This window comes from Stegodyphus dumicola, chromosome 11 (assembly GCF_044657685.1).
Source record: "Stegodyphus dumicola isolate Sdum_Otavi_A_Nest chromosome 11, ASM4465768v1".
NCBI lineage: Eukaryota > Metazoa > Arthropoda > Arachnida > Araneae > Eresidae > Stegodyphus > Stegodyphus dumicola.
Genome location: NC_140778.1, coordinates 53,584,792 through 53,656,880, shown reverse-complemented (window position 1 = coordinate 53,656,880; position 72,089 = coordinate 53,584,792). Strand labels below are relative to the sequence as shown.

General features: G+C 33.6%; 1 protein-coding gene and 1 pseudogene across 2 annotated transcripts; one reads left to right on the top strand and one right to left on the bottom strand.

Annotated features, from left to right (window-relative positions):
* The first annotated feature begins 27,854 nt into the window (after positions 1-27,854).
* LOC146993990 (uncharacterized) lies at positions 27,855-53,960 on the top strand (annotated as a pseudogene). The gene is made up of 3 exons (XR_015043951.1): positions 27,855-28,036; positions 28,228-28,587; positions 30,501-53,960. The product of XR_015043951.1 is annotated as an uncharacterized LOC146993990 (transcript).
* Positions 53,961-64,540: 10,580 nt separating this feature from the next.
* On the bottom strand, positions 64,541-71,278 carry LOC146993989 (uncharacterized). The gene has a single exon (XM_085826691.1). The coding sequence runs from the start codon at positions 70,642-70,644 to the stop codon at positions 69,619-69,621; it is 1,026 nt and encodes a 341-aa protein (XP_085682817.1). The 5' UTR covers positions 70,645-71,278; the 3' UTR covers positions 64,541-69,618.
* Between the last annotated feature and the right edge of the window lie 811 nt (positions 71,279-72,089).

Sequence of the window (72,089 nt, the reverse complement as noted above, 5' to 3'; positions counted from 1 at the left end):
TTCCATTAAAAGAAAAGAAGATAAGACCGGATTTTAACTATATTTAGGCATGAAACTCTTGAAGCAGTTCTAATTGAAAAGTTAAATATAATGGGAAAAGAAACTTTATTTAAAAAATTCCATAATTTAGAGCTTAATCTTACTAAGCATGCTACCTATAAATATTTATATTCATTATTTGTAAAGAAATTATAAGTAATTTTATTATCATTATATGTACTATTCTTCTGTATCTAAAATTCAATTTTTTTTAACTTTATTTTTCTATAGAAATCAGAATTCAGAAACCTAAATATATACGATTTATGGATTCTAATTTTCTCTATGATTATTTGTGATTTAAAATATTTGCATCAATAATGTTTTAGTAAATTTTGATATTTCTGCTTTAATAAAAGGAAAATTTCTAATAAAATATGCATATAATTTATAAGATTTTTATTTATTCAATTTTATATAGAGAGATATTTTAAGCTAATCTAATTAAATGGATTACAATTAATGATTTAATTAAAAATTAATAAATGGGTAATAAAAATATGCTTTATATGCACATTTTCAAATTTGTAAAAATGTCATTCACACATTGACTGCTGACAAGTTTTGCTCTAGTTTGGAGTATAAGTAGTGTAAACAGGCCTTATGAGCTTCAAGCAAAGTACCACTTCTAGTTGTCCAATTTTGCCCAAAATCTAATCAACTCTTTATGTACGAATGTAGAAAGCTTAAATATGGAAAATGGCAATTTTTGGAAGTTCCAGCAAGTGTTATTGTGGATGAAAAAATTTTCACACACAAACAGACATCATTCTAAAAACAGCTGAAACATGTTGTTGAGTTCCCTAATTCGCGCTTTTTCGCGGAAAACATCCTTTAGAACAGCGAAAAAAAGGTTGTAAAGCCCTTTAGAAAGGCACGATCCAAATCACTTTTCTGCCCTCCTTTATTACTGTTCCCTAATGAGAAGAGTCATTATAGAGGCTCACCAGCGACCGAGCGGTAACGCCGCTGAACACTGGTAGTTCGGTCCGAGGTTCGAATCCCGCGAACGGGCTGGCTGCATGAGCGTTTTCGTGGTTTTCCCCATGTGTAACGTGTATACGAGCTAGTTTTCCATAAAAAGTACTCCATGAAGGCATCCCTCCCTTAAGGCAGATAGCCCTCGAGTGCTTTGTCGTAATCTAATAAACCAAACCATTATAGTGGTTATTTGTGCCCTCCCCATGAAAGTAGTAAAATTTACAGAATGAAAAACATTCTAAAATTTCGTAACATCAGTTTGACACCTGAAGAGATATGTAGCTAGCCACTGCTCAGAAAAATGAAATGTAAGTGAAATATAAACGCATAAGCATAGGGCCCGTACGCACTTGGGGCTGAGGAACACATGCGTTAAGACGGCCTTGGCATAACTACACTGAAGTGCAAAATTAAGAAAATTTGCAAATTATGTCTATTTTTACAAAAAGTATTGAACCAAAGATACTAAATTATGGCACTAAAGAATTATGATGAAACATGTCGAATATAAAGCGTACGCATATCTGCGGAGGGGATCTAGGCCGCACGAAGGGTTTTCGGCGATTTGTGTACTTGTACTTCTTCACAACATTTGCTGTGTTTCTCGCAAGAGTGGGGTAAATTTTATGACGTATCAAGTAAAATTAGTAGCCAAGAATGTATAGATGATGGAATAAGGGGGGATTGTCAGTAGATTGGAGATAGGACAGTCAAAAGCGTAGATGGCTGCAATGTAAAGTCCAGTGTCATTTGCCATTTTCCGGAAGTAGTTTCAGTACAATGGATCTATAGCGTTCCTATTTTATATGCACTTCCGAGAAGTACACAATGGATCTATACCAAGAAGACCTGGACAAGGTCCACAAACATTTAAAACGATGAAAGAATCATAATTTAGCACATTCAGGGCGGCGACACAGGACCGCTACAGCTGTTACGTGAGATGTGTGCTGTCAATGTAACTCGAGTTTTACGGTTTACAGTTGCCTCAAAGCTTCGTGAGATAGGGCTGTATGCCAGGAAAATCTCTGGTTGTGTTCTGCTCACTGCAGCACGGAAGAGAGCATGTTTAGCATAGTATAAATGACACGTGCCTTGAGCCAGATTTCAGCGGAACAGCGTGCTTTTTCACAGGTGAGCCGCGATTCATCCTGGGGCACTGATTCTTAGCGTATCTTTATCTGGCAGTGGCGTAGCTAGGGTGGGGCAAGGGGGGACATCTGTCCCCGGGCGCAGCATTCAGGGGGCGCCAAATTGATGTTACGAAATTTTAGAATGAAATGTTTCAGTTCTTGGCACAGAGAAAGGGGCGCAAAATCTTCAGTTGCTCCCGGGCGCTGGAAACCTAGCTACGCCTCTGTTATCTGGAGAGAGTATGCAACAAGATACCACCCCCTCTTCATCAGAAAAAAGATCATTATGGTTGTGGAAGTGTAATGGTTTGAACAGGCATTATGTTGAATAGCCACACACCCTGCATGTGTTTGACAAATGCTTCCAGACTATTACAAGGTATAGAGAGATCTTAGAGCTCTCTTTTCGACTTTCCAGGAGCGCAGTTGGTGGTGGGTTCCTGTTAATAAACGATAACGGTCGTCTATAAAGGGCTCAGCTAGTCAACCATTACTTGTAAAGTAAAGTAAGTATATTTGTCAACATGGACTGGCTAGCTAGATGTCCTCACCTTAATCCTATAAAACATGTCTTCGATGACGCTTTTGGTAGTCCAGTTTAATCTCGCCATTTCCCCCTCCAAGAACTAAAGCGAAGTTGAAAACTGACTTGCTGTAGAAGTAGGATCGCCTGACACAGGGATTCCTTAACTGCCTCATGTCCAGTATGGCGTCACCTTGCGCGACCTGTCTGGCTGTGAGAGGGACACATAGCTCATATTGCACTTATTTTTAGTTCGATATCACAACGTGGATTTTCGACATCCTTGCATCGTGAACTTTATTGACAATCGCGCATATATGAAATGATTTTTGAATAATACATCTCTTTCTCTGTTATAAATGTATATTCATAGCAAATTTCGTTAAAATCTGCTCATTAGTTTTCAGAAGTTCATTGCTAGTTGCCTAAAATATGGATACTTTTGTGGAGGAACCCACCAGCGAAAGAGTGGTAAGATCGCTGAACACTGGTAGGTCAACCGGGGTTAAAATTCAGGCGAACATGAAAGGTTTCATGGCTTTCCTCATATAAAACGTGAATGTGTGCCTGCTTTCCTTAGGAAGTCTTCTACGACGGCATCTCTTCCCACACAGATAGTCCTCGAATTTCTTTAATTAATTAATTTAACTTTTAAGTTCGTCGAAGACTTCGAGAGAAAGCGGCTTATAAATCACGTTAGACACGAGGGAATAGCAACAAGCTGCAATTTCGAGTTTTGACTTCCCAGCAGCTACACTGACTACCAATAAGTATTTGGACACCTGTGATATTTGGACACCAATAAGTATTTGGACACCTGTGATAGAAAAGAAAAAATAATTTTATTCAAAATCAATAATTGGTAGAGCCTCCACGAGAGGTAATTACAGCGTGGACCCTCCAGGGCATACTTTTCACACAGGCGCGTAGCTAGAGGGGGCAAGGGGGGCATCTGTCCCCGGGCGCAGAATCCAACGGGCGCCAAACTGATGTAACGACATTTTAAAATTAAATGTTTTTCATACTTGGCAAGCAGTAGGGAGCGCGAAATCTTCAGTTGTCCCTGGGCGCTGAAAACACTACCTACGACTCTGTTTTCACAGGTCTTTGTATGACAGCTAGTTGTATATTCTTCCACTCGGCTTGGAGAAGACATAGAAGTTCCTTCGCCAATTTTGCACGGGTATTGCACCCCTGAATTCGGCGATGCAACTCGTCCCAGAGGTTTTCTATAGGGTTCAGGTCTGGACTCTTGGCAGGCCAGTCCATTCGATGAACTCCATTGGCACCATACCAAGCCTTGGTTAACGTCGAAACATGACAACTGGCATTGTCGTCCTGAAAGTAACACGGGTCCAACCCGTAAAACTGCCACAACGTAGGAAGCACATTATCATCCAAAATAGTGCAGTAGGCATCGGAGTTGAGCTTACCATGAATGGGGACTAAGGGTCCCAGCCCATACCAGGAGAAACACCCCTAGACCATAATTCCACCTCCGCCGAACTTGACTGTTGGCACAATGCATTCTGGCAGGAGACGTTCTCCAGGTAGACGCTAGACCCGGACTCTGCCATCCGAACGGTAAAGGGTGAACCTTGATTCGTCACTCCAAAGAACCCGTTTCCACTGATCTACGGTCCAATTTCGATGTGCTTTGCACCACATTAACCGAACAGCGCAGTTGGACTTTGTGATCAAAGGCTTATGGGCAGCATCACGACCATGAAAACCAAGCAAATGTGCTTCCTTACGGATGGTATTCATTGAAACAATACTCCCGGATACCTGTAGAAACTCCTCGCGGATGAGGGACATTGGTTGGGTGTGGTTCTTCCGAATTTCTCTGGACAGCACTCGTCGGTCTTTATCTTCCAGTTTCGTTGGTCTGCCGACTCGGGGCACATTCCGACAATCATCGCACACCTTGCACTTCTTAATCACATAGGCCACTGTCGATTTTGGGTACTTCAGATCATTAGATATGTCCCTTAAGGATCGGCCACATTTGTGATACCCGATAATTATACCTTTCTCGAAATCAGAGAGCTCCGAACTGCGAGGCATCTTGCACGCGACTAAAGCCGATGCTGTTTCCTACACGATATATATCGTCGGAGTCCTTGACGTACCTTAGGACCGCAGATATCATCATTTGCATAGGTGTCCAAATACTTATTGGTAGTCAGTGTATAACCACTAGATTATGCATATGAATCAACATGAAAATGTCAAGCTTATTTTTCCAGCGTAGAGTTGTCATCCCATTTGTGAAACGCACTGTTTGTTTCTCCTCTATTCAGATAATTTTTCCCTTATATCATTTTGGATATGCTTCCTATACAGAATAATAGTTCAATATGCATTTGTTTTATTTTCATTTAATAAATTTTAAAAAAAGTTTGGGGGATGAAAAGAAATTACCAATAATTATTATCAATAATTTATGGCCTTTGTTTTTAAGTGCCACTCCTTTCTTTCACGACATTATAAGATATCAACAAAATGCTTCGTAACTTGCCCAGAAATATTATCAGTAAATTTGCCAGCATACTTAACGCCTGTTTCACACTAAATTATTTTCCTGATCCTTGTTATCAAGCAAAGACCTTTCTTCTCACCAAACCTGACGGATATCGACCTATCAGTCTGTTATCCAGCCTAGGAAAAATTTAGGAACGAATTATACTTACAAGAATCGAGCCATATTTTCATCTTTTACCTAACGATCAATAAGGCTTCAGAAAAAATCTTAGCATGACTTGCCAACTCGTGAGAATTGTTGAATTCGTCGGATCTGCATTTCACAATAAGTGTTGCGCTCCTTATGCTGGGCGTGGCAAAAGCATTTGACCGCCTCTGCCATGAGAGGCTCATCTTCAAGCTTATCAAACTAGATCCTAGAGAACTTATTCTTCTGATCTTCTCCTTTTTGCAAAACTGTACATTCTTCGTTGCACAAGGAAATGAAAAATCAACTCCAAGACCTATAAGATCCAGTATCCCACAAGGCAGTATCCTTGGTTCTGAGCTTTACCGCCGAATTTCGTGTTTTTTCAGGGATGCATGCCGCTCCAAATCTGCAAGAGTAACGACGATTTTCGCCAGCTAAAAGCTTTTACTTACCGCTCAACAACGGCCTGTATCCCCTCAAAGCGCACATATTCCATTACAAAATCTCTTTATTTCATCCCCTCTATCTGCCTTTCATTTTTGGCTGATATTTTTTAATCACTTTGTATATGTGTATGTTTGCATAAGATAAAAATTCTATTTTTATTTCAGGCCCTTTAATTTTTAATATGGAAATTTTTCCTTTTCGAATTGCGTTATATACCAGGCTCTGTTTTATTTCAAATAAAATTTAAGAAGTAAACATTATTTGCCGATAGCTTTGAGGGAACGCTTTGATGATTAAAAATGTCTTATTGCAACATAATCTCTCTCCGAAAATTCAAAATATTTTAAAACGCGCCAAACTCTTCCAAGCCCGCATCTGTTAACATAATTAGTACCTAATTTACCTGCTGAAATCTGCATTTGTATGCAAATTAAATGCCCATCACTTGAAACTGTACGTTGCTAAAAACGAAGGATCAAATATTTCGAATCATAAATTCGTCACAATCAAGAATAACGCCATAATAAAAAAAAACTGAATGATTTTTTTTTTAAAAAGTACAAATTTGGTAAATTACTTTAGAAGTTCCAAAAACTCTTAATTTGGAATATTATTTTTCGTCCTATCTAACGGTACAAAAATCGAAATTCTGCACTGTTTAAAACAAGGATATGAGAGAAAATGCACTACCCAACATTGGAAAATGCAACACCAAGCAGGACAGGCCTAAAAATTACGCAAATTTCAGGGTAGACGCACCTCACCGAATTATGCGAATGATGTGAGATGTGCAGCTCTCCAACGCACGTTGAAAAAGATATAAGGGAAGGAACCTGCAGAATGTTCAACTTTAGTGCCGTTATTTCTGCTAGGGAAATCATCGTACAAAATCTGTTTTTATCTTAGAGGCAGAGAATGCCAGGCCGTCAACGGAGGCAGTTACAGCAGATTTTAAGAGGGGCATGGTGATCGGGCTGAGAAAGGCAGGTTGATCCATACGGCAAATCTCAGCTGACACACACCTTGATGCATCCACAGTGTACCAGCTGTGGCAACGATGGTTGGAACAAGGAAATGTGCCAAGTTCGACGGGTGCCGGTGCAGCCAGAGTGACGTCAGCACGTATGGACCGACGCATTCGACGACAGGAGGTGGCACTACCTCCATTCTGCAGCATGTTCAAGACACCCTGCATGCTCCAATATCGACCAGAGCTATTTGCCGTCGATTGGTGGCTAGTGGCCTGCATTGGTGGCGTCCGCTAAGAAACTGCAATTGACCCCACATCATACACTCCAACGTGTGCAATGGTGCCGTGCTCGAGCGATGTGGACGACGGAATGGCACATAGGTCGTGTTTTCAGGATGAGACTAGCTTCTGTTTCTCCAATGATAGTCTCCGCGTACGAGTGTGGCGTCGATGTGGAGACAAGTTCAATCCCGGCAGCAATTGTGGAACGCTCTACTGAGCGACATCATGGTTTGGGGGCCAACTGCTTACGATTCCAGGTCACCTCTAGTTCGTATTCAAGGCACTATGACGGCCCAATGATACGTGGATCATGTGCTGCGGCTGCTGACACTTCTGTACCTTCAGGGAGTGGCCAATGCCTTCTTTCAGCAGTACAACGCCCGACCACACTCTGCTCGCATGAGCCAACGTATTCTGGAAGGTATCTTTTTGTTAGTCAAATTGCACTTTGCGACGCTGCCAACGGGCTCACAGGACACAGAACAACCCTCTTTTCGGCCTGTGTTATTGAAGTAAATCCACTTTTCATCACAAGTGACGATCCGGTCCAGAATTTTGTCCTTGCGTTGATATTCGAGCAGATTAGTGCAGGCCCGAACACGTATATCCGTATCTTTTTGAGACAGTTCATGTGGCACCCAGCGATTGAACTTATACGTCAAGTTTATGCGACGTATAGCGCGGCTAATGGATATGGGACTAACGTCTAACTCCTTAGCAAGCTCTCGATGGGTTCTATACTGATTTTCTTCTACAAGTTCTCGCAAGTGGGCCTCATCAACGTCAGTAGGCCTGTCAGAGCGCTCTGCTTTTGAGCCCAGCCCTTGTTTTTGAACTTTCCGTTCCAAACCTTCACAGTGTCATATTTTACGACATTAGTACCTAAAGCTGTAGCACATGATTTGGTGACATTTTGTAGCTGATTTTTTGAAACAGAATTGGAAGTAAATGATGGTTCTAATCTGGTAGCGTGATAGTTCTATTTCAGACACCTTGTAAAAGTAACGATAATTTTTTACAAATTTCACAACACAGTGTATAAGCTAGTTCTCCCGCCTTATTAGCATGCCTTCGCAGTGTAGTGGTCAGCACGCTGGGCGCGTATTCCAGAGGTCCGTGGTTCGATTACCGGAGAAGGTGTTGCTCATTTTTAACTTCTGCTCCCAAAACATACGTAATGTCTCTACAGTGGCGCTCGAACTAAAAGGGTGGTTGATGATGATTCTCCACACACAGGATTTGGCGATTGGGTCCCCTAAAACCCCAGACGCCCTTTAAAAGGGAGAGTATATAAAGAATTTCTCCTGCCTTCGTAGTGTAGTGGTCAGCACACTCGGCGAATATTCTAGAGGTCTGTGGTTCGATTCCCGGCCAAGGTGTTGCTAATTTTTCCCTTGTTCTGCTTCCAAAAAAATACCTAATATCTCTATGAGTGTTCTAAACAAATCTCTTTTTTTCAAATGCCAAAAACCATTTGACAAAATATGATTAAACACGCCAGTGTATTATGTTTGCGAAGACGATATTTGCGGTGGCGGGAAAGTTTCGTTAAAACCCAATAGATATATATATGTTATTATGATTCCTCTTAAAAAGTCGGGATCTGTCCATGGAATCAGCAATAATTCTTCTGCTTTACTCTACTATTTAGTTTTTATTTACACTGCTGTACCTTTATTTATAATCTGGTAGCTTATATTCAAATCTAAAAATGCTTTCTTAATTGCCAATTATTACCACAATAGCCCACTTTTGCATTCTAAATTTCATTTCAAATTTCCCAGGAGAAAATTTCCTTTATTTTGCTTTGTTATTCTCCCTCCTTTCAGCATGCCTTCGTGATGTAACTGTTAGCACACTCGTTTCGTATTCGAAAGGACGAGGTTCGAGTCCTGACGAGGGTATTTCTCATTTCCCACATCCTCTTGCTCGAAAATAACCTAATGACTCTATAGTGGCCCCGACCTAAAAGATGGTGGATGATGATTCTTCGCCATCAGGATTTGGCGATTGGGTTCCCTAAGGTATTTTCCCCCTCCTTTCTGCATGCTTTAGTGGTGTAATGGTAGTACACTCGGTGCGTATTCGAGAGGTCTAGGTTCGAGTCCCGGCGAAGGCATTGCTAATTTTTCACATCTCCCATATCAAAGAAATCCTGACAATCTACAACTGAATTGAATTATTTATATAAATATAAAAAAGAGGGATTGTCATTGATTAGAATGAAGACATAAAATTATTTCTGAAAACATTTTTTAGAAATTTGATATTTAGCTTTAAATATAAGTAACCTAATCTGAAGAGAAGGTGAAAATGTAATAAATTGATAAAAGAACTGATTTTGTAGGGGGGGGGGGAATTCTCGTAGTAGAAATGAAAGAAGTAATAATCGTTTATTAGTTTAAAGTTTTAATCTTACAACAACAACAACAACAAAAAAAAAAAACTGAGATATGTAAATTTAACGAGTTATCTTTTGACTTTCATTTTCTAATCAGTGAAAAATTAACATTAATAAAATTTAAGCTATCCAAATGAAGAAGCTTATAATTTAACATTTAAATACCTAAATGATATACAAATAAAAATTTCATCACAACTTCCTAGCTTTAAAAACCAGTTATTTGAACAGTAAGACTGCTTTAAATCTTTTGAAGATAATTCTCTAATTACAGCCTAGTTCAATCATAATGAAATTTGAAGCTGAAATAAGGCTAATATTCCCAGTTACTGTAGCTGATGGTAAGAGAAGCTTCTATAATCTTAAAATAATAAAAAATTATGAAACATCTTCATCTATTCTTTGTATAGAATATGAATTAAGCTATCAAATTCCTTCTGGAAAAAATATTGATGATTTTGTTCTATAAAGGTAAGGAGAATTAAATTATATACAGTCAAAAGTCGTTAATCCGGACTCGTCTCGACTTCGGCGATACCGGATTATCGATTTTTCCGGATTATACACTCACGTTTGTGAAAATTGCAACACCAAGAAGGAATCGTCATAATTGAATGCAATTTAATACACAGTTGAGTGGTAGTGGTACAAATAAATGATTAAATGTTCAAAGCAAACAAACAAGAACAAGAGATCAGAATCAGTATTTTGTGTGGCCACCACGCGCCGCAATAAGTGCTGCTACACGACGTGGCATGGAGTCAAACAAAGTTTGAATGTCTGACTGAGGAAGAGCATTCCATATCGTTTGTACGCGTACCCAAAGTTCGTCTGTAGATGCAACAGGACGAGGATCACGAGCAAGACGCCGACCAATGACATCCCACACATGTTCAATTGGCGACATATCCGGGGAACACGCAGGCCAAGGAAGAAGCTGTACCTGCTGCGCTGCAAAGAAGGATTTAACAACCGAGCAGTATGAGGGCGGGCATTGTCCTGTTGAAATACAGCTCCTGGCAAGCTTTGAAGGAAGGGAACAGCTTCGGGCTGTAGAACTTCACGGATATACCGGTTGCTGTTCAGATTGCCCACAATTCGTAGCAATTGAGATCGTCTATGATATGCTATGGCGCCCCAGACCATAACTCCAGGTGTTCGTCCACTGTGGCGTTCGATAATGCACTCCGGAAGGAGGCGTTCACCGGCATAGCGTCTGACACGAATGCGGCCATCATGGTACCACAAATTAAAGCGGGATTCGTCAGAAAACACGACATGCTGCCAATCAGCACGCCAGTCTCTATGCTGATTGGCCCATTGTAGCCGCAGGCGGCGATGGTCGTGCGTTAGGGGGATCCTGTATAAAGGAGTCCGTGCGCGCAGTCCACACTGCAGCAGACGTCTACGAATTGATGAAGCACACAATGAAACACCTGTAGCTATTGACCACAGTGCTGTCAATTGTCTAGAGGAAGCTGTACGGTCCGTCCGCGCCATGCGGACCAGGTGTCTATCATCGCGAGCTGACGTCACATTTCGGGTTCCACTCCCGGATTTCCGAGTTGTCCGACACTCGTCCGTCCACTGCTTCCAAACGCGCATCAATGTGCTGCTGTTACGCTGCACACGAGAGGCTACTGCACGACACGACAATCCAGCTTCACGAAGGCCGATGATTCTCCCTCGTTCAAACTCTGTAAGTTGTTCAAATCTCGCTCTCTTTCGTCGACGAGGCATAAGTACAGATTGAGTTAACGTTTACCACTAGCAGATAACCACCGATAACCATACACGCCTCGCTACAGCCGTCTATTTATTCGGATCCATCAGCCGTTCAGAGGGCGCTGCTCAGCATACGCATGCGCTACGGATTTGCAATTCTAATCATTTGCATATCATGCGCTACTTTGCATTTCCTGAAAATTTCAGCTCACTAGCGTAAGTCCTTCATGGTGTTGCAATTTTCACAAACGTGAGTGTAGATCATCAGTTTATATCTGGTAAGATGGCATGCAGAAGTTATAAAATTAAAAATATGAAACCGTAATTTATGAAATAAAGAACAATTATGATCTAAAGGATATCAAAACTTACAAAAAAAAAAAAAAAAAAAAAAGAGCTTAATATTTATTATTTTTTTTTTATTAAACATTTCTTTCAATGTAAGTTGTTTAAGTTGCTTTGTTTTATGTGATAATACTTTCTCTTTAATTATATAAACAGACATAATTTCTTCTTCAGTTACAAAGTTCCGCTGTTCAAGTCCTATAATTGCTGTGTCGAGAATACCGACTAATTTGTCAATCGAAATTTTTTCGTTTTCAATAACCTCTGTGTCACTTTCTTCACTATCGGAAGCGAATTATAATGAGGAGGAATTTGATTTAAATCATATCAAAGACGGAGTACATCGAGATGAAATACTACATTTAGTAAGGAATTATAAGCCAAATAAAATAAAAACATCTGCCCTGAAGATAAGGATAGTGCTGACAGATCAACTTCCAATTCCCTTCCCCCGCAGAGCAGCGTGAAATTGATAAACATATTTCGGAATGATTAGATAATCAAAGGATATGCCTTTATCCATTTTTTGCAGCAATTCCATTTTTGGTTTAATGGACTTCGAAACATATTTTCGCTTTGTAGATCCTTTACATATTAGTAAATATATATCGGAAATTCTATTTGACATAATCGGAAGTTCAAGCTTACTTTTATAAAATTGCTCTAACAGTCTGCAAAAAATAGTAAGCCGGATCCAATTCGAAGATTAAGGAACAACGCAATCTGCAATATTACCTGAATTAGATCATTTCAGCTTAGCTTATACCGTCCGTTATACATTAAACGCGCTTGCGTAAACGTATTATGCGCATGCGCACACACATATTCGCAGCCGTAAAGGTCTTACGCGCATGCGTCAAAGCGACGCATGCGCAGAAAGTTTGTAGATTTGAGGTCCGGATTTTCGATCATTCCGGATTATGAGTGTCCGAATTAACGACTTTTGACTGTATATAAAATTACATAATTAGTACAGCATTTTTTACGTTGCTATCTATTCTGTTTCTTTGATATTTGCTATTTTTTAAACATTTCTCAGTTTATAAATATAGATCATTATTTGTAACATAATTTTTCCGAATATATAAAGCTATGATTGAACATATTATAAGTGTTAGAATGTTGTGATTTGAAATATTTATCTTCAATGAATATGAAAGTGTATAAATATCATTAATTTCAATAAACATAGGGTATGCCTCTGCTTAAGGCAAAAAAATATCTACGTAATGCTCTACTTAGTTAGAGTCAGCATTGCAATATATGTTTTAAAAATTCCTCAGTGTAACCTCAAAAATATGTATTGATATTTATAATTATAAAAACACATAATTTCTAGACCTTTCACCAGAAAACGTTGAGGCATTATTTCCAATTCAATCAGTTCTTATGATTCAGAGAATGTAAAGAGATAATATAAAAATCAGCTCTGTGCTTCAAATCCCTAATGCATTATTTATGGAACTCCTAAATGTATTCTTTTCATGTGGTATCTACTGTCATGACTTTGAGCACACATGTTTGGGACAAGAATATTTGCATCTGATAAATGTTTGTTAATATAAATATTCAGTTTAAATTGAATTTTCAGAATATATTTTCATATGTGAAATTTTCAGAAATTTTTATACATGGAACATACCTTCATCCACATAAGAAACCTTATAATGTATTTTGCTTATGTCATTTAATGACTATTATCTAAAAATATGTCGCATTACTTAGCATTCCTGACTGCATAACTTTTCCTCAGTTTTATCTTCTCAGAAACAAAATAAATCATTATATTTTAATGCTTTTCTGCATAAATTATTTTCTTTTATTTAGTCCCAGAAATAAAATAAACCAACTTACTTTAATGTTTTTTTCTGAAATAATTTAAAGTAGTCTTTTAGATATTTTCAGTAACAATTTGGATATTAAAGTTCAGCTGAACTTTGGGAAATGGCCATTACATGTTTTGCTATGCTTTTGTACACTAAAGCCTACATTTAATAATTTTATTGCATCGAATCTACTGTCTCATATTTTAGATTACAAGTGAATCATTTCTTATGGTATTCACGATTAGGCCTTTTCAACACTAGATTTTTTTTTCCACTTGTTGTAATCTCAACTATTTCTAAATGTTAGGTTAGGTTATTTAACTATGGCAAAGCCTTGAGGGCTATCTGCCTAAGGGGAGGGGTGCCTTTGTGGAGGACTTTCTAAGGGAAACTGGCTCGTATACACGTTACACATGGGTAAAACCACGAAAACGGCCATGCAGCCAGCCCGTTTGCGGAATTCGAACCTCGGACCGAACTACCAGTGTTCGGCGACTTTACCGCTCGGCCGCTGGTGGGCCCCTATTTCTAAATAATGTCATCTGGTGTGACCGCACAGATTCTAGTGCCAGCTCTCATGAGGTTTCAGGTGGTTTTTAGACATCTTTTATTTCATTTCAGAGGCAGATGTAAATGTTCCAAGTCCTTATATCCATCATAAGAGAATGATTTTTTATTACTGAAAAACAGCTAAAACAGAAGCAAAATGCATGGTCTTTTTCTTCACTATGATTAATTAATTATGATCTCCATTGTTCAAGTCCCTGATGCAATGATTTGGTGAATATTTTCTAAAATAAAATAATTATCCCCTTTCTCTAGCAGAGCTTTCAGTTCTTTGGCATCACTTACAGAAGGATTCTATCTTATCACATCAATGTTGAAGTACATTACTCAATTTCTTTTATGAAGAGAAAAATGCTAAAGCAATTCAATTATTGCTCTCATTATTACTAATGTCAAAATTACTAGGACAACACATCCTGATTTTGGCGGGACAGTCCTGCTTTTTGGAGGACTGTCCCGTGCCCCACAGATTTTTAAAAATGTCCCGCTTTTTTAGAAAACATCTGCATTTCTTATTTTAAATGTACTGTTAAAATATATTACCTATTATTTATTAATTATTATAGTAAATATAAAGAAATAAAAAATACATAAATAAAAAAAACACATAAAATGTATGCAGAGTACACTAAAATAGGCGATGTAATAAGTTAGATTTACTCGGTGGTGTTCGATCATTGTCGTTACGTCTCGTCAAGGAATATCTATTGTTAATGGAGGAACAGCTAGCATTAGCTGAAGGGCTATTTGCTTTCCACACTATAAACCACAATCAAAGTTTCTGATCAATTGATTGTACATCGTAAATGATCAAAACATTGTACAACAAAAAATTTGCAGATGCAACGACAAAAACTGAAGCAATTATTTGTAATGTTTTTTCACTATACAGTCAGAAGTCGTTAATTCGGACACCCATAATCCGAACCTCAAAGCTAAAATCTTTCTGCGCATGCGCCGCGCTGACGCATGCGCATAGGCGTTTACGCGTGTGCGCAAGACGTTTACGACTTGCATATGCGTCTGCGCAAGCGTAGAATACGTTTTCGCGTGCGCGTTTAATAACGGACGGTATAAGCTAAAATTATCTAATTATCTATTACAGTTAATGTTGATGATTGCGTTGTTCCTTAATCTTCGAATTGGATCCGGCTTATTATTTTTTGCAGACTGTAAGAGCAATTTTATAAAAGTAAGCTTGAACTTTCGATTATGTCAAATAGGATTTCCGATGCTGGAGCTCCCAAAGGATCTACAAAACGAAAGTATGTTTCGATGTCCATCAAACAAAAAGTGGAACTGCTACAAAAAATGGATAAAGGCATATCCTTTGTTTATCTAACCGTTCCGAAATCTGTTTATCAATTTCACGCTGCTCTGCGCGGGGGGGGGACGTCGCGGCGAGCGATGAACTGGAAGTTGATCTGTCAGCACTATCGTTATCTTCAGGGCAGATGTTTTTATTTTAGTCGGCTTATAATTCCTTACTAAATGTTGTATTTCATCTGGATTTACTCGGTCTTTGATATGATTTAAATCAAATTCCTCCTCATTATAAATATCACGAATACAAATCAAATAGTTTTCTGGTTGCAATTTTCTAATTTCGACTATGCCTAATGTATGCTTTACGCATGCGCGCGTTGAAAGAAATGTTCAATAAAGTAAACAAATAAATATTAAGCTTCTTTTTTTTTGTAAATTTTGATACCCTTTAGATCATAATTGCTCATTATTTTATAAATTACGGTTTCATATTTTTAATTTTATGATTTCTGCATGCAATCTTACCAGATTTAAACTGATGATCTATAATGCGGAAAAATCGATAATCCGGAATCGCCAAAGTCCCGACGAGTCCGGATTAAAGACTTTTGACTGTATTCGTTTTCACAATTGCAGAAACTATTAGATTTTAAATGCACATTTATATCCATATATTATGATGCTTCCAGCCACAAAGATTTAAAATTATTTTCCACAATTGTTAAACTTTTTGATCTAGAAACAGAAATTAAAATTAGAATATTAGATTTTATTTTACTGCCGGGTGAAACTTCAGAAATAATTTTTGATTCAATAAGTACTATTTTAAAAAATAATAATTTGAACTATAAAATCATTGCCTATTGTGAGGATAACACTAATGCAAATTTTGGTGGAAAAGCTAGAAGAAGCATCAATAACGTTTTTACGAACTTAACGAACATTTGAACCACAAAATTATTAGAGTAGCTTGTCCAGCACACATTCTACACAATACTATTCAAACAGCATCTGAATTACTTCCAGTGGATCTTGAAAATATTATTGCAAAAATTTATTCATATTTTTATATATATACTGCACGTGTTGAAAGTTTGAAGGATTTTTGTGAAAGCGTAGAATTTTGTGAATTTAAAAATATTTATAATATTATATATATTAGTATAATATATATAATATTATAAATATTTTTAAATTTAAAATATTATATATATTAGTAGAATTTTGTGAAAGCGTAGAATTTTGTGAATATAAAAGAATTGGGTGACATTAAAAAAGGAGATTTTATGGGAACACGTGGAAAAATCTTTTTAATATAGTAGTAACCATTTTCTGAAAAATAATATTTGCGAAAATGGTCTTTTTGATGAGGTGTCATTGGTAAAAAGATATGTTACTGAAGAAAAAATGAAATATAGGTTGTCTGCAAATGTGGAAACAGATAAAAAATGGACGGAGTTATTCCTTCATTTTAAACAGAATAATATTCCTTATGAAAATATTTTGAAAACTTTAGAACACACGCTCTTTCAGGAACAAATGCAGCAACAGAACGTGTGTTTTCTAGTATCAATAAAATATGGATAATTCAAAAAATGCAGTTGAACATTAAAACTCTAAAATCTGTATTACGGGTAAAATATAATTTGACCAATTCATGTGAGAAATTTCACGACATTTCAATAAATGATCCGAATCTATTGCAAAGTATTCACTCAGATAAAAAATATAACTGTGAATGAAAATCATAATTTTTTTAATTAAATTTTAAATTAATTAAAAAATATAGTATTCAAATTATTGTTTTTTGCAAATATTTTATAGTTATCAATAGTTAATAATAAATATATTTTTGTATATTTATAGAAAAGTATATGAATGTATACAATAAAATATATTTTTTGAATTATTGGTCTGCTTTCATAACTAAATTACAATTTTCATTTCATTCCATTTGTCCCGCTTTGTCTCAATGAAAATGTGGTCACTTTATACTAGGATCATAGTCAGAAGTAACTGTCATGAACTCAGGATTTTTACCTCCAGCCTTTTCATTTATTTTTCTTGAACTACATCAATTTATTTTATTTTAGTTATTTATGCAAAATCTCACAATTTTTCTCTCAATATTACATACTTTTCACAAATTTCCCAGCCAATGTTGAGCTTTTGATAGCTCTTCTTCTTAATTGAAGTTACTCTGGTACTTTTCCATTATGCATCTGCCACACATCTTATAGGTATTATTGTAATAGTATGTGGGTATTTAATTATTCTTGTTCATACACACAGTCCACTAATAATGCTACCATTAGGTCTCAACATGTGTTTAGCTTCTCTTTCACAGGTGTCAAAAAGGGTGGCAGGCACATAATGGAAAAGTATTGTTACTTTAAATACTAAATCCAGATAATTGAATATAAAAGCATTATTTACAAACATTGTAAAGTTGTATTTATGTAAACTGTGAGAAAAAAAAAAAGTTATTGCATCATGACAGATGTTGTACTATGAACTCGTTGAATTCTTTGGCACAAAAAAGAAACAATAAAAACCGCACATAGAAGTGAAAATAATAACAATTGAACACATAAAATTAATAACATAGGAAATGTCAAATAAATTCAAACTACCAAAATTTCATCTGCCACCTTATAATTATGTTTTCATTAAAAGTATACTACTTTGGGCCTGGGTTCAAATTCCAGAGAGTGCATGGATGTTTGTTAGTGTAATAGTATGTGTGTGATATGCGGCCATTTAAAAAGACTAGTGAGCCAAAAGTCCTCTTGAGTGGTTTGGTGGCAGGGAACGAGAAATGGAAGACACTCAAATGTATCCCCAGGGGTGTTCTCTATCAAAATTTGGATGGCTGCAGCATTAGTGCAGTGGAATTATACCTGTATGACCAACAGTTTAATTCGCATATTCCACCACATGATGAAATGATGCTTGGTACTGAATTTGGAAAGAAATGAAGGACAGAAGATATGCTTCTAGTTCCATATAATTTGATATTCTAACTTCTAATATAATTTGATAGTCTAACACTGACATACAGTGTGTTCATTTTAAAGCAGGTAAGAAACAAAATCATTATTTCAGTCTTGTATCTCTGTTATTACAGTTGTTTTAAAGGGAGAATCAAGTAATAGAAAATAAAATAAAAAATAGAAATGCAAAACTCAAATAATGATTTTTTAAATGATCTGTCTTATAATAAATGCACTGTGTTATGAATAACACAACATATTGCATTACACTTTACTCATATCTCATCACAAGCAACTTCAGTCCCGTCTTCCCTAGGATACTATGTTCAGCTGTTCCTTTGTAATATACATGTCAACAATCTTATATTTATGTTAGAAGATAGGGATGTAAATGTATTGATGTATGCTGAAAATTTGGTGATATGGTCTTCCATCCTCAAAAAAGGTACACAGAAATAGTTAATTAAATGATGTCATGAAGACTTGAGTACTTGGTGCCAATTAAATAACATGCATAGAAACAGAAAAGCCTGCCTGTATAACTTTTGTATTGTGTCACAAGCCTTTTGACTTGGAGTTTTATATAATAATATCCATGTGCCTCAATACTAAACTTTTAACTAAATGGGAATTGTCTTAAATAGAAATTTGTCTTGGAATTAATGGATTGGAGGAATTATCACTGAAATAATTGTTTCTAAACTTTTAACTACATGGTAATTGTCTTAAATAGGAATTGGTCTTGGAATTAATGGGTGGAGGAACTAACGTTAAGGATAAATAATTGTTTCAATGTAATTAAACAACAAGAGTAAGGTGGGGATATGCGACTTCCACTTTATTTACAACCTACAAACCTATTTACTGTTATGAAATATTCCAGCACTCAATTAATAACTGCCTTTGAGGATTTGAAGAACAAATTAGAACAAATGCAAAATCAGATTCTTCACCTTGACTGGCATTGAAAAAAACAACCCTAAGAGTTACTTTTATACTGAACTGGACAACTGTGCATGTCTCATGAGATACAAATTTCCAACTCCAGTTTCAACAACATTCTTAGACTTTCATAGATGTCTCAGATAAACTTTGAGCCACGAAGCTTAAAATTCAGCAGGGTTTTGTTTAATTTACATTGAGGGAAAAACTCAAGGATTTTGATGATTTACTAGACTGGTGCCCTTGTGAAGATACAATAGTTGTGTTTTGATTAGCAGTGGAATAACATTGCTGGGCTGTCCATATGAGTAAGACTGGAATTTTTAATAGTCTTGATTATCTCTGCCATTCTGGCTTTATGCATAGTGATCACTTCCTTCTTTGTCCTGCTCTAACAAAGAATTCTCTACTTAAACATTATTGGGAAGCTCGAAATAACGTGAGACTTTCTTCACACTATTTTAAACTTTAGTAATTTAAATTCTGGCTTGGCTATTGAATTCTAATTTTATGCTTATATGCTATATTTTAATATTGTTTTATCACCTAAGGGCAAATTTTCAAAGGTTTTCCTTTTTAAGTATATAGTTTACGAAATTTAACTCATAATATCCTAAAATATGATTTCAACTAACAAGGAATAAATAACATTTTTATGACTTTAGTATCAAGTATAATAACTGAAATTCAAATATTTCTTATTTGTAACATATTTTACTTATATTCACTATCAAACATGCCAAACTTGAATAACACTGAATCTTGAAGGATCTTAATATCCAGTACTGTAAGCCTGAATACAGATGATACTGTAAGCAGCTTCTGTTTTATTACTTGATAAATACAAAGTTCTAAGATTGAAAACGAGGGGAAAAAAAAAAAAAAAAAAAAAAAAAAAAAGATTAAAAACCTAGGAATTGAAATACCACAACATATAAGGTAGAGTTAAATAAGCATGTAACTAAAAAAAATAAGAAAACTGTAGCATGTTTTTCTTTAGTACTACTACTTTAATACATTTTATTATCTGTTATAACAAGTTTGATTGTTATGGCATTTGTATTTACAAAGTAGATCAGCTGATTTGCACAAACAGATGTTCGTAGTACACTTTTTTTAACAGCTGCCTTTTCTAAGTCCTTGTCCCCCAACTAAAGAAATTTTTTTTTTTTTTTTTACTATTTCACATACACTTACTTCTTCTATACCAACTTCTTCAATGTTCAAAAAATTTTTCTTTACAAAAAATAAACTGCTTTCCTGTTTACAACGATTTTAATTTACCGAACTTACTATCAAAAACATAAAAACTCATCATCTTAAATATCTCTAATAACGGCTATTATTGATTTTGGATCCATTTTTGATCTATCAATATCAGGTACTTTTATTTTAAAATTTTTCCAAAAGTATTTGTCCAAATGTAGGTTTTGGAAAGTTTTTAGTAGACACAGTCTTCATCTTCTTTGCCTGCTTCTGAAGTCCTTCCTTAACTGTCTCTCGAAACACTTTCACATTTTGAGTTTTCTTGATAATTGCACCCGTTGTGTCAGAGCATATATCTGGTTCTTTCATTTCAATTCAAACTTCAGTATCTGCTTCCATTGTTATGCCTGATTATTTTTCATATGCATTATTATTATCTTGCGATTCTAAATCAACTGTTGATTCGAGATTAGTTTTCCCATTTTCTGTATTAACCACACATTCATTAGTAATACATACTTATAACTTTTTTCTAAATCTTGTTCAGTGGTCATGTTACTAATCAAATTATGTGGCAAAACTGAGTTACCAAGTCCTAGCTTCATAGGACAACTTTGCAAGACATCACAGGATAGCTTCATTAAGATGAACATTTGAATCCCTCCTGATATGCTTTGTTTTTTATTTTTGAATAAATTTTAATCCTTCTGACCAATTTCCTATCTTATTTGTTTCCAACATGTTCTCAACATCTTGGTTCACCCGTTCGACAGAACTTTGTGACTGACTGTGTCTCGGTTTTCAGTGAGCTATTTTTATATCACTCCACATTTCACATAAACTGTTTATGATTTGATTTGGTTGCAAAATTCCCTCGTATTATCAGAATGAAGAATGTTCAGGGCTCCAAAAGCTATGAAAATATCCAGAAAGTGATATGCTACTTCAACAATTCTTTTACTGTGTAAACTTCGGAGTAGGACAAATTATGTAAGATGATCTTGATGCACTCAAATGAATTTCATATCATGATCAGTATTGGACTGCATATCTATTAGGTTGACTTGGCATCGAGAATTCATTTCACTATGCACAGCTGATTTAATTACAATCCCCTCTTTCACAGTTTTTTGTTTCTTCTGACATGGTTCGCATAGTCTTAGATATGTGAAGATAGGTTCTACTGTTACATTCTTGTACTTACGATTCAGTTCTTTAATCATGCAAGTTCTTTCACCATGGCCAATTGCAATATGAGTGCTGTGTTGAAGACTTCATCAGTTGTAACATAATATAGGATTTTTGCAAATAGTGATATTATAAGTTTGTCCTTTCCTCCAATTAGAATACGACAGCGTTTCAACCTTCTGTAATGAACTGTTTGTTTCTCCATCACACATTTTTCACTTGTTAAATAAAAGCAGTTATCAGGCTTATTTTTTACAAATTCAGACAAAATGTCATAGTCTTTTTCCGCATAACATCACTCATTTCCCATCAGCAAAATAAAAAAAGCAAAGTATGTAAAAATGGAAACAAACTTCAGGGAAAGTGCAGAATCACCCCTGCTTAGCACATTTCTCAAAATCGCCAACTTGAAAATAACAAGTCTAAGAATTGCACAAACTCAGTGTCCATGTACACAACGACCTATTTTTGCTTAAAATAACATCAGAGAATTACACAAACTTGGCACTACGCACTCCCTTGACTTTGTCCATGTGCACATCGATAAGTGGGCGATTCTGCACTTGTGGACTAACTTCTTCTTTTTTAGATCGTAGCTGCTTACACTTATTTAAATTATGTCCAAGTTAGACTGCGAATGGTGCAAATAAGGAGAGGCAGGAACAGAAAAGTGTCATGACGGAATTTGTGTGCGGAGGCTTATTCAAGGTTGATTTAAATCCCTCGTTTCAGGATTTTACCAGAAGGCATTTGTAACTCCTCAGTTTTACCTCAAAGGCTGAAGTGGAATCATATTAAAGCATACTTCGAGCTTTTAACAAGCTACTTTGGTAAAAGCTAGGTTTTACTGGTAAAACCTAGGATTTACCAGACTTTAGGATCTTACAGTAACATATCTCCATTCATACTGCGTATAATATTTTACTTATAAAATGTATACGATTCTCTTATATTCTTATATATATTGATTCAAATAATGAATAAAACTTAAATGCAATAATGAAAAAAAAGTGCAAATGATTTTTTAAAAAGTACGTAGCTTTTTCATAATATTTATTAAATTATAAAATAAACAAATATAATTTTTTCACAATTTTTATTTATTAAATTATAAAATGAACAAATATCATTATTTCACAATTCACAAAATTACACATATATACAATAGTTAATATATATTATTAGTAATCTTCCTTTTACTTACTGTTTATTCCTAACCTACTTTTTTTTTTCTTTATTACAGATACTTTAATAATCCCATTAAAATATTCTCGTGCTTTCATGAAAAGAAGTATTCAGCAGAATTAATAGATTTTATTTTAACACCAACGAAAGTTGTTAAAGTTATCAAAAACAGCAGTATAATTAATTATCAGTTATGTTATGATCATCAGTTACGTTATGATCATGTTATCAAAAACAGCAGTAATATTAAAGAATATGAAGATTTAAAAATTTATTAGAACACTGCTCGTATTTTGTTATACTTCTAACTCGGAAAAAAAAAATCTTCCGGATTCTAAAATTCTGAAGTTTTAGTTACATGCTCCATTACACAACGCATTTGTAATCTAAGTTTGTTTTATTTGGTTATTAATGCAGTTATATGTAATTATGTCGAAACATTTATCAATACGTAATGGATGTAGTTACCAAATAATTTTTTGCCATCGTTGTTTGTTTACATCATGGTATTAAGGATTTTCTATAAACTAAACTTCTCGAAATTCACATAAAAAAGTGGAAAACAGCCAATTATAGTAACCCAGACAAATAGTTTGTGACGTATTGTTGCCACCAGTCACGTGAGACCCGCTAACTTCCGTAAACCGTCAGCGTTTGTAGTCGCATAATTGTAACGGACTTGATATATACTGGTAGAGAGCTTATAGCAACCTCTGACTGGTTCCAACATTAGTGTCACGTGACTGCTGGTCGAATTCCGAAAGTCCGGAAATACTTTACATTCATTTCTATGGGACGAAAGATGCCTGCTCTGCTTGGTCACATAAAATTTAGTAAAAAATGGTTATCCGCTGCAGCGCCTATGTATGTAAAGAAAGTTTTGTAAAAGGGGGACCTGTAACCTTTCATAGCTAAGTTAAAACTGCATGATTTATTATTTTATTTCCAGTATTTTTGTCATTTTACTATCTCTGTTGAATTGGTTGGAAAGTTTCAGCCATATTGTATAAGAAAATTGCCGCTGTATGTGACATTTTCAGCATGTATTAATAGCATCAAAATGTAATAAATACTGTGACATTATTTACTGGAATCACCTTTTACAAATAATTGCATTTTATGTTCTTTTTCCGTGTACTCCGTTGAAATAAAAAGCTGCGCCAATTGGCGCTAACCTTTTTTCGCCAAATCGTACGCGTTTTGGTTGCTTAAAAAAAAAAGAAAGAAAGAAAGAAAAATGCTATTATTATTAAATTATTGAGATAATATTGTGCGATATGTTTACTTTGTTAAAAAAAAGAAAAGCTAATTCAAAGTCTATAAATGAGCTGAAAATTTGTATACTAGTATATCTTAGCTAATAATGCATGAATAAATCCTAAATTTTTAAAATTTAGCTAATGCATAAGAATGATCTGGTAAAGCAGGAATAAAGTGGCAGTGAATTCGAACTTACCAAACATTATAAGTAATAAAATGGTATTAACTCGTTAATGTCAACAGATTGCGTATACTTAAAAGTGCCACCTATTTATAAATTAATCACTTCAATATTTGATTGCAGAGTTTTTGCTTTCATAGTAATATTTGTTTAATTTAAGATTTTTTAAAAACCTTTTCCTTTAAAACTATTTTTAGCAACATAAATATATCATAACTATAGAATTTTCTTTAATTTATAATGAGGATTACGTGTGTATTAAGATATTTAGTAGGAGTTAAAATTTAAAAAAAAAAATTCTTTAAAACAGGCCTTAACTTTTTGTTGCATACAAACAGTATATATATATAGTTTGTCAAAAAAAAAAAAAAAAAAAAAAAAAAAAAAAAAACATCAAAACTATATCTGAGTGAACTTTTGCAGGTTTGAATGAGGCTTTCATCATTATATCTTTACTAGTTTTTACTTTCTATTCATAAAAGCTTTTTTTTTCCCCTTTTCTGTGAAACAGTCAGTTTTATTAAAGCTCTGTATTTGTTAAAATAAAAGCATGTATTTTTAATTTGTAGTTTGTATTTTATTTACACTGTTTTATGTATTGATTTTTTTAAAAGTAAATATCACATTCTTTATACAAGGGCGAGTCAAATGAAAGTGAGCCAATGCGAATATATGACAGAGTACTTTATTTAAAGGTAGTCTCCATGAACATTGAGACATTTATCCCATTGACAAATGAGCCGCGTGATCCCCGTCTCATAAAACTCCTTGGGCTGTCGATTCAAAAAGTCTGTAACCGACTCCTTCACGGCGTCGTCCGACACGAATCTGGTAGCCTTGAGATGTTTTTCAGTTTCCCGAAAATGTGAAAGTCGCATGGCGACAAATCTGGGCTGTGTGGAGGATGTTGCAGCGTGTCCCACTTGAACTTTACCAGTTGTGTCTTAACCACATCAGCGACGTGGGGACGAGCATTGTCGTGTAGCAAGATCACACCATTCGTCAATCTTCTAGGTCGTTTGTTCTTGATTGCGACACGCAGCCGATCCAGCGTTGCACAATATCGCGAACTATTGATAGTCTCTCCACGTTTAGCAAATTCAATCAGTAATGGCCCCTGACGATCGAAAAAAAAAGTCAATAGCACCTTTCCCGAGGAAATGACAGCCTTTGCTTTCTTCGGAGGTGGTGAATTCAAATGTTTCCACTGTAAGCTTTGCCGGCGTGTTTCAGGTTCGTAGTTCACCATGATTCTTCTCCGGTCACAATTGCAGAAAAGAAGTCGTCACCCTCATTGTGATACCGGATGAGATGAGTCAAAGCAGCGCCGAACCTCTCCGTCTTCTGGCGGTCGTTCAAAATCTTGGGCATCCATTGAGTACACAAAAGCCGATAACCGAGATGATCATGAATTATGGTGTGAACCGAACAGTGACTGATTGTGTCGGGGGTGATTGCAAGGTGGCTTTGGCCCGGTCTTGGATCGTCTTTGCAACTTTCACGTCCTTCTCTGAACCATTTGCTCCAACGCTTCACAGTGGCCAATGCGATGCAATGTTCACCGTACACAGCAGTCATACGGCAACTAATTTCATGTTGGGAAACAACTTCAGCTGTCAAAAACCTGACCACACCACGCTGTTCCTCTTTTGGAGCGTCCATTATGTCACGCTACCGTCTTCAACCCAGTGTAAGAGCGCCTTAAAGAACTTTAACCTCACACTTTCGCTCCACTTTCGTAAATGAAGGCTGTCTCTGTGCTACGCGCATGCGCCGCAGATGATGGAACGAACCATTCTTGCTGAGGAGGGGTTGGCTCACTTTCATTTGACTCGCCCTTATATATCTATAAAGATTTCCATGGTTTTACAAGCTAACTTTTTTAAAAAAATTTATATTATCTCAAAAAAAAAAAGGTCAAATTTCTCATATCAGAGCCTTATATAGGGTATTGTATTTCATAAAGTTCTTCATGTAGTATATAATAATGTGTAGTTTCTATATTTCAGCCAAATTGTGTGTTTTTGTTTTAAAAAGCTCATTACTTATTCACATATCAAAAATAGGAAATTTGGAATATACTTGACTACCAGTTTGAGTAGGTGATTTTTGGTATTTGTTCCCGATATATTTATAGTAAATACTATATTTAAATGCACATTTTCGTAATCTGTTTATTTAATTGGGATAGAGGAATAAAATATAATATGTATTGTCATGTTTGAATTTATAATTCTGTAATAAAATTTTATTTTGGAAATGTACATTTTACAGCTGATGTGCAAAATATGAAATCTTACTAAATTTAATGTATAGCAGCATACAGTTAAGGCAGTAGCTTCCAAGTTTGCATGAAATTATTTTCTAGACATTGCTAAGTTTATAAGCACTTCAATATGCAAGTAACTGGAAAAAATAAAAAAAAAAAAAAAAAAAAAAAATGGGCATTTACAATCAGTGAAAGATTTTTTTAAAACTAAACATTTTATTTACTATCGTAAATTTCCAAAATGCAAGTACTATTGGTAACACTGAAAGGTCAAAGGTAAATGAAATTGTTCCGAAAACTATTTCTGACTTTAAATTAAGTAAAATTATGTTTACTTAAATATAAGAAAGGAAAATATTTTTCTGTAATAAGATTTCAGTATAATTTATCTTTTTGTATCATAAACTATATTATAACTTTGGATAGTAATAGTTTATAGTTCCAGCTGAAAGTTAACAGTCTGTAAGTATATATTTCATGAATAGCATAAATACATACAATGTGATTTTCTTTTCTCTTTAGGATGCAATGCATTAACAATAAACGAGATTTTTTTACCTTCTCAAATATTATAAAAGTAGTGCAATTAATTTTTAAACATTATTCAAAATTAAAGTTTCTTCTCATTTTTTTATTATTTATTTTAGATTTTCTTCCTAAAATTATTTAACCTAAACATCTTAAATAATGGCGCAAATAATTTAAAGCGATTATTACAAATATAGATAAAATATTCAGGAAAAAGGGGTTAAGTTATATCTAAAAATAATTGTAAAAAATCGAATAACCTAATTCGAGGCCGTTGGTCTGCCGACTGCCAGAGCAAACGGAAATAAAAAGCACAACTAGCCATATCAGAAGTGCGCCAAACTGGCGATAAACAGCCTAAGCTATCACTCCCCAAGAGCGCCAAGAGCTTAAGTCACGTGGTATATGTTGGAGACATCCTAGCAGACGAATTCTCTATGGGTGAGCCGTCTACCTGTTATATGAAGTCGTTGCGAACACCCCGGAAGATGGGTGAGACTAAATTTCAACTTAACAGGAAATTTTGATTGGTTGGCTCTGGTGACGTCATTTTGACGTATTTAAACTCCGCCTCTCATGTGGTTTACAAAACGTGTAGTTTACGACTTCATATAACAGGTAGACGCCTCAGACATTCTGATTGTCCTTAGGGGTTTAGATCAATATAGCTTATTAAAGCCCAACTGGGCAAATATAAGCAGAAGCAATTAGCATTTAAGCATTACGCCCACAGAGAATTCGTCTGCTAGGGTGTCTCCAACCAAGGAGGTTAGAATCTCCTTGTCTCCAACATACACCACGTGACTTATGCTCTTGGCAAGTGATAGCTTAGGCTGTTCATCGCCGGTTTGGCTCGCTTTTGATATGGCAGGTGGTGCTTTTTATTTCCGTTTGCTGGCAGTCGGCAGACAACAGCCTCGAATGAGATACATTCCGGTGACGTCGGAGGTCACGTGATGTAAGGACTGCTAATGTAAACAAACAAGCTTGTGCTGTTGTAGCTGTGTTGAAAAATCGGAAACTTTGTTTATTTTTAATTAGTTATGAAATTTGCATTTCAGTTTTAAGTATTATTTCAAACGTTAATTAACTGTTCATTCATTTGGTTAGTATAATTTTTGCCACTCTTATATGTTATTGTTATCTTCATGATACTCTCTTGTTCGCTGCTTTACCATGTTCTGATTGTTAATATTTATTTATGAATTCTTTCCTTGATCTGATAATTCATTTATCATTTTCCCATTATAGTTTTAATCTTTAGTTTGATTTCTAAATTCCTGTTTACATTTCTAGTTTTTGAGTGTTGACAATGCCTACTACATGTTGTGCATACGGTTGTTCAAATAACAATATGAAAGACAGATGTAAAGAAAATAAGATTTCCTTCCATCTGTTTCCTAAGGATGAAAATCTGCATAAAGAGTGGATAGTAAGAATAAAAAGGGAAAACTTCAATCCAACCCCCACTACCAGAATTTGCTCTGAACATTTTGAAGAAGAATGTTTCACATACCAGCCATTCACGAACAGGAGGTCATTAAAGGCAAATGCTGTGCCAACGAAATTTATTTTTATTTCGACTAAAGGAACCACTCGTAAGCGAACTAGTTATGTATTTGGTGAACCATCACAGGAAAGTTCAAGAGAAAAGAGGTATTTATCTACTAGTTTTATCAGAAATACATAGAGCATTTTTATATGAAAACTAAAGATTTTTTTTTTTTTTTTTTAAATTTTCTACACTTTTGGTTTTAGAAAAAGATAAAAGCATAATTGGTGTGCTATGAAATTTAATTACTTTCTTCCTGTTTCAATGTTTTTTCAGCTGATAGTTTTCGAAATGAAAATTGCCTTGATCGCAACTTAATTGCTGTCTATGGCATGATACATATTATTTCGTATTCGACAGGGTTTTTATTGCTTATGTGTTAAGGACTTGTTGTTTTATTCTTTTATCATGTTTCTTACTTCAATTCTTACAACTTTGGTAGACACTTCACTGATGAAGCAGTTAGCGAGGTTTCCACCTAATTTTAATACTTATTTCTATAATATGAAACTCTCTATGCTTATTTCTTTGGTGTTTCTTACTTCAGTTTTTACCACTGCTAATAATACTTTTTAATAAATTCATTGAATTTGATTTCTGGGTTGTTATTATTTACTTCACCAGATTCTGATTACTAGCATCACATTGTAAGGTATCATATTAGACGCTAGCCTTAAGTTTATCCTTGCAAGTAGCTTACTACATAGAAATTTTAAGCTTCTAAATGCTTCAGTATTGCTGATTTAAAAATAATTTTTATTGTTAGTTCGTCCTCTATTTTATATACCTTATGTATATTTGCATGTAAAAGTTTCACAAAAAATTGAAAATTTAGTAAAATGTCCCCCAAATTTAATTACTAATCAACAACATGTAATGAGGTATGAGAAATATGTGAAAAGATTTCAATGAGATGTTTCAGTTGATTAGTGATTCAGTCTTGGGAACCGCTTTAATAAAGAATTCTATATATTACAAAAGTATTTAAATAGTTCAACAAAAGAATGCCAAATAAATGAGAGAACTTTTCCGTTATATATCTGCCATGCAAATTTTGGTATGTGTGTGTGCGAAGTGGTATATGTGTACACACATACCTCATTTTTCTGTTATTCACACATACACATCAAAATGCATGGCAAGTGCATAATGGAAAAGTACCTAAATCAGTTACATTGATACCTTTCTAGCTAAGAGAATGCATTTTTTTATTAAGTTGTTGTACTGTAATCAGAATAGATATTTTAGAAATGTCTTTTCATAATAAAATGTTATTTATACTTGTAGTCAGATATTTTAAATTTATCAGTTATTTTGGTACTTTAGCTAGATGCAAGTGATATTATTATCGTATTAGATGTTTGCAACGTGTAGCATGGTGTAGTGTCACCAAAATGGGGGAAGGGAATTGTTATTCATAACATATATACTTTATACCCAGTTGAGTACCTGTATTTTATACATATATTTATTCCCAAATTATTAAAAGCACTGTTTTCTTTTATTATTTCTTTCTTTCATTATTATCTTTATTTTTCAAATTATTAAAAGGACACTTATGCATTTATTTTGGTCTTGGAGCTTGTTGTCTACAATATATTTTTTTATAATATTGACTATAACCCATCCTTAGTTACATATATACCGTCTTGAAATTTTGATGTATAATATCTGGAAATTGTAAATATATTTAAAAAAATAGCAATAATATGACTATGAATGTTGTTTGCCTGTCTATCACAACATTAAAAAAAGAAAATGAAAAAAAAAAAAAAAAAAAAAAGCATATTGCTTGACTAATTGCTGATTAGGAAAATTCCTATTCACCAATTCCATAACCACAGAATAGTTATGGTTGAAATCAACCATAACTATTCTGTGGTGTAGGAGCTGCAATTCATGCTTTAAATTTTGGACATTACTATTGAAGAAAAGTATTTATTTTAATATTAGAACTTTTGTTTTATTTAAACTGTCAAACTATTTATTACAGTACATATTTTCTTTTCCTTTTCAGAGCAAATATTCCTGTTTGCATAAGGAAGACAGTATCATCACAAACTGACGAGTCTTTTTTGTTAATTTTAAACGAATTTTGTCAAATGAGAGACCAATTGGATGCTGCACAAAATAATGTTTTATTGAATGTGTTTTCTTCAGCTAATGAGAGGATAAAAGTAAACATGAAATGTGTAACAGGTTTCTCTCATGAGACGTTTATGACAATATTCAACTTTTTAAATTTATCGGAAGATTTGTTAAAGAAAGATAGAATGCCACCTATTGATCAATTTTTCATGTTTCTAGTGAAAATTCGAACTGGAACCACAAATGAATTCCTAGGAATAATTTTTAAGATAGCTTCTTCTACAGTTTCAAAGATTTTCAATTGTGTAACGAGAATTGTTTCTACTAAGCTTAAATGTGTGAATATATGGCCAAAAAGGCCCAAGTTAAAGAGTTCATGCCTCTGCAATTCTTACATCAATATCCAAATTGCCGAGTAATCATTGATTGCACAGAGCTCGAAATACAGAGGCCATGCAATCCTACAGAACAGCAACTAACTTTCAGCTACTACAAAAATGCCAATACGCTGAAAGCACTAGTCGGCATCTCTCCTTCTGGAGCAGTCACCTTTATTTCAGATTTGTGGTGTGGTGCAATATCAGATAAAGCTCTCTTTTTAAAAAGTCAGTTACTTGATTTGCTCGAGGAAGGAGATTTAGTATTAGCTGATAAAGGATTTACAATTAATTCAGAATTATCTAAGAAAGGGTGTCATTTAAAAATACCGCACTTTTTGAAAGTAAACATTCAGTTCACTCTTGAACAAAGAAGTGAAAATAAAGCTATTTCCAATAAAAGAGTGCATATTGAACGGGCAATAGGAAGAATAAAGATATTCCGCTATTTTGAGGAAGCTATTCCATATAATAGCCTACATAATTTAAATGAGGTGTTTTTTATTGTTGCATTTTTAACGAATTTTAACCCATTAACGGTTTCACCCGGATTTTCTCGTTCTTTTATGCAGGTCTCTTAACGGTTCGTTACGGATTATTGTTAGTTTAAATGTACCCTCGAAAACGGACAGTCCCGTGTTTTTGTATTATCGAAAAAACACGCCAAAAAGGACTAGCCCGTATTTTTGTATGTCTTCCAACCCCCAATGCCTAAGGGGACAAGGGTTCATGCAATCCTGACGACAATGGGTAATGGCTGTCATTAGCGTGGGGAGAAATCTCCTTGATGTTTTCGGATAAAGGCCTTACACTGACTCTAAAGAAACAAATTTATTACCAGTTACAAAGTGGATGCATATATAAAGGGATTTAAGAATTTCTGTTTTAGAGCAGTTATTGAATAAAAAATAGAATTTTTTACAAAATGAACGTTTACCTATAAGAGCATTAATGAATTAAAACGAGAAAAATAAAAGTAATAAATGCAAACATAAAAATCTGAGAATGCAAATCTTTCAGATTTTACATTACGCCCAAAGGGCGTTTTTTAACGGTTTGTGGGTTACCTTTATTTTTAAATATCATGTTCTTCGCACTTAAACCATAAATCTTCAGTTAAACATCAATACCGCAAAATAAATTTTAAATGAGCATATCTTTCAGATTTTACATTACGCCCAAAGGGCGTTTTTTAACGGTTTGTGGGTTACCTTTATTTTTAAATATCATGTTCTTCGCACTTAAACCATAAAACTTCAGTTAAACATCAATACCGCAAAATAAATTTTAAATGAGCATATCTTTAGAATTTACGATACACAGTCTCGCCCGTTGAAGATAATTTTTTATATTATTATTTTCATACAGTGTTGTCTTTGCTCGCTTTAAAATCGTTGAGTTTCTTAATAAAAAATTCATTGAAGTTTTACGAAATAGGAAACATATAATAAAACAAATTCCAAATCTCGGCTTCGAGATGCCCATATTCGGGTGGAAATGTACGTTATTTAAAATTGGATGGGTCTAGGTGCCGTTGTTTTATCACAATGCGAGAAACATACATATATTTATGCAGATTATTCATTATTTAATTTCAAGGCAGATAGCCCTCGAGTGCTCTGCCGTAATCTAATAAACCAAAACCATTATTTAATTTCTTTAAATATAATACAGGGCTGTAATATGTGGTAGCAACAGTTTGAAAAGTGAACTGACATAGTTTTCAACGGAAAATGAAAAAATGAAGTTAATAGACCTTCTCGGCTAACGCCCTTTGTTTTAAAAATAATGTATCGTGTAATTTAATGGGAATACGAGATTAAATAATTCTCTTTAAAAAATTCTTCTACAAATTTATATCATGAATAATAAAAACGTGAGGCTGTCTTGATAAATTTATAAATATTATACATCTGACAATGCGATTCAATTATTTGATTTCGTAATTTAAGAGCCTATGATTCTTCTTATAAAACTGTACAGGAATTTAGCAAAGAAGCTATTAAGTAATCTCTTATTACCATTAATCTATGCGATAAATTATTATTATTATTACTTTTGGTTCAGTCTTTTACTTCCAAGTATCCTTTTACCTCAAATAATCGAAAAAATATATAAATTTAAAACAAAATTCGCCCCCAAATCAGAAATTAGGTTACAAATTTCATGCAAATTTGATTTCAAAAGCTATTTTACGCTCTGTAAAATGATGCAAACTTAAAAATTTAAGATTTTTAGTTTATTCATACATGGAAATATGCGCAAAAAATTTCTTCGACATTAAATTTTAAAAACTCTAAATCGAATTATTATCATCCGTAAACGTAATTGTACAAAATCTGAATTCAATAGCTTATCGATAAGCAGTTCAAAAATCGACGACGAGCTTTTGATTAAACACCGTGAATGAACTGAATACAATTTTTGGAACAGCTCTATTTTTAAGCACTTTGGAAAGATCGGTAAGTTGTTGATATAGCATAACCGTTATTTTTATAACATTCTTCGCATTATGAAACGTGTAAGTGACATTCATAAGCGATTCCCGACAGTTCCGTTCATTTGTCAAAGTGGCTGCTTTTGAAAATATTGTGAAGCTCACTCGATGTGCTCCACTATCTATGATACTCATTAAAGATATTTAATAATGTTTTATTTCTATACAGAAATACTGGTAAAATTAAGAGGTCAAATATTTAATTATTTGAGTTATATAACTACTTATACTGTCTCAAGAAATTTTGAGTCATTTTGTAAAATAATCTTTTCTTTAAAATTCCTTTTTCCCCCCTACTCCCTATGCTTCATGACTTTATTACTATTCTTATGAATGGAAGGTTTTTAGAGACATTACATTTTTTTTTAACAGCAAGAGACATGAAAAATGAGCAATGCCTTACCCGGGACGCGAACCACGGACTTCTCGAATGCGCACCGAGCGTACTGAGACCACGAATGCATGCTAAAACGGGCGGGAGAAAATACCGTATATACTCCCCCTTTTAAAGGGCGACTGGGGATTAGGGGACCGAATGGCCAAATCCTTGCGGCGGAGAATCATCATCCACCACCTATTTTTGGTTTGGGTGCCACTATAGAAACATTAGGTTATTTCGAAGCAGGACATGTGAAATAGGAGCAATGCCTTCGCCGGCACTCGAACCACCAACCTCTCGGATACACGCCGTGCGTGCTGACCATTACACCACGAAGAAGGCGGGAGAAAATACCTTATAGGTTACAAAAACCAAAAGTTCAGTAGGTAGTCACAAATCTAACTAATAAATGCTCTACAAATACAACTTTTAATATTTTAGCAGAATGTTTTGGAAACGTATTTATATAGATTGTTTTAGAAATCGACACAGTTTGATGCCAGTTTAGAGGAGGGGTTGTTTATGAGCATATTAAAAATGCTTTTCCCACTCAAAATTTTAACTACTTTAAAATAATAATTCATAATCGCACTGAATCTGATGTTTACAATTATTTCCCCTGAGATTTCTTTAGAAAGAAAGAATTAAAATTGTGTTTAATGCAGAAAATTTAATGGAATTGGCATCTGCGCAAGAGGACGGGAACTATCAGGGAGGACTTTCTGAGGAAAACTAGATTTCCTTCACATTGAACGTAGAAAACTTTCACCGAACAAGCGTGTTCACCAGGATTTGAACTTATGTAGGATTACCAGTACTCAGCGGTTTTAGCGCTTGGGCACCGCAGGCCGATTAAAAATCTTGTTTAGAAACCTTTAATCTTGATTTAGTGTGACAGGTGCCGTAGTTTGAAGGTAAGGATTACTTGAATACAGCAAAACACACGAGGACTATCTGCTTTTAAGGAAAGAGATGCCTTCGTAGAGGACTTTTTAACGAGAAAAGTCTCATATTCATGTTATATATAGGGAAAAACATGGAAAAATACCATTCAGCCATCGTATTCGTTCGTCAGGGTGTAAATCGAACTACCAGTATTTACCGGCCACTAATATGGCCGTAGTTGAATAGGGGAAATAACTGTTGGATTGTAAGGCATCTAAATTAAGAAATAAAAAAAAAATCACTTCTGAGGTAATCTTAAACCCAAATTAAGTTTTTTATTATAATTATGAAAGAGTTCAACTCATTTGTTAATTTTCAGATCGTTAAAATTAGTGTGGCTTTAATGAATGATTATTTAGACCTGTTACAGGAAACAAATACATCAAAAGTTTCCTTTAAAATATCAGGAATTATTGAAAAATCTTCTGTAATTTATAAACGAGAAAACGTATTTAACCAGATTTTACATGTGTGAAAAAATAATGAATTTTGATCTTCCCTAGTAGAGACATTTGTAATTATATTTCTAGTTCCAAATTCAAAGTGAGAAATCTAGGTGCCTGAAGCCAGAGAACACTATCGATTCTTCTTGGCTTCTATTTTCAGCGACGAAATAGATCAACTGCATGGAATTTTTATGATTTTTCTCAACATGTAAACTAAATGCGTGTAAGTGTTTCTTAGAAAGCTCGTCGGAAGTAGAATACCTTTATCTTGGTAGATAGATATCGTGTGCTTTAGTAAATTTAGCAAAACTAAACACAGGGCCGACAGTACTATGTTTGAGGCCTTTCTCTAACATAGTCGAATAGTGTATCGAACAGTCGAACAATGAAATCACCCTACATCGCCCTCTTTTACTTACTTTTATACTTTTATCTCAATATTATATATTGCATCCACAAAAATTTCTCTAAATTAATGTTATTTGGAATCGAAAACCATTTTATGCTTAAATACATCTTTCCAGATGTTTGTCTTTTACTCACTGAGAGTCAATGCTTCTTGAAGATGTCAATTCATGAATGAAAAATTATTTCTTGCTTTTCCGGTTTCCCCTAACCGTTCCCACAAAGGCCGAACCTTTGGGCAAAAACAGCCCTCCTATGATGTTAATTCCTCAGTAAAAGAGAGAGCACTGAACGGGGTAAAGTAGTAGAAATCTTGACTTTCCTTTTCACTCAAAATTCAAGCATTCCCAAAATCTACTATAAAAGATATACTCCCTAAGGTATAAAATTTTTGTGTAATGAAATTATAAAATGCAATATATATATATATGCATTATAATATATACATATGCTAAAATATGAATGCATATACGAGGGCTATCCAGAAAGTAGATTACGTTTTGGAATAAAAAAATAAACAAAGTATAGGAAACAAATTTTATTATATACAGATGAAAGCCACACTCAAATACTACTTTTCTACATAGTCACCATACAAATTAAGGCATTTATCGTAGCGATGTACGAGCTTGGAAATTCCTTCGTCGAAAAATTCGGCCGCCTGCGCCTTCAACCACTTCGTTACCTCTTCTTGCAGCTGTGCGTCGTCATCAAAACGCTGCATAGCCAGCCACTTCTTCATTGCTGGGAATAGGTGGAAGTCGCTCGGTGCCAGGTCGGGACTGTACGGCGGATGAGGAAACAACTCCCACTTAAAAGATTCAAGAACTTTACGAGTGACATTTGCCGTGTGGGGCCGGGCGTTGTCGTGAATCAACAAGATCTTAGATCTCAACATTCCTCTGCGCTTGTTTTGAATTGCTCTTCTGAGTTTTTGGAGAGTTTGGCAATACCTTTGAGAGTTTATTGTAGTGCCTCTTTCCAGGAAGTCCACCAAAATTACACCTTTTCTGTCCCAAAAAACAGTCGCCATCATCTTCCTTGCCGACATTGTTTGCATGCATTTCTTGGGTTTTTGGGGAGAACTTGTGTGCCCCCACTGCATTGATTGCAATTTCGTTTCACAGTTCACATGTTTCACCCATGTTTCGTCACCAGTAACGATGCGATCGAGTAAAGAGTCACCATCCTTATGGTAAGCGTCCAAAAAGTTCAACGCTGCAGCCATTCGCTGATTTTTGTGGTCCTCTGTCAAGATTTTTGGAATCCATCTTGCACAAAACTTGTGGTAACCAAGCTTTTCGCTGATGATTTCGTGCAACAAACTTCGCGAAATTTGGAAACTCAAAGAAAGTTCCGTTATTGTGAAATTTCGATTTTCACGGACTTTAGCATCGACTTTTTCGAGAAGTTCGGCGGTCACTATGCTGGGTCTCCCACTTCGATCTTCGTCGTGAACATTGGTTCGGCCATTTTGAAATCTTATGACCCACTGACGCACTCCACCTTCAGTGATAATGTTGTCCCCATACACTTCACGAAGCTGCCGATAGATTTCTATCGGTTTACAGTTTTTTGCAGTCAGAAACCTTATTACTGAGCGCACCTCGCAGCTCGCGGGATTTTCAATTAACGCAGACATTTCAAACCGTCACAGTATCTGAACGGAGCACAGCACGAACCTCTCACTAGCACGGCTAGATGCAGACTGAGCTGCGCAACGCTCTGACCCCAAGATGGCCGCGCTAGCCCCGCCCCTAGCGGACACAGACGGAAACGTAATCTACTTCCTGGATGGCCCTCGTATATATATATATATATGCTAAAATATGAATGATTATATATATATGTATATCATTGATGACATATATATATATCAATTAAACCTTTAGATACACTCACACACATACATAATCAGATATATTACATATATAGAATCACATAGTATCAGTAGGTGAAAGAAGAAAATAAATCCTACTGGTGAAAGATTGCTGAAGAAATTCAAAGCATAATGAAAGTTTCTTTTATCTTGGAATCAAAGAACTTTTTTATCGCTTTAGTTTTTGGGAGACTATTAGATTAAAATGTAATAAATAAATAAGTATATGGAAGAAAAATAAATCTTTAAAGGAAGAAAAAGGAAAAATAGAACCAAACAATCAAATCATTTTCAGCATTAAAACCAATTTTAAGTGTGACAGTATATTTTCCTGCCGATACGAAAACTTAAGAAAATAGACAGAAATCTGCATTGTTTCACCTATCAATATACGACAAATGGAATAACGATACAAGAAAAAGTAAATTTGAAAAATTTGCGAAAGCGGAATAATTTCGAATGCTGCACAAATAGAAAGATACCATGCAGATACATTGGATTTTTTTCGAAGCAAGAAATGCGAAAATTCAGCAGTGCCCTCTTTGTGCTTCTAATAAGGAGGTCTTCCAAATTCTAGCTGGAAGGACTTCCATTTATAACAAGATAGTGAGAATGGCATAATTCCTTATTATTTGTTTTCATTTAAAGGGCGAGAGAGAAGAAGCACGAGGCACTGTCGGAATAATTCATGTGTTAACGAATTATCGTCTGACATGTTTTCGTTGGAGTGCCATTGAAGAGACATAACGTTTTTATGAGGAAAAAAAAAAAAAAAAAAAACCACGAAAAATCCGTTATCCTATCAGCGGAATACGAACCACAGGCATTCTTCCGACTGATAGTCCGATCTACTATCACTTACACCCCGAGTTCAAATTCTAGCTGGAAAAAGCTCCATTGAGCAATTTCCAGCTCAAAGAAGAATGAGATAATTTCTCATAATCAATACGGATATATAACTGATGATTCTAAAATTCTATTATCATTAAGACTGGAAAAAATACACGATTTAATTCATTTTCATACATTTTAAAAGAAGTTAAATTTTTCAGAGAGTTACTATAAAATATTTATTAGAATGTCAAATTTAAGCATTTCAATTATTTATATAATAAAGGATAAATTTTATATTTATATAATAAAGAAAAATCGTTAATAATATCACTCTGATTTTAGTGGAGATATTTTAAGAAATAAATAAGTGAAAGCTGGAGGAAGAAAAACTATTTCAAGTTATATGTTTATCTTAAAAGTAACGAGAGAAAAACTATTAAAAGAAAAGGCACGCATATCGAAATTGTTTCCTGTACTGCTGACAAATTGTTATATGGCATGCATACTATAATGTTCATGAATAATTGATTGCTACTAGATTAATACAGGCATAGCATATTTCTAGGGACTGATTTGCTGTAATTTCCAATTTGATTTTTGCATACTTTTATATTTAGGACACTAATTACATCACACTGAAGATTACTCAATGCAATAATTCCATTGCAGTTTTATAGAAAATTATAAAATTTTCAGTTTCAATAAACAAATATATAATATTTCGATGACTCAGCAGGTAACATAATCTTTCAAGTTTTTTTCGAAAACACCTCAGCAGATATAGAATCAGCCGCAGACTGTACTAACTTTAACAAGCGCAGTATCTGAGTGTTCACATTTCTGTTTATAACTGCAATAAGAACAAGTATAAGTTTGAAAAGTTTACCAATGGCTATGTGGATAAAAGAGATGATCATAAGTATTTTTTGACCTGGTTTTGGTTTCTGGTCAATACGTTGGCTGTAGGGAAGATTTCGTGATTTTTTCCGTGTGAACTAGTTTTCTTTATAAATTCCTCTAAGTCTTTCGTTAAGTACATACAAAGTTGCTACATTAAACATTAGTAAGTGTTTACATAGGTAAACATTTTAAAAGCGACTAGCGTAAAGGAAGATTATTTAAATTATGTTTTTTTAAATGCAAATTCAGAACACTGAAAACCAAACAGTAAACATTATAAGACTAATTTAATAATCTTTGGTTTGGTTTACTTGAAAACTTTACTTAAAAAACGTTGAAATTTACAATGTTTACAACAAACTATTATTCTGCCATATTCATCGATTGCGTTAATCAAAATCTAAAATTATTTAACGTAAAATGTAATTATCCGAAAATTATGTAAAATGAGAATTTTTTCCCACTATATCTGTAGTTTACAATGGTTAGAAAAAAAGATAGCTCTAGATAAGAATGAAAATGAATGAAAAAAATGAATGAAAAAACTCTATTGACTAGAAATAGTCTTTCGAGACCTTAGTGTCAGTAAGCCTGCGGAAGTCAGGTTCCCTTCCAAAAAAAAGTAAAACTGTTTAAAATGCATATAGTTTAACGCTTCCTGTTTTATTTGGAATAACATTTCAAAAATAAAACTCGTGTTGGTTACGAACCAAGCAATTCTTAACGGGATAAAAAGCCGTACTTTGATAATGCTAGGATCATGCATTCAGTTTTGTCGTTTTAATAAAATCCATTATGATACTTATGCTGGTAATTATAAACTGCATTTACGGATACAGAAGTATGATTAATACACTAATATCACAGAATGTAAGCTTTTTATGCTCTGACAAGTTTTGTCAAGATACCAATTTTTAGTTCATATACAAGTCGTAAATTCCCTAGCCAGATTCCTTTTTTATATAAATAGATGCATAGAGGAGAAAATGGAAACTCTTGAATAAGTGCCATTCGAAGGTCTCTGCGGATATAGATGTTGGGAATATACCAAGGAGCATTGATAATTTCTCGTAAAATTTTATTTTGTAGAATTTGTAATTGTTTAATATTGGTTTTAGCTGCATGTCCCCAGATCGGTGCTTAAAGAAGAGCTGGGCGCAGTACGGAGCAATAAAAAATTAATTCGTTTGTAGTAGATAAGTTGCGTTTTCTACCAAGATAAAGTCGCATAGTAGCTGTGGTGATTTTAAATTTTTGTACTACGGACCGGAAATGGGTTCTGAAGGTAAGTTTTTGGTCAAGGGTGACTCCAAGGTATTTGGTTTCATTAATCCAGTCTATTTCTTCGTTAAATATTTCAGGGGGTGGAGGATAGTATTTCATGTTTCCTTTACAGAAAATTATTGCCTTAGTTTTATCAGTGTTAATTTTAATCCTCGAAAGGGTAAGCCATTTTTCCAGTTTTATGAGATAGCTTTGGAGTTGGTTTCTTATGGCGATAACAGTGCAGGCTTTAGTAAGTATGGCGGTGTCATCGGCAAAGAGTGCAAGATGAACAGAAGGGTCTTTAGGGATATCTTGTGTATAAATATTAAAAAGGTACGGCGAAAGTGCAGACCCCTATGGGACACCAGCATTGATTACTCTGGTGGTAGAGTAAGCAGTACCGATTTTGATTCTGAATGTTCTGTTGCTGAGAACAGAGGCTATTAAGCAAATAAAATGATCTGGAAAATTGAGAGTGATTAGTTTGTAAGGCTTTCCACCTCCGGACTTTAAATTTCTTTTCGCCCCCATCACCGCTACCAAAATGCGACACACCTGACTGCTGTTTATTTTCTTCTTTTTCCTCCCGTTCACTGCTCCCTCCATGGGATTTATTCTGGCATTTTTCATCACCATGCCCATTGTGGAATTACACCAGGTTTACAGGTAAGTACTGCGAATGCAGTAGACCCCCTGTATAATTACTTCTGTATCAAAGTACTTTTTCACTGCTAAGGGATTATCCGTAGCAGCAGATGGGGATACGTATTCGAAAAATATTATTATGTTTGCTGAAGTTCTCAGACTAAACATATTTGCAGTATATTTGTTCTGGGACATTTGTAGCCTCAGTCTGATATTTTTTTTATAGCACATTTAATATTTTTAGTATTTATTGTACGAATTAGAAATAATAATAACTTTTTGTTAGACATGGTAATGCTCTCAAATCTTAATTGTTCAAAATTCGACAAAATGCAATGGTATCGTATTTCATTTTTTAAATGCAGTATAAATATAAAAATTTCATTAAACCTGCTAGAAGGATACATATTTTGTAGTATTTAAACACATATTTAGTTACATGCATTATGTAATGGAAAGAGTAATTTGATGAACTGAGAAGTCTCAATCCATTTTGGCATAGCTTTAGTATTGGTCCTTTTTGGCGAGAAATTTGTTTGGCCACATTTTAGCGCGATAAATGAAAAATTCTGATAACCTTGTAATTTATCTAACCCTAAATACTGAGCTGAAAACATGCCGCCATTTCTGTCCACGTAACTTTAACTAATTTGGTAAATATCGCAGCTTTGATGGCAGGAGGGGTAATAAATTATGATAGCAAAATAATAAATCTTGTAATAAATTATGATATATAAATTAATAAATACTATGTTTAATTTGTGTTTTTAATACATATACTCAGTAATTTACATACACACACACACACATATATATATATCTTTTTTTTTTTTTTTTTTTTGTGTGTGTGTGTGTGTACGGTTGTGGTCTTGTATTGTATATGGTTCTATTTTGTTTGTCTGCTGCTGTTTTTTGCAAAAATGTATGAAAAATGTTGGGAACGGAAATAGCACAAGTTACTTTAGTTAAATTAATATATACTTTGTGTGATGACTTTTGTTGATATCTCAGGATGCAATACATATTACTTTGTATTTCATGCTAAATACCTTGATACGAAGCAATTTAACACCGTCAATATTTTTTTCTCTCCCAGTAACACATCTATTCGTCATTACCAAACACATTCACCACACACACACACACACTTGTGAGACACTATTTATTGTAAATGAAGACAAATTTTCCTCCTTTTAACTACACTCATGGACACAATCGTATTTTAGGATATTTTTTACTTCTTTTCCTTTTCTTTCTATAGGCCTTTTTTTTTTTTTTTTTTTCCCTCTCTATTATTTTTGGGCCATTTATTTTAAATTTTATTTTGTCCCATCTTTTCTTTCTGACCTTTTGAAGATGTACGAAGTTCCCTTTTTACTCTCCTCAAATACGAAATTGCCCCCTTTCTATATACCTTTCCTTCGCACCTATGCTTGATTTTTCGCCCATCGGTGCAGAAAGACTTAGCGGGTGCAAAACATGACATCTGTCTACTTTGTTTGTCTGTCTGATGGCAGGAGGGATAAATGACATTTTTTCATATGTCAACTCTGCATATTATAAACTCCCCCCCCCCAAGAAAAAAAAAACATTTTTAGTAGCATGAGGTAAACTCTTGGTGTTTCCTTTACTAAGGATCCACATACCAATTTAAACTTCTTAGATGTTTCTTAAAATGGGCAGTGATCAAAATTACCATGGCTTTGCCTCATGTCTTAAATTAGAACTACAAGGATGTGTAATTGCATGAAATCATAGACCAAAATCAAGTTTCATTATTGCTTTTATAACATTGTTATAATTGGTCTGACTATAAAAAATATAATGTTGCTTAGATTATGGAATATATTGCTTACAATTTACAGTTCTCAAATTTTGTAAATTTCACAATCTAATAGCTGAATATGAATAACCGTCACTGAGTATTATTACTTTTATTAATAGTATGTTGACATAACAGTCGACTTTTTATTTTAAATTTTATGCAAATTTTCTACATTGCTTAAACATTTAATCTAACAGAAATCTGAATGTTTTGTACTAAAAACTCCATAATAAAAGTAAGAGTACAATTTATATATAAAAATTTGACTACATGGCAAACACTTAGATACTGATTTCAATGTCTTGTATATAATTATTATAAAGTTTAGATATATTCTTATTAAGATCTACTCTTATTCTATTATAAAGTTTAGATGTACAGAACAGAAGGCACACTTTGTGCTTACGACTCAGTCAACCACTTGTGACAGAATAACTTATGATAACAATTAAGTTCAAATGTAAAATTTAAATTCAAATAAATTTGTAGCCAAAGGCTACATAAATCAATTTAATGCAAAGTTGGTTCAAAACTTAACCGGCATGGAATTCAACTATCAGCAATTATAATGCAAGACTGAAGACTACTAATCTTATCTATCAACCTAGTAACGTGGCCTCGAAAGCCAAAACACAGTTTGTTTTACAAACTAAAAACTTCATTTGGATTCTGGTGGGAAAACGAATGGGGAAATTGACAGTAAAGATTCCAAACATAAAATAACTCTGGTTACAAAATAAAGGAACATTACATTATACTTTGTTCCCTGATTAATTATTCACTACATGAAATAGTGTAATGCATTTTTGTTTGCATCATATATAAATTATTTATTTTATTTAAAAGCTGTCCAAAACTGAACAGGATTTTGCAAACATATTGACCATATTTTTCGACCTATAGATGCAACACTTCTTCACTTCAGAAGTAAGATTTAGAATTAAGAAATAAGAAGAGAGAACTGTATTTATGAATAGAAAATAAATATATACGTTGGCTAGTAGAAGACGGATGCCTTCATAAAGGACTTTTTAAGAGAAACTGGCTCAGATTCATATTACAGTCAAAAGTCGTTAATCCGGACTCATCGGGACTTCGGCGATTCCGGATTATCGATTTTTCCGGATTATAGATCATCAGTTTAAATTTCGTAAGATGTCATGCAGAAATTCTAAAATTAAAAATATGAAACCGTAATTTATGAAATAAAGAACAATTACGAACTAAAGGGTATCAAAATTTACAAAAAAAAAAAAAAAAAAAAAAAAAAAGCTTAATATTTATTTACTTTATTAAACATTTCTTTCAATGTAAGTTGTTTAAGTTGCTTCGTTTTATGTGATAATACTTTCTCTTTAATTCTATAAACAGACAGAATTTCTTGTTCAGTTACAAAGTTCCGCTGTTCAAGTCCCGTTAATTGCTGTGCCGAGAATACTGATTAACTTGTCAATCGAAATTTTTTCGTTTTCACTAACCTCTCTGTCACATTCTTCATGTCTTTATCCATTTTTTGCAGCGATTCCACTTTTTGTTTGTTGGACATCGAAACATACTTTCGTTTTGTAGATCCTTTGGAAGTTCCAGCCTCTGAAATTCTATTTGACATAATCGAAAGTTCAAGTTTACTTTTATAAAATTGCTCTTACAGTCTGCAAAAAATAATAAGCGCGATCCAATTCGAAGATTAAGGAACAACGCAATCATTAACATTAACTGAAATAGATAATTAGATAATTTTAGCTTACACCGTCCGTTATACATTAAACACGCAGGCGAAAATGTATTCTGCACTTGCGCACACGCATATGCGCAGTAGTCGAGGTCTTACGCGCACGCGTAAAACGCCTGTGCGCATGTGCCAACGCGGCGCATGCGCAGAAAGTTTTTAGCTTTTAGCGGATTATAGATCATTCTGGATTATGGGTGTCCGAATTAACGACTTTTGACTGTACATGCAAGGGAAACCACAAAAACACATATAGCCAGCCTGAACCACCACTGTTCAGTGGCTTATCACTCCACCCCTAGTGGATTCCAATGACTGTTCGAATCTTTCACAGAAATCATCAGTTATGATGATTGTTATTGTGCATTATTACCATTGGTACAGAGTTTACTCATTATGATAATTTTAGCTTTTGAATTATAATCATAAATTACTTGTAATAAATTGAGTGATTAAAAAATACACATTTCTTAATATTTTTACCATTTACAAAATTTAATCATAAAAAGTATTTTTAACACTGGTACAAAATTTGCTCGTTATAATTTAATTTCCTTCACTTTAAAATATTTTTTTTTTATTATTTTCTTTTAATAACAGAATCTAAGAAACTAAAGTAACATATACTAGTTTTAAATGCATTTATTAACCTTTTGTAAATTTCATTATTCATAAAATAAAAATTAACCTTTTGTAAATTAAAAATATTAGCTAAATACTAATATAATATAAATATTAACTAACTACTTAAAATATTAATGTTTAATACATTAATATTATATTTTGTAATTTAAAATATTAATCTTTTGTAAATTTTAATCCTCATAACATAATCACTGCCTTAAATTCATTTACGGTAGTGTTTCGAGAATTTATCATAGCAGTACTAGAAAGGTTGAAAATTAGAGAAGGACTGTTTATTCTGATTAAGAGCTTATCTTTTAGAAATGTTATTTAGTCTAGACCGGGTTTTGTTGACAATCCGCCATTTTTTTCCGATCTTTAAAGCCGGGTCTACATTGGCGACCGAAGTTTGTCGCCAAATCACAAAATCGCCAAAAGGACCAATACTAAAGTTGTTCCTAAATTTTAATAAACTAATATTTCCTGATGTCATAAAATAATGCTGTATGCAGTTAATAAAAGTGGATTTAAATGCTATAAGAATAAACTAAAAATAGTTTGTTTCATTTTTTATTTTAATTGTCATAAATATAAATCATCTCCAACTTACAGAAAGTCATAGATTTATTTAATTTAATTAAGGAAACTGAAGTCCTTGGTAATTGTTTGTGATTACAGCAAGATATTTGAGAATTATTATAAATGAATTGTACAAATAGATAATGCAAAATTCATGCATTACAATGACAGTGGATCTTGTTTACATACAGAAATTGATTCTACTGCAGACCTTGTCAGCGAATTAGCATCACTGCAGCAGAGACTTGCTGAATAGATTTCAAAGTATATGCCAATCACTTCTTTGTCATTGTGATGCATGTATTACAGTTAGTAACAATTCATCTGAAAAATTCTGATAAATATCAAGCATTATTTCTTGTACATATCTATGATTAAAATGGCATTTTATCTGTATTCATGTTTCACATTCCACAATACATTGTATTGCAAAAATTATTACTTAAGCCATGCTATATTATACCTTAGAGGGTTAACTATAGAGGCAAATAAAAATTAAATTTTATGTATATTAGAATAGTATTTATATGATAGTTGAATATAGAGTTCTTATCATAAGTCATATGCATAACTACCTATCAAAATGTTTTGCAATGAAATTTATTATCCCCCTTTTTACCAAATAAAAACAAAATGAGGCATTTAACACCTGTAAGCTATGTAAATAATGATGCATAGAAAATCTGTAAGGCATGTAAATAATGAAACATGTAAAATCTGTTACTCATGTAAGAGCAATGCAGTTATTCAACTAATATGTTTAACAATAATATTGATTCTAGATTAGCTAATTGTCCCCCTTCTTGAAAAAAGCATATAATGCATAGGACATTTTACAGAATTACAGCTAAACTCAAATTACATACTTTTCAATTTACTTATTTAGTGATAGTTTGACTTATTTTATTGTGATTTTCATTTTTATTTAAATTTGATTTGGCTTGGTCTGCATAATTTGTTTATGGCAAAGTATGTGAGAGCTATTTGCATAAGCAGAAGCATGCTTTCATAGAGGACTTTCTAAAAGACACTCACTCGTATCCTCATTACACATGCAGCCAATCTGTTTACCTAGAATTGCAGTCAGGTCAAACTACCAGCTTTGAGCAACTTTACTGCTCAAGCACTGGTGGGCACATTTTTGTTATGATGGAATAAATTTTTGCATTGTATTTTTACAGTTTTCTTTGAAACAGTTATGGACTTATTTTCTGTTTTTAAGCTGTGATATTGAAACTATTGTGGTGTCATTTTGCAAATGACATGTATTCATACATGTGCCCCAATAATACTTGTGTAATTAAAAACATGCTCAATGCTTATTATGCAAAGTATTCAGTTTAAAAGTGTACTCTTCATAAAAATCATAATTGGACACATTCATAAGACATACCTTGTATATATCATACATTCAGGTTTCAGCCTTAGAAGGCCAGCGAGTGATGTTGTTCCATTTGGAAAGATTGATTGGAATGAGCCTGTGCATGAATACTTCATAACAAGATAGATACTTCATTTACTGAAGAATATTACTGAATTATATAGATATTGAAACTATCAAAGTGGTAGTACAAGAATTGGATCAGAGTATGGAATCATTAATGAAGGGATACTATGTATGGCTCCATAGATTGATCTTTGCATAAATTCACCTTTGAAAACTGCCAAAAATATTTAACAAAAAAAGGGGGGAGAACTCTTAATGTTATGCAATGAAAGGAATGGGTTTTTATTTCTATAGCAGGCTACACTTCCTGACAATAGATAAATTAAGTACACAAAGTAATGAAATCTTGCATCTTAAAAGGAAACCAGATACTTTTTCTGGTAGTAATGAAGAAAATCTGAAGGTATTCATTCCTAAAGGTTTTCTAAAATTGCCAGAAAAAAACTTCCAAAAAATGCTACTAAATATGTAACTAGTAAAAAAAAGGTTATCATCTTGATTCATCTAGCTTTCTCACCCCAAGATAGCAGTCAGCCTTCTACAAGTAGCCCAGATAATCCTAATTGTCAAACAAAATTTGTCACTTCAACCTAGTTCAGTTTCATGTATCAAATCTCAGAGAAGGCGTGAATGTCATATTCTTTCTGTCATGTAGGCATTTGAATTCTGCTGAAGCAAAAGTTTCCTAGAGCAGCCGATGATAGAAAAAGATAAATACAAGACCATTGGCTAATGAGTTGCACTTTATTTTGCATACACAATCTTATGCTTTCAAATATATTTTCATTTCAGATCACGTTTGCCAAAATGGGACCTTCATTTATTACTTGATTAATTATTACTTAATTATCATTTATTATTTTTAAAAATTGCATTTATTACAGAATTTCAAAATTTTAGTGATCAGTTTATCAATTAAACTTACGTAATTTTTACAAAAGTAATTATTGAGATATCTCGGGCTATTATAAATCTCAGTATATCATAAATTTTATGTTATGTATATATCTGAAACTGTTAATAAGAAATTAGGCACATTCACATTATATAACTAAATTCATTTCATAAACTTAGTATATTTTTAATATATTAGAGGTATTTTGAACTGTGAGTCATAATTGGTTTGGTTTAGTTGATTATTGCAAAGCAAACTAGGGTTCTCTTTCTAAAGGGGAAGATGCCTTCGTGGAGGACTTTCTCTAGGAAACGAGCTCATATACATGGTACAGGTAGGGAAAACCATGAAAACACCCATGTAACCAACACAATTTTTCTGAAATCGAATAGGAACTGCCTGTATTCAGTGATTTTTTACCACTCAGCCACTGGTTACCTGTGAGTTAGAAGACATGTGCTGCCATTTACACTGACTAAAATAAATTCTGCTAAAGCAGAATTGATGACACTTTTGTATGTCTTACATTAAACTCGCATTTAAAATTCTTTTACTGTAAATGCAAAATTCAAGGAGGGGAAAAAATCTCTTTCAAAAACATTGAGATTAATAGTTTTAGAAATTTTTATAATACCAAGAGTAATTTCTTGTAAATAGTTATTCAGAATACCAAGAGTAGTAAATTACAAATTACAATGTTATATAGAGAAGGGAATGAAATTCTAAAATAAAATGTGTTATAGATAGAACCATTGTACAATATAGATTATCTTGTATAAATAAAGCAACAAGAAGAAGAAAGTTCATAAGTCTTTCAACTTTACATGTCAGTATTGAAAAGCATGCTACAAAAGGATGAGAAGTTTTACACTGAATTTTGACCATGTGGTTTAATGTTTTATTAATCATAAGCATATGCATTTCAAGTGCTGTCTGCCTAGAACAAGATGCTTCTTAGCACCAAAACCATGGCAGCAGTTCAATTGAAAGCATCCTTAAATCTTCCATAGATTTAAAGATGGAATTATATAACTGTTTCTAAATTAATTACATGCACAGTATGTAAAATTTAAAACAATTTAATGCCTTACTTTCAGATTTATAGGCATCTTTATCAAGAACTGCAAAAGAGGTTAATTTGGTTGTCCTATCAATGCAAAACTGGAGTGTTATAGCAAAAAAGAAAAATATTGTAAATAATCTTTATTACAAAAAGAAGATAGAATTTATATAGCTAAAGTAATTTTCATAAACAGCTGAAGGACACTGAAAAAAAGATCTGTCTTAATATGGGATAAATTGCACTTGTGTCCCTGGTATTTAATGAATAATAAGAGGAAAGTTAAGCATTTAGGTGTAAAAGAATTATTTAATGTAGGAAAAACCAATTCATTAAGCATAATTCTAACATTATTTTGATAACATTTTTGAAATCAGCCTGTGAAAATGCTCTATTCTAGATATAAGATAGATAGCAGTCTATGTAAGATTTTATTAGCAAGACATACAAATAACAGCCATTATTGGTTTTTGTGGTTTCCCCATGCGTAACGTAAATATGAGCCAGTTTATCTTAATAAGTCCTCCATGAAAGCATCATTCCTCTTAAGCAGATACCCCTTGTAATCATCGCCATATTCAATTATTTTAACCTACAATTTCAGTTGCATTTCTGTAACATATAAAACGACACACCAAAAGGGAGTTATCTGAATGAGACGAAACTCTGTAGATGGATTGAAAACGAAACTAGTATGATAGGAATTTAATTCTTTATTTAGGAAATACAGCTACAAAAGCAAAATAAATAATGCAATGGTCCACCTTTAGCCCTAATGCAAGCTCTAATCTGGTTAGGCATTGACTCGTAGAGTTGGCGGATGTGCTCCTGGAGGATTCCTTGGCATATACTTTCAAACCGGCAAGTTAGATCGGCGCCATCCAGGAAGGGTCGGACATGGCTCCTCAGAGCCCAAACGTGCTCAGTTAGCACGTTAGAGATCTGGCGATCGCGTCGGCCAGGGAAGTGTTGGAGACGCACGAAAACAATTAGTAGGAAGGCATGCCGTGTGCGTCCGAGCATTACCCTGCTGAATTGTAAGCCCAGAGATCCGTAAAAGGAAGGGCTAGAATCTCATCGAAGTGCTGCCGCGCTATGTATAAGGGGGCCACACCAAACGAGGCCGGCTGTCAAATGAAATGGCACCCCATACCATAGCTCCTGGTTGCCTCGTTGACAATATTCAGATAAGTATGCATTGCTGTTCTGAACGTCTCCAGACATGTCTTTGCTAATCGTCGGAACTCACTTCGAAGCAGGACTCATCGTTGAAAGCAATTATATTCCAGTCTGTTAGATCCCAGGTCGAATACCTCCGGCACCACTGCAAACATGCTTAACGGTGTGCAATGACGATGGGTAGCCGGCGCAATGCCTTCTGAGACTTCAACCCCGAGCGTGTTCGGATGATCACTTTGTCCTTGCGTTCTGCAGTCGCTTTTGCTCGACCGTTACATTCTTGACGCTCTCTATAACCATGGTTCACCCATTCCTGTCAACATCATAGAATGGGAGCATCGCTCGGATCCAAATATCTAGCTATTCTGCGGCCACCCTCATTCCTTTATTCTTAAATAGTGACATCTGCTCGTACTTTTGACGAACCCGTCTACGAGACATCTACGGTAGACGTCTACGGTACAGTCCACCTAGATCGACGGACCCATACTTGCTTGGAAGTTATGCATTATCAGTGGAATATCTTCCGTTTTATGTACCATCCGTCCATATTTTAGTTGGCAGAGCAATGGAGTGTAGAGGTGTTGACACAGCTATCCATTTCATCTGGATGCTCCGCTGGAGCTCCATAGCTTGTCAATCATTCAACACTAAATGTTAATCATTTCCATATTTCGTCGTAGGGTATAGTTATACGCAATTTCTACTTATTTGGATAACTTCTCAATGAGTCGATTTCTAAGTTATATGCTGTATGTATACATGCATGTATGTATGATAGATTTCAATTTATTTGCAACAGTGCTTGTTTGTCAGCTGATAACATTACGCTATTGCCTATTAAAATTGCAACATCATGAAGGCAACATGCAATAAATGTCAAATTTGCATGAACCCCAAGTACTGCATCCTGGATATAAGAACAATTAGCATTCCAGCGCATGCGCGCAATGCATGTATGAGTAATACCATCTGCATTGCATATACATGTGGAAAAAAAATTGAACGACGGGTTTTTCATTCAGAAATCATATTTAAGTGTTAGTTGCTCGGATTAAGATTATATTACGCCCGCTATAAAAAGAAGAAACTCTTACTAGTACGCGTTGGAATTCGACCACGGCAAGATCGTGGACTCTTTAGACTACAATTCATTCTTCCGCAACACTGCTGCCCGTGTTGGTCGGGATCTCATGACTGTAAGGCGAATATGAGATCAATGGGTCCATATTGAACACCGTGTAAAATCTCAGCGGCCTTGGGGCATTAAAACCCGAGAGAACGTTGCGGGCAGTGAGATGACGTCTGCAGCACCAGGACAGTCAGCACGGTGACCACTGTTGCTGCTTCCCATGACGCTACAACAGAAACAGGTGCACCTACAGTGGACGTCATCGACGACACTGGGCGCAGGAGTGCACCATGTCGTGATTCAGACGAAACCCATTCTGCCTACAGCATGATACGAACGCATTTGTGTGCAGAGGCATAGAGGAGAATGAACATTGCCAGCTTACATTCGTGAAAGTCATACGGGCTCAGCACCTGGCGTGTTGGCATGAGGTGCCATTCCACTTCATCCTGGTCACCTTTTGTTCCCATAACCGGTAATGTGGGCAAATGTCATTACATTTGTGATGTCTTAATGCCCGTGCTCTGTCTTCAAGGCCTGCTTGACGCCATCTTTTAACAAGATGATGCACGAACTTATGCTGCCTGTGCTGCCCTGAAGTTCTTTGAGACAGAATTTTTCCGAGTGTTGCCCTGATCAGCACATTCTTCAGGCCTCTCACTCATTGAGAATATCTTATCATGGGTTGTCGGGAGATTGCCATGCCATCATTCGCCAGAAAATAGAACTAAAGCTGCATGGAATGAAGTACCGGTATCAGCTTAGTTCAATTAGATGTTCAACTGGATTACAGATGTTACTGGCTGCCAGATGTTTCAGGTTTGTGTACTAAATTCCGCATGTTATGAATGCCAAACCGCTTGTTAATTTAATCATATCTTCCTCTCATTATATTAATAAATATAATACATACGATAAATATGATTCTGTTATTTGCTTTGCTTCCTGGTATAGAAATTTTAATGAAAAGCACCGTATTTGTTATCTTCTTATGAGTCTGTACTACAATCTAATTTTTTGAACCATCAATATTTGCATCTTTATATCAGAATTTATGTCATATTCAGGTCCAGTTCTTTTAAGTGCGCAGTGCGTGCATGCAAAAAGGCCACCAGATCCCTAGTTTGACCTATAGTGTATTTTAAGGAATAAAATCCAAACACTTGGTTATGTATGAATTTGGTGTTTCTATGCTGTTGGTATGTATAGGGATGCCCAGGCGGTATAATGGTTAATGACACTGAATGCCGTAGTGAAGGGTCTGGATTCGAATCCCGAAGAAGTCGTAGCTATTGGTAAACTTATAATATCTTCACATTATAAGCCACCATGTGCATGAATGTTTGTCAGCTTATAATGTGAAGCTATTATAAATTTACAATCATCTATGCTTTTTTCATGCGTGAAGCAGGTGAGCACTCAAAATACAAGGCCAGCATAAATTCTCTCGAGAAGCTGATAGTAGAGGAATAAAAGTTGGGAGATCCTCGGAACACCCGCAGGGCCATCTTCCATTAAAAACTGAGATGCAGCTTATTAGTTAACAAGACTCAGCAATACACAATGTACTTTCGGGAGTGGAACGGGTGCTTACCAGTTAACTTGACCTACAATTGCCTTTTCCAGTTGGGATGTTATGAATGAAACTTCTATATGATAGAGTATATGAAAAGATTTATTGCCATAAAATTAAAGAGTGTTTTTAAACTTAATAGTCCTCAAATATTATTAAAAATGATTATTAACGGAAACATAATGAGATATACCTAAATTTATTTACAACCTCTCCTGTATTCCCGAAAATTCTTATAAATGCTGTTAGTACAGGAGGTTTTTTAAAGCTAAAAATTAAGAGCAACATAAATAAATGTACATTGTGGGGGGGGGAGAATCCAAAATGATTTATATAGTTTTTTTGTGGTCAGTACAAAATCTTAATTCAGAGTGAATTAGTTTCAACGTTGTTTGACTGATTGATAAATAGCGCTCTAAAATAATATTGGCTGGTTAAGTTTCAAATTACAAAACATCACCAGCATTATGTAGACAGACATTACTAGAAATGTGTATGTAAGAAGTCACTTCACATGGATTAATAGAGGAATGACGCAGTCCAGAGATGTTTATTATAAGCAGTTACTATTTTTAGTACAGAAACTGAAAATACCTAAATTAAAATGATGAGTTAAGGGCAAAACAAATTTTAATTAGAATCTTGATTTACATGGTTTTTATCTATCAATCTCTAGATATACACTTAACAATATACAAGAAACATTAAAAATTAATATTCCATTTTTTGAGGTATTTTTTAAATATATATGTGGTAAAACACTCTAATATCTATAGTTCAGACTTCAGACACAAACTGTCTGCCTAAAGAGGTTTGGATTTATTAAGTTATGGAAAAGTATGCTAGTGTAAATTCCTTGACGGAATAATGCTGTTAAGGAGGGCTTTCTGACGGAAACTGTCTTGTACTCATGTTATGCAAGGGAGAATCTATGAAAACATGCATGCAGCCAATCTCTTCCCTGGGAATTGAACTTAGACTGAACTGTCAGTGCTCAGCTGTCTTACCTGCTGGGCTGTGAAGGAAAAAAGATGCCTTCATGGATAACTTTCTACGAAGAACTGCCTCTGTTCATGTTATACATAGGGAAAACCACGGAAGCATCCACGGAGCAAATATGTTCACCATAATTTGGAGTTTGTCTACCTATCAATGTTCAGCAGTCTTACCCACCAGATTCCATGGTAGGCTGTATATATTACATATACAGTTGTTAATCACATTTATGGATTTTATGCCATCTCAGTGTGTTCCCTATATTCCATTCCTTTCCAGTGTGTATGATTTCAAACATGAAAGCAAGATTTCAATATGAAAGCAATAAATATTGTTTAATACAAAGCACTAATGCTGTTATATGAGAAAATAAAGCAAAGATTATACAAAATTCCAAAAAAATATTCATATGGCAGTGAACTACATAACACCACATTTCTCAAGTGACAATGTATTGTTTCCAGAGATTGTTTAAAGAATCTACCTGGTAATAACAAAAATTTTTCAATTTGTGTGAAAAATGTCCCTAAATTTAGTTTGGTAATGACACAAGATTTTCAATGTATTTTGATATTATTAAAGAACTTAGTTGTTCTGCATGTGATAGAATACAAAATCAAAATGTTCATGTTATGTCTGAAGGCATGACACGTACACATACAGGCAATAGTTAAAAGAGGCAGAATAGTTTTAATTCTTAAACAAAAAAAAAAAAACAAAAAAAAAAAAAAGAGGTGATAATTCTTTATTAATACCATAGACTTGAGCCACAGTTATATGGCAAAGCTGTTGTTAATAGATATTGTTTTACTAAATTAGGTTAGATTATTTATATTGCACAGCATATGAGGGTTATTTGCAGAAGAGGGGGTACTTTTGTGTAGAACTTTCTTAAGGTGACCTGGCTTGTATAATGTTAAACATGTCCAAAACCACAAAAACTCTTATGCAGCCAGCCCATTTACAAGGATTTGAAGCATCCATATTTAGGGATTTCGCTGCTGGTGGATGGGTAAACAAACATCCACCAGCACATCTACAGAATTCAGATTCTGTAGACACAAAGAATCTACAGAATTCTGTAGACACAAACATCTACAGAATTCAGGTATGCTTGAGATTTCTCTCTCTATAGGGGTATACTGATAATCAGGGTTAGGTCAAATTAATTTATTAAAGCAAAACACATGAGAATATCTGCTCAAGGAGACTACTTCGTGGAGGACTTTCTAGAGGAAACTGGTTTGTATTTATGTTTCACATGGAAAGCCATCCAAACACTCATGCAGTCAGCCTGCTCATTGGGATTTGAACATGAGTCAGACTAACAATATTCAGCTTTCTTATTCACTTGGTCACTGGTGGGCTACTTAGAAAAACTACAAGAAGTAGGTATGAAATGTCAAAATTTGTATTTCAGCTTTTTATCAGAATTTGTATTTTTATGTTGTACTCTTGCAGGGCAGTGATATTTTTGAATAAAGACTAATCAAAACTATATCAATGTCCATTTTTCAATTGACCATTTTTGTTAAAATATTCTACTTACTTAAGCATTTTTTAAAATTTTAATTGATAACTATAATTATAGAGATATAAAATATAAAAAGAACTGCCATCTTATTCATTTAAACTTTTATATAATAAATTATGAAAAGCAAAATAACATGATTTCTTAAACAATTCAAAATTAATTTTTAAGATGGTTTTAATATATAAATACCAAAGGAATAGACAAAATTATTTCTTTCACAGTTGAAAAAAAAGTTTTTAAATTTTATATTTTATTCATAGACTTCATTGTTGAATTGATAAACAATTTAATTGCATTAAACTGTCACATACTGTAACTTGATAAAAGTTTAGCACAAATTCAGTTTGTATTTTAAAGTACTTCACATTTTCTGTTTCTTTCAGATAAAAAAAAAAAAGATGTGTTAAAAATGTATAAGTTTATATTTAATACAGTAGATAATAAACTGAAACCATAAAAACAAAACATTCAAAAAGGTGACATATTTTTTTCTTTAAATAACAACAAATTAAAATTGTTAAATAATATAAGGCTATTTCACAAAATACTTTATATGAGAATGTACTGTACATTATTTACATGAATAATATCATTAACATGCATCAGTGACATATTCAAAACATCAGAGGCCTCCAATATTTTAAACCCAATTCTTTATAGCGGTACCAACATCATTAGATTTAGAAAATAGAGCTGGTTAATTTTAACACCATTAAATGCTACAATGTTACAAATATAGATTACTGAGATATAGATTTCAAGAGAAGTTAAAATTTACTGTATTACCATGATTGTTATTAGTGATACTTTGATCCAGTATTTATGGTGTCACATACACTGAATGTGTACTCATAATTAAACAAGTTAATAATCGTTAGTGAATATCCAGTAATATAATTTCATCACTGTATATAACAGGTAACAACTGCTAATGCCTAATTGAAACTTTCTAAATACTTTATGAAATTGATCTCCATTAGCTAAAATATTTTTCAAAATAGTATACTTCACTTGATAAAACATTTACTTCCCAGTGGTGAAAAAATTAACATACATACATATTAATAATCATTAGAAAAAACCCTTTAGCCAGGTATATATTTCATAGCAGCCATCCCTTGAATGCTTTTGTGAGGTAAACATTCAACTTGATTTGAAAAATATGTTACTTCTTAAAAATTTTTCTTTTCTCTCCTATCTTGATATATCTTCTACAACAGGGATTTTCAACCAAGGGGGCTTCAGGGGGAAGAACATGGTCAGCCTTTTATTTATTTGTTAAGTATTTAGTTTTAGTTCATGAATATCAAAGTCTACTTTACTTCAAGTTTTGGCACTTATCAACATTTTCTACACTTTTGTTGTTTAATTTATAAAACAAGTTGAAACATAGTCTGAATCTAAATAAATGTATATGCATTTTTGAAGAGTTGGAGAAGGGGGAAGGATTTTCTAGCAATTGCGAAAGAGATGCATAGGGCAGAATAGGTTGTTTTATTATTTTTAATATATCTATGTTATAGCATTTATTATAACTAAAGCCATGCCTTTGAGATACTTTTATAATTGATGAATCAAAGTAATATCCTTTAAATCTTCATTCAAAAACACATTACCATAAATATTCATCTAAAATGTGTACGTAGGAAGTATTTTTGTGTTTTTTGTGAAAGGGAAGGCCATAAAGTACTGTACTTCCTTCGTATTCTCAGATTAGTCATGCTACTGTAAAATTTATGTTCTCAAAACCTATGCATTGTATTATCATTTTCCAGATTACAACTTTAGTTTGACTAAAAAGGAAAAATAAATTCACAAATGTTTTATTGCACAGAACTTATAAGTTCACAAAATGTTGAGTAGATACTAAAAATTAAGAAGAGTTGAAAACAGTAAAAATCGTACTATGCAACCAACTCCAGAAACCACCTTTTAGTGTTTATTGTCTTTTACACATACTGGTTCATAAAGACTGGACAAATTTCACATAGATTTAAGAATATTTGCTGAGGCAATTAGATTCCTGTATTAGCTAATTCTGTTTCAAAGTCATCAGATGTCATGTCAGTAAGAACTGCATGTTACAATTCAGAAATATTCAAGAAACACAATTAGGTGTTTATCATGTTTCAAAATTAGCAAAGCTTTTCAATAAAAAAGAAATATTTTAAGTAAATTGCCACGGGTTTCTTATTTCAACAATAATGCTTACTTACACGAATAAAGAAATAGCGGTACTGTTCTGTTATCGGGATCGAGTTCAGAAATGTGTGTATGCGTTTATGTATGCATGTATGTGTTCATTGTATGCATAAATACAAATATATGTGTGCATACAAATACACATATAAGCACATACATACCAACGCACGTTCATACATTTCTGAATCCAGTCCCTTGATAATAGAACGGTACCAAAATAACTGTTACTGCATTTGCTCAGTATCCGAGGAAGCATATTCCTTGGATGTACGAATTGTAAACTTTTCTATACTTTACTTTATATAGCTAATAAATAAAGCTTTTCCTTCAGATTTTCAATTTTTCTTTTTCGGTTATAATTAAAAACAGATTTTAAGAGCAGTAAACTGAAAATAAAAGAAGAGACGTACTGCTGTTTACAATAATGAAAAAATAAAGCAGTAATTTAAAAATACAGAACTATGGATTTTTACTCGACTCTTAATCTATACAATCTCCTCATGGTAATGGTAAAAAGCATGGAAAAAAAAAAGAGGGGAATGAGACTGTAAGTTGTCAAACTATTAAGGTTATAGAAAAGTATAGTTAGTTTTTTGCCATTGCGTGGGCCTTCAGCCCACTTTAGGATCAATATAGGGATCAAACCTCACTACTGCATCACATAACAACTAATTCGTTGGAAATTTGGATCATTAGATATGTTTTGTATTTCCTAATGCAAATCACAGTACAGATATTTATAGGGCATTCAGTATGATTTGAGGTACATTATGAATGCAGGTGCTACCAGGATAAAAAACATTTATCTTTTCTGCTACACTGATGACCACTTACACATTTCAAGAGTAATATCAACATGGTAGTTACAGATATGGCACTGTTTGACTTTTGTTTTTACTTATCAGAGATTAGCAAATAAGGCATAGTTTGAAATTATTATACACACAATGTGATTTCAAAACATTAAATTAGTAATTATTAAAAAGACACACAAATTCTGTTTCAAATGACAATTATGTTTCAAAAGCAAAATGAGTAAATTACAACGTGAGTAAATTATGAATTCAGAGTCTCAGTTTGGCCATGCTTGATCTGTACATAAAATATATGGCATATAATTATAAAAAAATAACTTCTAAGAAACAGTATATTCTTAATTTGTTTTAAGAATATTTTCTGAAAATTATTCAGATTTTTGAAGTTTTCAAAAAAACAACACTTTTTTTTCATTTTCATAAAATATATAAATTACTATTTCAGTGTTGATGAAGTATCAGACTTTCAATACTCAGCTACATAAATTTCTATCCATAAAAATTGTTTTGCTACTTTTTCATCAGCAACTTATAACAGATTTTATTTTAGATATAAAAAATGCACTCAGATATATATGTTCTGCTTTACCACTCAGAAATAATACTTAAGCGAATTTTGTAGCATGGGCTATACTTTCACATCATTTTAAGTTTATTAACTTCTTTAGAATATGGTCACTTTTATCTGGTTGCATGCATAGTCTTCCTTTTATTTTTTGTTTATTACCTCAGTCTTTAAAATATACTGAACTCGCATTCTCTACATTGATTCTTTATAAAAATGAATATTTAGACAAAATAATGAATAAGACAATAAACATTATATAACATCACAGAGCTAATTCTAGAATGGCTACTATGTGGAAGGCTATCAAATACTGCATTTTTAAAGTAAATAATAGATGCATATTTCTATCGCAGTTATATGAGAACTGAATAATATGAGATTATAGTACAGTTAGTTATAAGAGAATATCTGAAATAATATTTTCACCAGCATACACATAATGTTTCAATACTTGGGTTTTCAAAGCAGAAAAAGTTATAAAATAATACACATCTTGAAATAAGTGTCAAAAGTAGCTAGTTATCTGATACATATGTAGATCATATGAGCAGGAATGTGATATATTAATACATATATATGCCTTAGTGTAGAATTGGGTGCCCCTTCGATTGGCGACATTTTTTAAAAAATTTTGGCGATGATACCTCATTTCTGGTTACCACAATAGTTTTAACTTTGTTTTAGCTTCCCAATTTTATTTAAATGAAAATAGATTGATGTGTACATGGACATATTTAAAGCAGTGCGCAATGCCTAGTTTGTGCAATTCTAGGATGTTTTTTTTAAGTAAAAACAGATCGATGTGTACATAGACACAGATCTTGTGCAATTCTTTGACTTCTTATTTTGGTTTTGTGTAGCGGCCATCTTGAAATTGTGCCTTCCTGACGTGATCTTGGCGTTAAAAAAGAATCTCCAATAAACAAGGGGCACCCAATTGTAAACTTTTACTCATATATAAAATCGGATCGAAAAGTAATTGCCACGCGTTTTCGTAATAGACGCACATTACTCGACTTTTAATGCTAATTTAGCAACATACAGAACAAAATTAGGAATCAGATACCAAACAAATATAAACACATCTTAATCCCGTTTTTCCCCATGTATTTTCCTTTTCTCCCTAGCACCTATTCCTCACATGATATTTACTTCCGTTGGCATAATGAAATGTCGCCCATATCCTTAAAGGAGCCAAGTTGGCACAACCAAGGCTGTTCTCCGAACCTTATCCGAGTTTTGGATGGTACTTGGAAGTAACAGTAACTCCTTTGGCCACATAAAGTTTCTTAATTCCTTCCTTCTTCTTCAGAATAGTGCAAATCGTCAATGTTGAATGGTCATAAAACTTTGCCAATTCCATCACTCTTACACTACACTTATGTTTATCTATAATTTCTTTCATAATTTCAATGGCCATGGCTTTGTTTTCTTTGCAGCACTATCTCAGGCAATAATCTTCTTGGGAGGCATTGTGAAAAAAATATTTTCACTTTAAATGTTAAAAACAATTAACTCTCAAGCACACAAACACATAGATCAAAGAAGACTGAGTGATCTGATGAGGCGATTTCCCGAGTCAAGCCGAATCGGGAAATAGCACCACGCATATCAACACCCTGGCTCACTGCTCGTTACTCGAGTCAGTGCTCATATTTAGAGACGAATTTTTCGCTCATACTTTCTCCGTATCTCGAATAAAGAGGTTCCACTGTATTTAGAATTAAATTCAGATGTTTAAAATCATGTATTCATTTACTTAATTATGTGTTGTTGTTTCTCATCCCCGTGACCAGCAGAGCTAGATCAGGCCCATGAGCCTATTCACACTGAAAGAGTCCAATACGAAAAGGGAGCCTTGAACCAGATTCTGTCTAGCAAGCCCCAGACAAGATAAGATGTGATCAGGAGTGGTCTGTGTGATAGAACACTTAGTGCATATTTCAAAGTGTTTATTACCACCGACAAAAGTCATTGATAACAGATAGCCACTAAGGAATCTAGTAAGTGCAGTTTGATTTCGTCTATTGCTGCTCTGAACTGCTGTAAGAGCCACCAGGGCACTTACTCTGATACCATGGGTGCACTGGTGGAACCATCCAAACGGCCTTATTCTTTGCCTTACATTTAGAAAATAGTTCCATATAAGTAAGAGGAGCGGCAGGCACTGTGGTCTTGCTAGCACCAGCTCTAGTCAAGCTGTCCGCAATTTCGTTTCTAGCAAGGTCGACATGGGACAGAATCTACTGAAAATGGATCCGATGAGAAATGGAAAGTTGTTTTAGTTTCCTGAGGATGTTTGCACTTGTATTATCCCTCACATTATGCCAATCAGTTAAGTGCTGGATGGCACTTCTACTATCCAAAAAGATCCAGATATCTATTAACTGAGGAAGCCACATGATGGAGTCCAGACCCTCCAGAATTGCAGTAAACTCGCTTCGAAATACCGAGTAGAAGTCTGGATTATTTCTTTGAATTCTAATTTCTTGATCCCGAAATCTAATATAAATGCCACTGCCAAAACTGTCATTAACAAGTTTACTGCCGTCCATATACATGTGGACGGTGTTCATAGGGACATTATTAATTATTTCAAGAGCTAACTGTTTTAAGTAGCACAGCAATTCTATCTGTTTGCTAACTTGGACTTAATTCTGTTACAGACTTTACCTTCAAAAGCCTTACAGAACAAAGTCAACTAACAATTTGAATGCATAAATATTTATTTCAGTATAAAGATGTTTCCAGTGATATACAGCAGGAAAAAAAAAATAAATAGCCATAATCTGCTTCTATAATGGTCAGTAGCCCCCTGTACTGCCATTAATACCCCCCACAATTCTGCTTTCCTGAGAACATGTAAGACTTCTAGAAGCTGCACTGCATTCTTTTGTTAAGATGCAATTTTTAATCAGATTTCTTTTTCGTAATGATTAACACATGCCAAACAATCACCTATTAAAAAATATGTATGTATTGTCATTATCTCTAACAGTATCCATGCTTTTAGTAGAAATACTGTCAATAAAAAATTTTTAAACAATGTTGTTATATTTCATTCTTTTTTATTGAAGTAATCATATATATTTCTTTTGTTCAGAATGAATTTATCACAGTCGAAAGAGAGAAGGAGGGAGAAAACATGAAGTGTCACTAAAGTATTTTTGATAAAATTTAGAATTAAATTTAAGAAAAAAAAAACTGAAAACTTTCAGATTTTAATGGCTAACCAAAAGGGTTTTTTATGCTTTTGCTGAGCTCGCAGTGTACCAGTCTGCTGTTGCACTCACTCCTGCTAACACATTTTTTTTTTTTTTAGCTTTATTATTAAACATTCCTTTCTTTGCCTTATGCAATTCAATAGCAAAATCACAAAAATTTTGAAAGCAGCATATGTTGAGAATTCTTGATGATGCGTTAAGCACTGCCATAGAAACATTTTTCTTTTTCAGTCTTCTCTCAGTTCATCATATCAGTGTTCAGTTTCCTTACTAAGATGGCTTACAAACTTTTTTCTTTTGTCATTTTATTATGAATGTTTTGTATATTAACTTTATTTATTTAATATCACATTATTTACACTTATGCCACATAAAATTCAGTTCAACAGCAAACTCGCAAAATATTAAAAAACAGCTTATCTTTAAAATTTCTAATAGACAGTCTCGTAAGCTGGACATAAAAATGTTTTATTCTGGAGTCTTTCATATTGCCAACTCGTTGAGTTTTTTTAATCAAAAATTCATTAAAGCATTAAAAAAAAAAAGAAAAAGAAAAAGAAACAAATAATAAAAAGTATGTATAATGTCATTCTATAAAAAGACTGAATATTTTTATTAGATCCTGAATTAAATGCATTTTTATTATTTAAATGAATTTCAAAAGTAAGAAACGAATATTCTTAAAAACTGCATCTATTGCTTTCAAACAACTAAGCTTGTTATTCTAAGACAGACAGACTCAGTTTCAAAGATCTTCCATTTCGCTGAATAGGACAGACTTCAATGAAAAGTGAAATGAAGCATTTTATAGTGATTCGATGCAAAATCCAGTTTTAAGTCTACCCACTTTTTAACTGTATGCTTTCTCACTAAAAGTCATCTTCAGTAGTAAATTTCCACAGAAATGTGTTTGAATATGTTCTATAACCAAAAAGAACTTTTCATTTTATTTACCTATTTTTGATTAAGAGAAAAAATTTTCTGCAGAAAAATGTACCTGCCAATTTAGTTCACTAGCCACCCTAAAAGAAAATAAAAAAATTATATTCTATTCTTTTTAAACCTATCCCTGTAATAACACTTTTTTTTTTTTTCGAAGCAAATATTATGAATAAAAAGTTTCTACAGTCTTTCATTTTACTTTCTTCTTCGTGCATCATGCATTAAACTAAAATACAATTAAAAATCATCCATTTCCTTGCAGCAAACTCATTTGCAAATAATAATATCTACAGGTGGTATAAATTTAAGTACATAGGTCCATGAAATGCAGTTCTGTTTAGGAATCTATAAAGACAGCTGTTGTTTGCTTCAATACATTTGTATTTAGCATATATCAATATGAGTTTATGAATGTAACTAGTTAGGGTGTTAAAATATACAACCTATAAATAAATTACTTATAATATTCTGATTAATTTTATCTTATAAATTATAATATATAAAAAACCTGTAAAGTAAGTACTTGCATGCATCTTGTTTATTTTGTTCAGTTATGCAGGTATATTATAGTTTGACCGTTGCAAATGCAACCTTGGTAGGCATTCTGCCCAAACACTCAGAATCATCCAAAAGGGATTATATATATATTATGTACTGCATAGGAGCAAAAATTAAGATTCATATTGATTTAAAACTTGAAAACCAAGCATATTGATTTTTTTCCCATAATTTATGAATTTTATATGAAAAGTGCGTTTTCCTTCGCCTGTTTAAAAAAAAAAAGATGACCAAAAATCATGGAATTATATTTTTTAGCAGAAGTATATTTTTTAAAGCATATTAAAAAAAATGGTCAACTCTTTGCCTTATTTGAGCAGGATATGTCCAGATCATATCGATTTAACATAACATTTGCCAGTATTGTAATCTTAACATTTACCAGTATTTAAACGTGACATTTGTCAGTATTATAAGAATATCCTTCCCCCACTCCCCAAAATAAATTTCGTGTTCCCACCAGACATTAGAAATAATAATGCATGTAGATTTTAGCACAAAAATCAAAGCGAAATGTCATGTAATTATTTATTATAGCATAATTATTATAATTAATTAAATAACTGTAATAATCATTTAATGTATAATTATTATAACTAATTATAAACAAATTTCTTTGTTTCAAGTGTGTAATAATGTACATACATTAAGCTCAAAGATAAAATATATAATTATAATATAATAATTATTTACTATTATAAACTCAATATATCAATTATAATGTTAGAATTCATTATACTACTATGATGAAAATTATACAATAAAATATTATAATAATTTCAACATTCTTTATCTTCATAAGCTCCACAGCCTGTTACAGGCCAAGGCTATCTCTCCAAGTTTTCTCCACCTAACCCCATTCGGCACAATAGCTTTCCATCGGTTACCTCCAATTAACCTTAAATCTTGCTCAACATCATCTGTTCATATAGCAGGTGGTCATCCTTTTTGTCTCACTCCCTCAATTCTTGAAAAGGTTATCTTTTTGGTTGGAAATGCATCATCATATCTAAACACATAGCCCAGTCAACATTGTTTGAATTGATAAAAATTGTTTGTAATATCGGGGAAAGTGCAGAATCAGCCACTGCTTGGTACGTTTTCAAGAATTGCACAAACTCGGTATCCATGTACACATCGGCCTATGTTCACTTAAAAAAAATTCCCAGAATTGCACATAAATGGCACTGTGCACTCGCTTGGCTTGATCCATGTATACATTGACCTATTTTCACTTAAAAAGTCAAAGAAAATTCACAAAAATCCAATTCTTCTTTGTCTTGTAAAAAATGACAAACAAATGAATGGGAGATTCTGCCCTTCACCCCTAATATAATGTACACAACAGTGGGATTCAACCAGTTTGCAATTGCACAGTAAAGTAATAAAATGGCTCAAAATTATACTGTAATATTTATTCAGGCAATTTATAATTATTTGGTTTTTAGTACAATTTTATTAAAAATAAAAATTTTTAAGTCAAATTTTTGCCGAATTTATCGTTCAATCACATAAAAGAAGTGCAGAAGCTTTCTTATTTAGGGTTCTAGTGTGCTCTGGCTAGAATTATGATTTATCCCAAGAACTAAGAAGTACTGGAGCCAGGCTTCGGTGGGATCCAGCATAAATTTTACACCCATTCACATTCATTGGCAGGAATACATGGAAGTGAGAAAAGTGAATTCAAGGACTCATATCTTCTGACAAGCTAATGTTATTTTAAAGATGAAATGTTTAAAGAACAGAGTACAATACAAATGATGCATCATGAATATCCATGCAATTAATTTAATCTGTGAAGAAAGCACATATTTAAATTATAATAAAAATATTTGCACATTACATACATTTAAACACATTTATATAACGACAATGTGCAAAACGTTTTTAGTTCCAAAGTTCAAAATCTTCATCTTTTTTTAAAAATTTTCTTTTACCCTTATAAAGTCTATGAATGGAGAATATACATTAGAAAGTCTGAAATCTGGATGTCCAGACCACTAGCAATTTTTTATGGTTTCTAGAAAATGATAATATAATAGTAAAAAAAAAAGGCTGATGTGCTGCAAAAACAATTTTTCATCCAACTAGCTCAGATTCTTGTATAGCACATTAATAACACTATACTGATTGATGGATACTTGCATTAAAACTGGCACTCAATTATAAATTCCTAGCAACTCTTTTTAAGTTGACTCCTTGAAGAGGCCTGATGAGTTGAAAATTTTTCAGGTAGTTTCCTAAGAGAATTTGAAAAAGAAAAAGGGGAAGCTTATTTGCCTCTGAAAAAGGTCACTCCATTGTGGAAAGGTGATCTAGTAAACAAAAAAAATATGTCTAGCTAGAACAGAAGGTGCACATCTGGATTTGGTGGCATGGGTTCCGAAGAGAGCACTGGGCTTGTGATTTTAAGAAGTTACCAGATGCCTTGTATTACTGTTTAATAAACAGCAGCACAAACTTGATAAAAATGAGTGAGGCAATAAGGTGGTAAGTCTAACTTCGTATGTCCAATATTAAAATAATCATTTATTTACTTTCAAGACTTGGAAGGTCATCAGATGGCATCACTTCTCAAGGAGATTAGCATGACATTTCCTAAGAAATTTCAGTACTGATTAATGCTAGTCATGACTACCCTTCTGACTACTGAGTGGTCACGGAGAGACACAGAACATTTATCTATCTGACCAAAACAATAAGCATCATAATGTTTTTGCAGAGTGAAGTGTTGCTCATATAGGTTTCCTTTTGTTGGCATAATAGAAGAGAAAAGAAAATGAATTAGATTCCACAGAACTTATGTTCACTTAACATAGCAAATTACACTCTACCTGAAGTTTCTAATTTCATCATGCATATTAATGTTTACAGGTTATTGTTACAGTCAAACGTCTTTAATCCAGACTCGTCGGGACTTTGGCGATTCTGGATTATAGATCATCAATTTAAATCTGGTAAAATGGCATGCAGAAATTATAAAATTAAAAATATGACACCGTAATTTATGAAATAAAGAGCAATTATGATCTAAAGGGTATCAAAATTTACAAAAAAAAAGCTTAATATTTATTTGTTTGTTTTATTAAACATTTCTTTCAACGCATGCATGCATAAAGCATACATTACGCATAGTCGAAATTAGAAAACTGCAACCAGAAAACTATTTGATGTGCATTCGTGATATTTATAATGACAACGAATTTGATTTAAATCATATCAAAGACGGAGTACATTGAGATGAAATACTACATTTAGTAAGGAATTATAAGCCGAATAAAATAAAAACATCTGTCCTGAAGATATATAGTGCTGACAGATCAACTTCCAGTTCATTGTGCGCTGCGACGTCCCCCCCCCCCCACTTTTTCTTTAATGGACATCAAAACATGCTTTCGCTTTGTAGATCCTTTGGCAGCTCCAAAATCGTAAATTCTTTTTGACATAATCGAAAGTTCAAGCTTACTTTTATAAAATTGCTCTAACAGTGCAAAAAATAATGAGCCGGATCTAATTAGAAGATTAAGGAACAACGCAATCTGCAATATTAACTGAAATAGATAATTAGATAATTTTAGCTTAGATTATACGATTCGTTATACATTAAACGCACATACGTAAACGCATTTACGCATGCGCAGAAAGTTTGCAGCTTTGAGGTCCGGATTACAGATCATTCTGGATTAAATACTTTTCACTGTATTATTATTATTATCAAAATTAAAGGTTGAATTTTTTTTTTCAGACACAGTTTTTAATCCTGGAGCTGTAACAGGACCTGCATAGTGGAAGTATATTTGGTATTTTGCTTAATATAGCAGTCTTGTCATTATTTGGGCTTAAAAATGTGCAGTTTCAAAATTAGGCAAAATAATATTACTTTGTGTAATTTTGGAAAGTTATTTAACTCTATTTTGAATGCAATATAAAGTGAAATTTTTCAGTTTACATAATTTGTGAAGATATATGGAGAAATGATAATAAATGAAAATGAAACAGAATTTTGCCATTGCGATGTTAATGCAATGACGAACTTTTTAGCAGGCAATTAATAGATAGAGAATATCATATGTTTTAAATCCAATAAATATCTTTACTGATAGTGAAGAAAGTGACAAAAAAAAGGTTTTTGAGAATGAAAAGATTTCGACTGAAAGTTTAGTGGGAATTCTTAAAATAACAGTTAGAGGACTCAAACAGTGAAACTTCGTAGCTCAGCAAGAAATCTATCTAAAAATTAAAGATGAAGCATTCACATAAAAAAATGCAGCAGCTTAACCAACTACACTGAAAGGAATTGTAAATAAAACAAATAAATATTTGGCTTTTATTTTTTGGTAAATTTTGATTTCTAAGATCATAAATGCTTCTCATTTCCTAAACAACTATTTAATTTTTTAATTTACAACTTCTATATGTTATATTTTACTAGATTTAAACTGATGATATAAAATCCAGAGTCACCAAACTCCCAAAGATTCTGGATCTTGAACTTTGTACTGTATTGCGTTCAATAGAAAGCATGTATGCCATATATGCAATTTTTTCTTGACTAATATTCCTGCATGTCATTTTCACACACCTGCTGGCTAGTTAGTCGCATAATGGCCAATGACAATACGTTTATTGATGTGGTACTTATACTGTTCAAGATCGTACATTGGCCCTTGAAAGGTTGGTAGGGATTGGCATTTTTCTGTTTGATTTGAATATTCTGTCTGCATGTGCCAGCATTAGAGAAGGTAGAAAGATTCCAAGGAACTTAAGTTTACTTAACAAAGCAAATTGTGTTTTTTCTTAACTTTGTAATTTGATTCAATTTATTATTCTTTGCAGGTTATTTGAAATTTGAATTTTAGACTAAATAAAAAAGCTTCTAATTCTTGAGCTGAGGCAAGATCTGAAAAACAAAAGCATGTTTCAATGCCAATCAAGAAAAAACATGGATAAAGGCATCTCCATCTCAAAACTGTGTGAGAAATATGCCATTGGGAGTCGATACTATGTGACATAAAAAAAAATGAAGAACATTTTTTAACAAGTATTCAAAAAATAACTTTGTGAGAGGTTCTCTTTGGATGAAGTTGAGTAATGTCAACTTGCTAACTAAAATATCACAAATGCCGTAAAACTGCAGTTCAGTATGAAGGACCAAAATTTCGGGAGGAATGGAATGCAAAAATCTTTAAGTCACCTGACTCTAAAATGTAGATCATTCTAAATCTTTTCAATCAACCTTAAGTATATGCTGCTTTAAATCTTTCCTTCATAAGTGAACTTGTTATATAACAGGGATAAGGATATATTGCTTCAGATCGATAATCCTTTAAAAGCTATTCATCTTTCACACGTGAAATTTTTATTTTGTAGAAACAAAAAATGATTTATTAAACACTTCAAAGAAATAAATTACATACCTCACGCAATGAAATTGTTTTGCTGCATGGACAAGTATTTACTGAATACAAAAGCAAAACTTCTTATTAAACTAATTTTCGCTCAAAACAAAGTTTCTTTTTAATTAAATAAAAGTCTCTTTAAGTTCTTCATATTAAACGATTTATTACATAACTAACTCATCCGATTTCTCTCCTATGTGGATAAGCATATACGCTTGTTTAAATCAGCCCTTTGAGTAAATGACTTATTATGTCCCCCAAAGTCACGAGATTTCTCTCCCGAGTGAATACGCAGATGCTTGTTTAAATGATGCTTCAATCTAAATGACTTGTTACACACTTCACATAGATAAGGTTTGTCTCCTGAGTGAATAAGCATATGCTTGTTTAAGTTACCCATGTGTATAAATGATTTGTTACACACTTGACACACATTAGGTTTTTCTCCTATGTGAGTAAGCATATGCATGTTTAAACCATATTTTTGACTAAATGACTTTTTACACACTTGACAAAGATAAGGTTTTTCTCCTGTGTGGATAAACATATGCTTTCTTAAGCTAACTTCTTGTATAAATGATTTCTCACACACTTGACACAGATAAGGTTTCTCCCCTGTATGAATACGCATATGCCTGTTTAAAGTACCATTTTGTCTAAACGATTTTTTACACGTTTGACATAGATAAGGCTTCTCCCCTGTATGAATACGCATATGCATATTTAAATTACCTTTTAGTCTAAATGATGTTTTACATACCTCACATTCGTAAGGTTTCTCTCCTGTGTGGATAAGCATATGTACATTTAATTCACCTTTCACTCTAAATAATTTGTTACATATTTCACATATATAAGGCTTCTCTCCTAAATGAATCAGCAGATGCTTATTTAAATCACCCTTTAGTCTAAATGACCTGTAACATACCTCACATACATGAGGTTTCTCTTCTGCATGAATAAGCATATGATTGCTTAAATTGCTCTTTATTCTAAATGATTTCTTACATACTTGACATATATGAGGTTTCTCTCCTGTATGAATAAGCATATGGTTCTTTAAATGATTCTTATGTGTTAGTGTTTTATTACACACTTTACATACATATAGATTCTCTCCTGTGTCAAGAAGCATATCTTTGTTTAAAGTATCCTTTTGTGAGTTTGACCTGTTCCTTACCTCACGTACATGAGGATTTCCTCCTGTGTGAATAAGCATATGTTTATTTAAACAGCCCTTTCTATAAATGACGTGTTATATACCTCACACACAAAGTTTCAGTATGTGTGGATATACATGTACATCTTTTATATAATATGAAATTTATCTCTTTGAGCTGACAGCCTTGATATTATTGTAACTGTAATTATTAACTAACTTATTTACACGTCAAGAAAATATTCTTGTTCTCCATGGATGTAAGAGGGGTTGATAATGAAATTCTTTCCCAAGCAGTTCCTGCACGCTTCAGATTAGCTTCTACATACATATATATCGCATCACCTATAAAAATAGTAAATTTTGTGCACGAGACTTATTCACTGAATAAGTCTTGATTTCCAGGAGCTGTTCGTTAGCAATTAATTTGTTATCATTCACAAAAATATGATTTCTTGCTCATGTATATATACAGGTTTAATTATGAATTTATGCCGTTTTAATTTTTTCAGAGTTATTGGCAACTGCTGATTGGTTCCAAAAAGTTATTTACTTAAAAGCTGTAAAACAATTATCATTTCTTGATACAAAATTTAGTAACGCTTTTCTGAAGAGAAAGAAAACTACGTTTCACTACTCTTTTCCTGCTTCTGCTTTGTGAAGCTTCCTTTCGGCAAAGCTGCCACTCGGCGCCTTGCGCTTCTACGCATGCGCAATGCTAGACCTCCATCCTTTAATTAAATCCCTTCAGATATTCTTCCGAATGCAGTTGGTAATAAAATTGCCGAAAATGTGATATCATCAGGGATTCTTACTACGGTGAACTAAGACAAAGGTCAGAAGCTGAGTAAAAATATGTTTCTACATCTTGACACTCGAGCAAGACGAAGTGTCTACAAGTCCAACGTTGGACAGTTAGCTCATGCATAGTACAGTGCTTAAATGCTTAAATGCTAATTGCTTATGCTTATATTAGCCCAGTTGGGCTTTAATAAGCTATATTGATCTAATCCCCTAAGGACAATCAGAATGTCAACTATCAGCTAGTTCCCAGCCAGGAAATCGGAGCGGGTAAGGAAAAGAGGGCCCATCGGCCATAGTGACAAAGTCCAATCATCAAAGTAACTTAACTCTTACCCCTGAGACAAGAGTAATAATCACGTGTATGGAGCTATGAAGATGCAAAAGAAATGAAAATACATGAAATATGCATAGGATACAGTGTTGAACATGTAATAAACAAATGAAAGTGAAGTAATGTACGCATAAAAATGTGTTATTTACATATTTGAAAACGAGTGGGCTAAGTGACAAAATTGTGATCCCTCATTCTGTGAGCCGTAAAAGGCCTGATATTGTAGTCCTCAGGAATGCAGACATAGTTCAGTACAGCATTAAAGTTTCCTTTACTGCAATTCAAGCCTTTGTCAAAGAACTTGCTGTTAAGTTTTTGCAGATATTTGCAAATATATTCAACTTGTAAATCATCGTGCAGGAGTTTGTTA

Excerpts from the sequence above, each read along its gene's own strand:
- LOC146993989 (XM_085826691.1), bottom strand. The coding sequence starts at position 70,644 with ATGCTTATTCACACAGGAGGAAATCCTCATGTACGTGAGGTAAGGAAC.